The sequence below is a fragment of the Schistocerca piceifrons genome, chromosome 3, assembly GCF_021461385.2.
Source record: "Schistocerca piceifrons isolate TAMUIC-IGC-003096 chromosome 3, iqSchPice1.1, whole genome shotgun sequence".
NCBI classification, from domain to species: Eukaryota; Metazoa; Arthropoda; class Insecta; order Orthoptera; family Acrididae; genus Schistocerca; species Schistocerca piceifrons.
The window spans coordinates 948474111-948546199 of record NC_060140.1 but is presented as its reverse complement, the minus strand read 5'-3'; the positions used below and the strand labels follow the sequence as shown (position 1 = coordinate 948546199).

The window sequence follows — 72089 nt, the reverse complement described above, 5'->3', positions numbered from 1 at the left end:
GAAAATGAATGGCGCACACGTTATAAATTCTGGGTATCATGACTACACACTACTCGAAGAACAAGGCCACCAATCTTATTCTTTTCACTATCCTTTTTATTCCGATAAACTATATTATGATTCAAAGATTAAACACAACATTACATTTTATACAACATTTACACATGAGAAACTCCGCCCAGTGTGCATGGCTTTACATTGGTGATTCTCTATCTTATGGTCTCGTAATTATTTAACGTTACAGTACACTTTCTGGATAGGATGGTGGATCTTTTGCTGTATCTCACACTTCGACTCTCACACCCATCATCACGTAAACTTCTCCAGACCGAGCGGTACAAAAAGGAACATGCAAAACCACTGCCTCTGAACCTATCTTGCTACTCTCCCATGCAAACCACATATACTTATATTACACGAAATACATCACACTGGCAACATACAATACAACACAAAGAATAGTCACAACGTTAGAGTCACATCACTTTCAGCTTTCCCACTTCAATCAGTATTAATCCCAGTTTCACACGACACTGCCCCACTTCGTAACTTTTCTTTCCTACTACGAACTCTGGAGGATATATGCACGTTTTCCTGTGCAATGCAAGCCAAGTGGCGTTGCTGGATAGATGGCTGATTCACCTTGCTTCACTCTCAGAGTATCAGAATTTGAATCCAGCGTCACACGGAAATATAACACGCAAAGTAATATAAAGAACATATTCGTCACATACGCGAGTCCTCAACTGATACCACGGACGAGTACTTCTCTTTATCCTTTGTCTCATACACAGATTGAGACTCACACAGTACTCACCACGTGGAAGTACTCGCCTCTAATTTCAAGTCCTGCACACGTCATTTCTTAAATATTTCCAACTTATAGCACACACGCCAGTAATTCAGCTTAACTTTAGCACTCGGAAGCATTTCAACTTATTGCTACACGTGGTTTCATTGTGACCGTTGGTCACTTCCGAATATTACTACGGTCCCATTAATATTACCTGCCTGACATTTAATTCTCCCCACAAAAGGTGTTGAAATAGAGAAATTATTATTCCAAACTACTCTTAAGTATTCCACATGCATACCATTCTCTCCACTCTTTTGTCTTTACGGAGCACACCTAAGACAGGTCTTACCAACACAAGATCCAGCACCAGAATGCCGAAAACATGGCCGTTCTTCAGGTCAGCTCGCACCTCCATCAAGGTGGGGGAGCACCTTGCTAGCGTATTGGTCAGCCACATTTCAGGCGCTCAAAGCTCAGGTAAATCTCATCTCTTTGGTTCCACCAAAGGTGACCAAAGGACCGTCTCAAAGATGAGCATATATCGCACCTTCACCGTCTGCGGTTAGCATACGACCATACATTCATTCATTCCGCAGATCTCACCAATTTGGATGTAGGGATTTATTTTGTGGGAGTGCACATGTGATCAATTAAATAAATAAATTGTCATTCTTTCCTACACTGGTACCTGGATTCGGTGTATTAAGTGAAATTGAGTTATTACAAAAAATATGTTGTTCTGACAAGAATAATGAAGAATGTCGTACATATTTTCAATGTCGGGCGGTACTGCACCCTTTCAACATCACCCAGTACATTTCCATTAAATAAGGTTTCCTTTTCCAGAAGAAAAGTCAGTTTCACTCCAAACGTTCCTGAAGTAATAATCCAAGTGTTTAAAATGTCCCTCTAAATTTTTGAGCAGTGTAGGTAGAGAACCAACTCGTGAGGATAACGTCTTGGACTTCCTAGCTACGATAGCAAGAAAGAGCCTTGAATCAGTTAGCTCAGAAGAGGGCGGCAGTGATCGTAAGGCTGCGATATCATTAATGACCACGAGTGTTGCAAGGAATGTTACAAATGGAAGGGAAAATATTTTTGCTTAGTAAGAATGACATTATTGTGGCCAAGATAGACACGAAGCCCACGCCTACTACAGTAGTACAAGTTTATATGCCAACTAGCTCTGCAGATGATGAAGAAATTGGTGAAATGTATGATGAGATAAGAGAAATTATTCAGACAGTGAAGGGAGACGAAAATTTAATAGTAATGGGTGACTGGAATTCGAGAGTAGGGCAAGGGAGAGAAGGAAACATAGTAACTGAACATGGATTGGGGGTAAGAAATGAAAGAGGAAGCCGTCTGGTAAAATTTTGCACAGAGCATAACTTAGTCATAGCTAACACTTGGTTCAAGAATCATAAAAGAAGGTTGTATACATGGAAGAAGCCTGGAGATACTAGAAGGTATCAGATAGATTATATAATGGTTAAGACAGAGATTTAAGAACCAGGTTTTAAATTGTAAGACATTTCCAGGGGCAGATGTGAACTCTGACCACAATCCATTGGTTATGAACTGTAGATTAAAACTGAAGTAACTGCAAAAAGGTGGGAATTTAAGGAGATGGGACCTGCATAAACTGACTAAACCAGGTGTTGTACAGAGTTTCAGGGAGAGCATAAGGGAACAATTGACAAGAATGGGGGAAAGAAATACAGTAGAAGAAGAATGGGTAGTTTTGAGGGATGAAGTAGTGAAGGCAGCAGCGGATCAAGTAGGTAAAAAGACGAGGGCTAGTAGAAATCCTTCAGTAACAGAATAAATATTGAATTTAATTGATGAAAGGAGAAAATATAAAAATGAAGTAAATGAAGCAGGCAAAAAGGAATACAAACGTCTAAAAAATGAGATCGACAGGAAGTGCAAAATGGCTAAGCAGGGATGGCTAGAGGACAAATGTAAGGATGTAGAGGCTTATCTCACTAGGGGTAAGATAGATACTGCCTACAGGAAAATTAAAGAGACCTTTGAAGAAAAGAGAACCACTTGTATGAATATCAAGAGCTCAGATGGAAACCCAGTTCTAAGCAATGGAGAGAAAGCACGAAGGTGGAAGGAGTATATAGAGGGTCTATACAAGGGTAATGTGCTTGAGGACAATATTATGGAAATGGAAGAGAATGTAGATGAAGATGAAATGGGAGATACGATACTGCGTGAAGAGATTGACAGAGTACTGAAAGACCTAAGTCAAAACAAGGCCCCGGGAGTAGACAACATTCCATTAGAACTACTGACGGCCTTGGGAGACCCAGTCCTAACAAAACTCTACCATCTGGTGTGCAAGATGTATGAGACAGGCGAAATACCCTCAGACTTCAAGAAGAATATAATAATTCCAATCCCAAAGAAAGCAGGTGTTGACAGATGTGATAATTACGGAGCTATCAGTTTAATAAATCACAGCTGCATAATAGTAACACGAATTCCTTACAGACGAATGGAAAAACTGGTAGTAGCCGCCCTCGGGGAAGATCAGTTTGGATTCCGTAGAAATATTGGAACATGTGAGGCAATACTGACCTTACGACTTACCTTAGAAGAAAGATTAAGGAAAGGCTAACCTACGTTTCTAGGACTCGTAGATTTAGAGAAAGCTTTTGACAATGTTGACTGGAATACTCTCTTTCAAATTCCGAAGGTGGCAGAGGTAAAATACAGGGAGCAAAAGGCTATTTACAATTTGTACAGAAACCAGATGGCAGTTATAAGAGTCGAGGGGCACGAAAAGGAAGCAGTGGTTGGGAAGGGAGTGAGATAGGGTTGTAGCCCCTCCCTGATGTTATTCAATCTGTATATTGAGCAAGCAGTAAAGGAAACAAAAGAAAAATTCGGAGTAGGTATGAAAATCCATGGAGAAGAAATAAAAACTTTGAGGTTCGCCGAAGTCATTGTAATTCTGTCAGAGACAGCAAAGGACGTGGAAGAGCAGCTGAACGGAATGGACAGTGTCTTGAAAGGAGGATATAAGATGATCATCAACAAAAGCAAAACGAGGATAATGGACTGTAGTCGAATTAAATCGGGTGATGCTGCGGGAACTAGATTAGGAAATGAGACACTTCAAGTAGTAAAGGAGTTTTTGCTATTTGGGGAGCAAAATAACTCATGATGGTCGAAATAGAGAGGATATAAAATGTAGACTGGCAATGGCAAGGAAAGCGTTTCTGAAGAAGAGAAATTTGATAACATCGAGTATAGGTTTAAGTGTCAGGAAGTCGTTTCTGAAAGTATTTGTATGGATTGGTTCAAATGGTTCAAATGGCTCTGAGCACTATGGGACTTAACAGCTGTGGTCATCAGTCCCCTAGAACTTAGAACTACTTAAACCTAACTAACCTAAGGACATCACACACATCCATGCCCGAGGCAGGATTCGAACCTGCGACCGTAGCAGTCGCGCGGTTCCGGACTGCGCTCCTAGAACCGCTAGACCACCGCGGCCGGCATTTGTATGGAGTGTAGCCATTTATTAACGTGAAGCATGTACGACAAGTAGTTTGGACAAGATGAGAATAGAAGCTTTCGAAAAGTGGTGCTATAGAACAATCCTGAAGATTAGATGGGTAGATCACGTAACTAATGAGGAAGTATTGAATAGAATTGGGAAGAAGAGGAGTATGGGGCACAACTTGACAAGAAGAAGGGACCGGTTGGTAGGACATGTTCTGAGGCATCAAGGGATCAAAAATTTAGCATTGGAGGGCAGCGTGGAGGGTAAAAATCGTAGAAGGAGACCAAGAAATGAGTACACTAAGCTGATTCAGAAGGATGTAGGTTGCAGTAAGTACTGGGAGATGAAGAAACTTGCACAGGATAGGTGACTGGTGTGGCCGTGCAGTTCTAGGCGCTTCGGTCTGGAACCGCGTGACCGCTACGGTCGCAGGTTCGAATGCTGCCTCGGGCATGGATGTGTGTGATGTCCTCAGGTTAGTTAGGTTTAAGTAGTTCTAAGTTCTAGGGGACTGATGACCACAGATGTTAAGTCCCATAGTGCTCAGAGCCATTTGAACCATTTTTTTGCACAGGATAGGGTAGCATGGAGAGTCGAATAAAATCAGTCTCAGGACTGAAAACCGCAACAACAACAACAACAAGAATGACAGGATAGAAGCAGTAGAGTATCTGACTAGTCAGTGTCAGATATTCCGTCCTGGGGACGCAGATTTGGACACAAATGTGTAAGGTGGCAACGGCCCTGCACCTTACATGAGTCCATTTAACGTGACACTTTAGGTTTTGTTGGAGTACTACTCTAAATTACAGTGTAGGAAATCTGTGTGGGAACGCATCGGCACGCGTGAATTCCGCGATTTTGTAATTACAAGATTTTTCGGAAAGGCAGTACGCGAGACAGAGCTCGGCTACCTCCCCACCTAGCCGCCGAAGGCCACAGCCTAACGGTATGAATGGTGAACTGGGGGATTTCTGTAATCCGTTTAGACAGGCCACAGCGGCCGCCAACCTCTGAAGAACGTGCGGCTGCAGATGTCCGAGTGTTTACCAAAATTGATCAGTGGATAGCTGGACGGGCTTTCCTGTGCGTGCTCTCGCCTATGTCCCACTAATTTTACGCCTTCGAGTAACTCAAGTGGGGCAGGCCAGGAGTTCCGAATAACAAACTTTCAATGCAAGAATCTGTGTTCGCTACGACGGAGAATCTTGCTGGGAAAATCTCGAGTGGCCTCTTGGGAGGAAACTTCGAGTAAACATGTTATTGCCCACAGCTATGGTTCTTCCAATCCGGCGAGGGCGGAGTTTACTTGTGAAATTTTGTAAAAATAAAAGAATGGTGGAAAAGAGTTCTGTTCCCAGGCCGTACATTGGTCGGCACTGGCAAACAGGGTATTTTGAGAGCTTCTAGTGATGCGATTCGCTCGGTAAAAGTTGAGGGGAGAAAACAAAAGGTGAAGAGCGATCTTGCTGGAATCTCGGTAGAGGTCTTCCGTTCTGGGCTCTCGTACTGAGAGGACGTTAGCCGAGTCATCTCCCCTCTTGGTCTTTCGTTCTGAGAGGACGTTAGCCGCGCCAGCTCTTTGCTGCAGGGAAGATAGTTGCAAATAGAGAAGTTTATGGACAGCGGTCTGTTGTCCGAGTAGTGTAGGAGTGTACTTTCCGAGACGCCACACGCCAACCGCACAGCCGCGCCGTCGCCGTCGGAGACCGCCGCTGCAACAGGAACATTATGGTGAGACTGCTCCCGCTTCATCCTGTGTTAGGAGTAACATTAAATAGTTGGATCACGTGCAATTGCTGTTTCCACAGTGGTTTCACGGTACTTTGGGGTGTAGTGGTTCTTCGTATTTTACGTTTTGTGTCGATGTCAGCCGGTCAGTCAAGTTATAAGAGATCGCATTTTGGACCAATTTTAACACAGTTCACTGCCAATGCCAGTCAGGAGGATAATTTGCAAATTGTTCATTGTGTTTTATTCAGCATCGATCTGAAGGTTATAATAAAATTATTGTGATTCAGTAGAGCCTTTACTTTCAGCAGTTGATCCTGAATTCACCCTTTTGCTTTATTTTAATTTGTGTATGTGTTTGATGCCATTGAACACCCTAAGTGTTCGTGATCGTTCATGTTTGGAAGTAAAAACAGGTGTGATTCATCGTCAACGCTACCACCGCAGATTAATTAGGGCTGACAGGGCCACATTTAAATCTAGCGTTCTCCATTTTTGAGTATAGTACCACTCCCAATTTCTCTGCAAGTTGTTTGTCAGGGGCGAACACACGCAAAAAGACATCGTCAATACGCCTTAGACAGTTACGTTCCGAGCAAGGTTTTGCGGGATAAGAAAGACACTGTGATTGAATTGCCGTGTAAGCTGCTAGAAATCAAAGGAAGCTTCATTGTATGTTTAAGAAAAGTCGAAGCCTGGCAGACAAACAAAAGCAGAGCGAAGGGAAAATGAGTGTAAGGAGAGCAGTGAGAGAAGCTTCAATGAAATTCAAAGAGAAAATTTTCCGATCAGCGTGACTAAAACACGTAAGAATCTTTGGTCTTATGCGTCCAAAGTACCTATGTATTTCCGTCGCTGGCACTGAAACGGAAGATGACAGAGAATAGGCCGAAATACTAAATTCGGTCTTCCGCAACTGCTTTTTGGCGCCGAAGTGGCAGATATTTAAATAAGAAAGCAACTGCAGTACCTTAATAGTGGAAAATCATCTGTACCAGACGAAATACCTGTCAGGTTCCACAGAGGCTATGCGAAAGAACTTGCTTTCCTTGTAACAGTAGTTTGTCGTATTTCGCTGGGGCAACGAAGAGAACCTAGCGACTGGAAAAAAGCGAAGACCATTCCCATTTTCAAGAAGGACAGGACAGATGCACGTAATAAACAGGCCTATACGGCTGAAATCGTCTCTGACCACTATAGGACTTAACATCTGAGGTCATCAGTCCTCTAGACTTAGAACTACTTAAACCTAACTAACCTAAGGACATTAAACACATCCATGCCCGAGGCAGGATTCGAACCTGCGACCGTAGCAGCAGTGCGGTTTCGGACTGAAGCGCCTAGAACCGCTCGGCCACAGCGGTCGACTATACGGCTGATGTCAGTTTGTTGCGGAATTATGGAATATGTTTAAAACTGACATATTATGTTGTTTTTGAAGGGAAAAAATCTATAAATATCATTATGGGCGGAAACAAGTATTTTGCGATCTCAGCTCATTTTCTAGGTCCGTAAGATCCAGAGCGCGTAGACATAGGCACCCAGGTTGATACCGCGTCCATTGACTTCAGGGAAGTTTTCGACAGAGTTACTCTCTGTCGGTCAGAGAGCAAAATACGAGCTTACCCAGCATCGGATCAGACTTGTGACTCGATTCAGGACTTTTCTTTCAGACAGAAGTCAACACGCCCTTCTTAGCGCCGAAACAGATAGCTATGAAGGTAATTTCAGGAGTACCCCAAGAGAGTCTGACACGACCGTTTAAAGGTACCAAACACCTGAAAATTTGCGAATTACCGGGAAGACTGAAGAGAATGAAAGATTGGTGCAGGGTCTAGCAGTTGACCATGAACCTAAAAAAGATATATTGTGCATAAAGATGCAAAGAAATCCACGACTGTCCAATTACTCTATTGGCGACGTATCACTGGAAACATTAACCGCCGTAAAATGTGTATGAGTTGTGACGAATCCCTCTCATATATCTTTCTTCTTTTCTTGACTGTTTATTTGCTTTGCCACAAAAAGGACTGTTTGTGAAGGTAGTAAGCCTCTTGAAAGGGAGTGAATAATATTATTCTCCATATTTTCGTGATCAATACCCCTATGCCAAGCCAGTTAATACGGGCAACAGGTAATAAAACAGAGAAATTAATAAGGTGGACATAGGAAAATGCTTGCCCTTTTTGTATCCCTTGATGAAACTTGTCCACCAATTTCTGGCTGACTCGTTTGATGAAAATAAGTCTCCTCCATCAATTTCCGGCAGTCATTTCAATATGAGAACAAGCAGATATCAGTTGATGCAGAAGTAATTGCGATCTAACAAGTACACAATACCTTCATGAAAAAAAAAAAAACTTCGAGGTTTGCAGATGTTGTTATAATACTGTCTGAGACAGAAAAGGACTTGGAAGAGCAGTTGACGGGAATGGACATTGTCTTGAAAAGGGAATATAAGATGAGTATCAACAAAATCAAAACAAGGATAATGAAGTGTAGTCGAATTAAATCGGGTGACGCTGAGGGAATGGCAGCAGAATAACTGATGACGCCCAAGTAGAGGGGATATAAACTGTCGACGCAATGGCAAGGAAAGCGTTTATGAAGAAAAGATATCTGTTAATATCGAACATGGATTGAAGTGTTAGGCAGTCCCATCTGAATATTTTTATGGAATGTAACCATGTGTGGAAGTGAAACATGGGTGATAAATAGTTTAAACAACAAGCGAATAGAAGCTTCTGAAATATGGTGTTGCAGAAGAAAGCAGGAGATTCGTAACTAATGAGGAGTTACCAAATAGAACTGGGGAGAAAAAAAAATCGTGGCACACCCTGCCTAGAAAAAGGGTTGATTGACAGGACACATTCTGAGACATCAAAGGATCACCAGTTTAGAACTGGAAAGAAGTGTGAGGGGGATAAGAATGGTAGAGGGGGACCAAGAGATGAATACAGTGAGTAGATACAAAAGGATGTCAGTTGCAGTATTCGGAGGTGAAGAGGCTTGCACTGGATGCAGTTGGATGGAGAGTTGCATCAAAACAGTCTTCGGACTGAAAATCACAAAAATGGAAATGATTGTATGCCATAGTTGGCTGGGAGGCCCCATTCGTGGGAGTTCGGCAGCCGTATTGCAAGTCCTCTTTAGGTGACGCCACATCGGCGACTTGGGAGTCAATGATGATGAAAATGATTAACAAGGACACACAACACCCAGTCCGCTGCCGGGAATCGAACACGAGCCCCTTGCGTGGTAGGCGGTAATGCTGCCTCTGCGCTACGGAGGTGGACATCACAACAATAAAAGTTACGCAACGCAACGACAGTATTGTTTGGACATTATTTCTTTGTCAGCTACTTTGGAAGTGTCCCAGAACCGGCGGTTTGGAGCGCCAAGGGGCGGCGGCGGTGCGTTGTTTCGTCTTTGTCAGCGAGGCGTGAAATTTTCTGGACAAAAGCGACTTTTGGAAGTGGTGTCTCCACCGATGCATTTATGGGCGACTGTGCAGCGTCTTACCTTTACGATACGCGTCTGAGATGTGCTCCCACGCGACGTCACGGCGGCAATTTGGCACAAAACATAGCCATTGTACATTTCAGCTACTCAAAGCGCACTCTTTTGTATTTTCGTTGGCCTGGTCGGCTACATCAAATTTTCACTAGAGATGGGGAATTCGAAAAGGCTAGTCTGCGCTCATTCATAGGACGACCACTGGTTTCGGCCCCGACTGGCCGATGGCAGTAACGGCACGCTGTCACACACACACACCAAAAGACAGTGGGAACTGCAAACGACAGTTCACTCCTGTCGTATAGGACGACAGGCAATTACAGTCTGTGACGTCCCTTTCCTTCTTCTTCACTCGCCGGAAGGAGACGCGACACGTAACGATGTTCTTCCCCGTCGGAATGACGTGGAACACCACCTGTAACTCACGTACGAACACAACTCCTCGCGTGGTTTAGAGATATTCTGTTATCTGTCCGCAACAGTTGAGGCGTAGCGCCGTATAACGATCCTGCCTTGGAGGCGGTTAAGTGGGAGATGTGTCTCAGAGCTGTACAGTGACAGATGGTGACGCGAGACTGGACGCGCACGTAGTTTATGTATCAGCCGATAGAGGACAGTATGGGATAGGGGACTGTGATTTTAGTTTCGATTGTGCCCACTAGAGTGCACTAAAGTAATAGAATGTTTTTCATAAACTGTTCTAGTATTTTCATAAAGTGTTATTATGTCTTTTTGTGTATGTAAGTTGTTATAAATGTGTTTTAGCAGTATGAATGACGCGCGAATGTGGTTTAAGGTTAATATGAAGATAATTGTTTAACGAGTTATGTAGTAGGATTTAGTGTGGGAAAATTTCGAAGAAGTATGGATATGGACAGAGGGGATTTTTGTAGAATAGATTTGTAAAGTAAGTTTATGGTAGAGGGAAAATTAATTCAGGTATAAATAACAATAGTAAATAACTTTATGCATAAACAAAACTTCTCTATATTAGATAATTACGTCGGTAGAAAGTGCAGTCGTGAGATTTACTATTTTGTGATTGGTTATAGATGAAAAGCGCGGATTGACGCGGGAGAATGTTGTTGTGCTATTGGCTGTTGAGTAAACTGAGCAATGGTAAAGCAATATTCTTCGCGCGCCTTTCTCTGCTGGTAGAGAAGACTAAGAGTAATCTAGAGAGGAGTTGAAGCCTAAGCCATGAAAGAGATCTGACGTGTGCAGTAGTAGTTCCGATGGAAATGATAAGTTGCCGGATCTAGCAGTGTTTCATACGTCAAAATGGTTGTAAAGTGACGGCATAATTATTCCGATGTGTGTGTAGAAATTTCGGAATTTTTAAGTGAACTTTCTGACGAGAAAAGAGATAAATTCCGCGTGGCGTATTGAGCAGGTCGGTGGCTAAAAACTGTGACTGCATTTGGTACCGACAGACTTAATATTTGGCGAGCATCCTCAGTCAAAAACAATCAGTACTGTTGTAGCTATTACGTTTTTGGGAAATGCAACACCATAAACTTGCTAACGTGGGTGAAAGGGATTGTGAGTGACTGTGTTAAGACTAGCACGGGCTTGGCAGTGGTACTTGTTCACCTAAGTTTCAGAATATATTAATTGAGGACAAAATTTCCAACCTTTCATTTCGTGTTTCTCCCGAAACGTAGATTAGTGACTTTAATTGCAGCCTGGTTCACGTCGAAGTACAGCAGGTTTCACTCGGCTTTCCTACTGATGATCTGCTGAGACAATGTTCACAGGTAGGTGCAGGTTGTAATGGTCGCCTAGTCGAAGATATTGCTAATTGCTATAATCGCACTATTTCACTCCCATTTACGGAGCTTGTTAGCACTTGATGTTAGGTTGGCACCATTTAAATGCATTGTAGTAATCGCTACTGCTTGCTGGATCGCTGCTGTGTCTCGATGTTGATGCTGGCTCTAAATCTGGTTGTCTAGGGATAAAAAGATGTGGTCCCGTGTTTTTTATGTGCTTTTGATGATAAAGAACGAGCGAAACCAACAAACGTGTAAACTTCAAATATTTATTACTCTGGTGGTCATCTTAATTCCACTGTCCACCAAAGACCATGACACAACACAAAGTAGTACCTCCTTTACATGTTCTTTGCATTGTTTATCCACCTCAAACAATATCACACGAACACACTTTACCAAAGTGACATTCCGACTGCGCCCCCGACCCTTCTTGCTGCTTGTATTTATAGCATTGTCAAAGAACTACTAAAAAGAGATACAGTTTATGTCACATGTTATCATAATTTGTGCAGAAAAGTTATTAATTTGCATCGAGTGACATAATTTAACATGTTATTAAAATGACAGACAGATTTGTTGACTTGACAGAATAATTCTTTGTTACAAAAAGGCCGTTTTTTAGAAGTTTGTCAATTGACTTCTCTAACTTGCATAAATAAGTAAATAACATGAATTATTAAGAATTACATTGGTTTTCGTCTAAAATAGGATTGATTACGTGAATACTGAGTGAAAACGCTCCTAGTGAACAAATAGGTTTCACTGGGTGATTTTTATTTAAGGAGATCCAAAAAACCTAAGTTGGCCACTATTTTTCGTTCTTCATATTAATTATTTAAGATGAACTTGGTGTTTATACATGATGACATTTGCTGTATCAGTGATCAAGTGATATTAACTTTAGTGTGGGTCAGTTATTCAGTATAATTTAATGGGTTGACTGTTTATGGAGACATGTTATGCAATCTTTGTTAACATACACAATAACTTTTCTGTAATCATAAATACTCGTTAAACTGGTTGAATTTGGAGGGTATCGCATACTTCGGTAAAGTAAAGCCTTTAATATGTTCCGTTACAAGGTCCGTCGTAAAGGGACGGAAAGAACCGCGCCGCTGCACAGTCTTCTCAGCTTGTGTGAACTGGTAAACTGCAATCGTTTATTTTTATTTTTATGCCCGGTTAGTTCCGTGATGAAATAAAATCTTGATTCTCGATTTCATCATTACGGTCGTTTTTCACATCATACAGCGAGGATGATATTTTGCTGTCTACTATTCCGTTGCTATGCCATTGCTACGTCCACATATTAGCAACGATCCGACGTAAGTCCAGAGATAACTTATGTTGGAGTAAATGTTTCAATAATACGCCGTAATATTGGTTTAAACTAGTCACTGTCCATTATTCATGTACTCACTTAGTCACTTAAGATGTTTAAAGAGTCAATCAACTTGCATTAATACACATTGTATTGACCATTTAATGAGTTAGGCGACGCGTAAGATTTATCTTTTGACTCAGATTTTATTGTTCTTTCGGGTCTAGTGAAGCAAGAGATACAATCTGTCGGCTTTGACCAGTGACGTCAGAATTGGCCAGAGAGTATTTATTACACAGATGAAAGAGCTGACAAGAATGTTCAGAAACAAAGGAATACGAGAGAGGAAAAGTATAGTTGACATATAGAAAGGCCAGTAGTATTTTCACGTTAAGGATATCGCGTGTTTGTATCGTTTTATTTCTCTGGAAAATGAAAGGGAAAAAATGAATGGAAAATATTGGTAGCGTAGAATACATGACGTCACATATATATGAGTTGTATCTCGAACCTCATTAGAACTGTATTGCTTAAGTGCAGTAAGGGATACAAGTTTGGCGTAAGTTGATGTCTTCGCTTTCTCTAGAATTAGTGTTCTGTTGTTCAGTTGATTTATCTCCTGCTTCACTAAACCCTAAATGAAGCACGGGACACAAATTTTACATGTGTTGTTTATTTCGTCTCCGCTATCACTAACAGTCTGTTGTTATGTAGATATTAGTTCTACCGATGACAGAACGAGCTACGTACATAATATTTGTATCCCATACATCCGTTGCCCACTATATTTGTACACTGCTAACAAAAACGTGGAAATGGACGTACTTTACAATTGAAACCTCTACCTCAGTTGAACTACGCGAAGAGTTAATAAGACGACACATATTTGGTAAATCTCATCAATGTCACCTATGTCGTTGTTTTCGAATACGTAGTGTCAGTGTAAAGGTCAACTGAAGGACGGGATACAAATTTCAGTTGTGTCGGCCGTTTCGCCTTCAATATTTCTAGTACAGATTCGAAAAAATTGTACTGAAACTAGTGCTAGGAAACGAAAGAAGAACGACAGATGCGAAATTTCTATTACGTACTGGACTATACGAAAACATACCTGTTAGTGTAATACAACAATGAAATAGTCGAAATAGTCAAATGCAGTAAATGAAGAAAATGGAAAAGTGAACTTACCAGACGGGAACTTCCTAAAAGAACCAAAGCTCGCCTAGAAAGACATCAACAAAAATCACAAACCCACATACACAACATTACGAAAACACACACACTCTCCCTCTCTCTTCTCTCTCTCTCTCTCTCTCTCTCTCTCTCTCTCTCTCTCTCTCTCTCTCACACACACACACACACACACACACACACACACACACACACACACACACATTCACCCACCCATCCCCCATCCTAATGTGAAATTAGGTAACATATTTCGGACGGTACATTTGACCAACTTGTTTAATAAAACATTTAAACGGGCAATATGTTTGGGGAATACTATGTCTCCATGAATATTCGTCTAGGTGAATTTGAAGTGTGAAAATCCGGCGTTCCCCCTTCCCTACAAGAGATTTCACAGCTGACCAATAACCCTGTATGATATTTGTGCAACCCCCTGTGCCAGTCGATAATGATCTGAACTCAGTATTGTGATTTACTACGAGATGCTGATAACCCCTTTCCCCTAAATCCTTATATGAAGAAATCCCGTCTGAAATTACAACGGAACCCTTTGCAACGTGATCTTCAATAAGTCGTGAGTACGGCGATCAGACACACTTGTGAGACACATATCTTCGCCGCACTCACGACATCGAACATACTCAGCAATGAGACCACTCATTTGAAAAAAAAAAATCGTGGCCAACATGTCTTCGCCCATAGCCTCTCGTAAATCATCAAGGTTCATTGGAATAGATAAATTCATACCTACAAACGAAAATGAGGTACTAAAAATTGTTCTAAAATAAAAAATTAATAGTACAGATTACCTCAATATCATTAAGAATGTTATTAAGTACCGAATGAATTAGAAACTACCAATTAATTTAATAAAAGCACACGAAGAATATACAGCCGCGCGGGATTAGCCGAGCGGTCTCAGGCGCTGCAGTCATGGACCGTGCGGCTGGTCGCGGCGGAGGTTCGAGTCCTCCCTCGGGCATGGGTGTGTGTGTGTTTGTCCTTAGGGTAATTTAGGTTAAGTAGTGTGTAAACTTAGTGACTGATGACCTTAGCAGTTAAGTCCCATAAGATTTCACACACATTTGAAGATTTGAACGAAGAATATTTTCAGCAATATGTAGTGATCTCTTTCAAAATCACATTCAATTATTTTAATGTACAATGATAGCGCATATCCGGAACACAGAACTGTTTTATTACCTATGGCTCGAAGTGAAGACATTACTATCTAAGAGTAATGTATGACGTCATTGGTCAATGCCGAGGGGTTGTATCCCCAGCTTCACTAGACCCGTTCTTTCTGTAATTAATTGTTCGTCGCTGCAGCACACTCACACCGATATGTCATTCAAGACTAACTTCTGTTCAGTTCAGTAATCGTAACGCTGACGACAACTTTTGACTAATCAGCGTGTCTTCGATTGTGTCCTACTCAAGACTACTAATTGTTTTTCTGTCGTTGATCCATTGCTCTCAAGGTTTTGTTCATCAGTACGAAGGCTAAGACCGATAAACCAATATCACTCAATTGAAGTCTAACACTCGTCTTACTATAACGTCGCGTTGAGAACGGCAAAGATTAACTTTCATCAGTCGAATGACTGACCAGTACTTCAGTCTCTATCTCACGAATTATCAAACTTCCAAAACTGAAACAATCTAATAGCGTCTGCGTTCAGGTAACTATCGCAAAAGTACTCTGGAGTGACTCAAGATCAACTAACTAACTGAACATTTCCATACCCGAGTTGCATTGTGGTCGCATGGAATTTCCTTTTCGATGCGGCTACAACTCTTCCATACTTTGGCTGAATTACTTTCTTGGATTTAACCTTCGTTCATATGATTTTGAATTTATTCTATAGATCCAGAATGAGATTTTCACCCTGCAGCGGAGTGTGCGCTGATATGAAACTTCCTGGCAGATTAAAACTGCGTGCCGGATCGAGACTCGAACTCGGGACGTTTGCCTTTCGTGGGCAAGTGCTCTACCAACTGAGGTACCCAAGCACGACTCACGCCCCATCCTCACAGCTTTACTTCTGCCAGTATCTCGTCTCCTATCTTCCAGACTTTACAGAAGCTCTCCTGTGAACCTTGCAGAACTAGCACTCCTCAAAGAAAAGATATTGTGGAGACATGGCTTAGCCACAGCCTGGGGGATGTTTCCAGAATGAGATTTACACTCTGCAGCGGAGTGTGCGCTGTGCTGTGAGAACGGGGCGTGAGTCGTGCTTGGGTAGCTAATTTGGTAGAGCACTTGCCCGCGAAAGGCAAACGTCCCGAGTTCGAGTCTCGGTCCGGCACACAGTTTTAATTTGCCCCAGGAAGTTTCATATCAGCGCACACTCCGCTGCAGAGTGAAAATCTCATTCTGGAAACATCCCCCAGGCTGTGGCTAACCCATGTCTCCGCAATATCCTTTCTTTCAGGAGTGTTAGTTCAGCAAGGTTCGCAGGCGAGTTTCTGTAAAGTTTGGAAGGTAGGAGGCGAGGTACTGGCAGAAGTAAAGCTGTGAGGACGGGGCGTGAGTCGTTCTTGGGTAGCTCAGATGGTAGAGCACCTGTCCGCGAAAGGCAAAGGTCCCGACTTCGAGTCTCGGTCCGGCACACAGTTTTAATCTGCCAGGAAGTTTTTTTTCTATAGATGTTTGATAAAGAATCTATGACAATCCTTTCCTTTTATCTCCTCTTTTTATAAGCTGTTCTCAGTATTTGAATGATATAGGTGTTGATCAAAATATTACCAGTGTAGATTTTATCGTCAATAGTTGCCGTCACTGTCAACATGACTCACTTCCCTACTTTAAGTTTCCACAAAGTCTGTTAATTGGGGTTTTCTGTCCTTGGGGTGTTACAAGACGAACAGTTTTTCGTCAGAATCTGGTTCCGCAGACTGATAAGAGTATCTCGCCCCGACGTTTAACTTAGACTGAATAAGTCGTAGTTTATCAGGTCTCGTGTGATCTCTGTAGACGTCACGCTTAGATTGATTTTGCCTGACGCCGTAACAAAGTTCAGTACAGCAACACTGATGAGTCCACATTCACAGAGCAGCATAACTTGCTTACCAACACATTTACACGACTATGCTTAAGTATTTTAAATAATGCGTCTAATTTCATTGTAAACTTACTCAACTGCTCCATGATATATAAACTGTATCACTTGCAAAAGTAAAACAACTCTAAAATATAGACTCGACATAGCTCTTACGCCAGTATCAGCAATGATTAAGTAACCAAGTAACTCAGCAGCCATAGTGAAAAGAGTCGGTCACCAGTTACCTGAACCGGCCATACACTTCACAGTGGTTTGCAGAGAACAGGCACAGAAGGGCCATCGAAGAAGACGTATTCAGACGTTCTCACCGTGCACCTAATCCGTCTGCCTGTACTCTTGCTTCTAATGCTTCGAACACACAAAGGATGAAGAAAGAGCCTTTGAATTAAAGTCACAGGCGAAACGGTAATATCTCTCTAATTTCTGTCACTGTAGTGACAACTTCCAATTTTATTTAAATTGGATTAACATTCCTTACCATAATTTGTGTCGTCAGTTAATTATTTCGATTCAGTATTTGAATTCCATTATTCGCGGTTACTACAATGCTCAAGACGGACAAGTCATTTCGTGTCTCAGTGCGTGACCGACCAACCGATCGATCCAACCGCCAATGACCGTTGCCTGAGCAAACTCGAGCAGACTGGCGGCCCAATACACACCAGCACTCCGGACGACAGACAGACACTTACTGCCCCGCACTGACCCGGCTGACCAATTGACCAGACTCGCCGAGACTGACAGACTCATTCCAACTGACCAACTGCCACTCGCGAGCTTATAGCGCCCGCGCCACCGCCAGAAACGGAGGGCGACTGCTTCACACCATGCGCTGCGGCGCGCTCTTCAAAACAGCAAATTTTACCACTGCTCAATGTCTGCAACATGCGGTCGTGCATTATCCTGCTGAAATGTAGGGTTTTGCAGGGATCGAATGAAGGGTAGAGCCACGGGTCGTAACACACCTGAAATGTGACGTCGACTGTTCAAAGTGCCATCAATGTGAACAAGAGGTGACCGAGACGCGTAGCCAGTGGCACCCCCATACCATCACGCCGGGTGATAAGCCAGTATGGCGATGACGAATACACGCTTCCAATCTGCGTTCACCGTGATGTCGCCAAACACAGATGCGACCATCATGATGCTGTAAACAGAATCTGGATTCATCCGAAAAAATGACGTTTTGCCATTCGTGCACACAGTTTAGTCGTTGAGTATACCATCGCAGGTGCTCCTGTCTGTGATGCAGCGTCAAGGGTAACCGTAGCCACGGTCTCCGAGCTGATAGTCCATGCTGCTGCAAACGTCGTCGAACTGTTCGTGCAGATGGTTGTTGTCTTGCAAACGTCCCCATCTATTGACTCAGGTATCGAGACGTGGCTGCACGATCCGTTACAGCCATGCGGATAAGATGCCTGTCATCTCGACTGCTAGTGATACGAGGCCATTGGGATCCGGCACAGTATTCCGTATTACCCTCCTGAACCCACCGATTCCATATTCTGCTAACAGTCATTGGATGTCGACCAACGCGAGCAGCAGTGTCGCGATACGATAAACCGCAATCGCGATAGGCTACAATCCGACCTTTATCAAAGTCGGAAATGTGATGGTACGCATTTCTCCTCCTTGCACGAGGCATCACAACAACGTTTCACCAGGCAACGCCGGTCAACTGCTGTTTGTGTATGAGAAATCGGTTGGAAATTTTGCTCGTGTGAGGACGTTGTAGGCGTCGCCACCGGCGCCAACCTTGTGTGAATGCTCTGAAAATCTATTTGCATATCGCAGCATCTTCTTCCTGTCGGTTAAATTTCGCGTGTGTATCACGTCATCTTCGTGGTGTAGCAATTTTAATGGCCAGTAGTGTAATTTGTGGAGTACCCATTGCTCCTCAGAACACTTCCCAGGTGTTGCATTTCTCGTCTGAGGTGCTGCGGCCCACATATTCGTCCCGCTTGCGTTACGAGCGTACTAATCATGCCTCTTTTCTTGCCCGGATGGTGGTTTGATAGTTTGTGCAGGTATCGGTCCGTGCGTGTCGGTTTTCTATACACGCTGTGTCCCAGGTTTCCGCCATCCCTTGTGACCAGCACATCTAGAAATGGCAGTTTCTTGTTCTTTTCTACTTCCATGGTAAATTTTATGTTGGCATGGAGGCTGTTCAAGTGTCTTAGGAAGTCACCGAGCTGTTCTTCACCGTGCCTCCACGCCACTAAAATATCATCGACGTATCTGTACCACGCCTTAGATTTGCAAGTCCGACAACGTACCGAAAACCAAGCGCAGATCCGACGCAGCGTATCACATGGAATACGAATCTACGAGGGCAGTTCAATAAGTAATGCAACACATTTTTTTTTCTGAAACAGGGGTTGTTTTATTCAGCATTGAAATACACCAGGTTATTCCCCAATCTTTTAGCTACACAACACTATTTTTCAACGTAATCTCCATTCAATGCTACGGCCTTACGCCACCTTGAAATGAGGGCCTGTATGCCTGCACGGTACCATTCCACTGGTCGATGTCGGAGCCAACGTCGTACTGCATCAATAACTTCTTCATCATCCGCGTAGTGCCTCCCACGGATTGCGTCCTTCATTGGGCCAAACATATGGAAATCCGACGGTGCGAGATCGGGGCTGTAGGGTGCATGAGGAAGAACAGTCCACTAAGTTTTGTGAGCTCCTCTTGGGTGCGAAGACTTGTGTCAGGTCTTGCGTTGTCATGAAGAAGGAGAAGTGCGTTCAGATTTTCGTGCCTACGAACACGCTGAAGTCGTTTCTTCAATTTCTGAAGAGTAGCACAATACACTTCAGAGTTGATCGTTTGACCATGGGGAAGGACATCAAACAGAATAACCCCTTCAGCGTCCCAGAAGACTGTAACCATGACTTTACCGGCTGAGGGTATGGCTTTAAACTTTTTCTTGGTAGGGGAGTGGGTGTGGCGCCACTCCATTCATTGCCGTTTTGTTTCAGGTTCGAAGAGATGAACCCATGTTTCATCGCCTGTAACAATCTTTGACAAGAAATTGTCACCCTCAGCCACTTGACGAGCAAGCAATTCCGCACAGATGGTTCTCCTTTGCTCTTTATGGTATTCGGTTAGACAACGAGGGACCCAGCGGGAACAAACCTTTGAATATCCCGACTGGTGAACAATTGTGACAGCACTACCAACAGAGATGTCAAGTTGAGCACTGAGTTGTTTGATGGTGATCCGTCGATCATATCGAACGAGTGTGTTCGCACGCTCTGCCATTGCAGGAGTCACAGCTGTGCACGGCCGGCCCGCACGCGGGAGATCAGACAGTCTTGCTTGACCTTGCGGCGATGATGACACACGCTTTGCCCAACGACTCACCGTGCTTTTGTCCACTGCCAGATCACCGTAGACATTCTGCAAGCGCCTATGAATATCTGAGATGCCCTGGTTTTCCGCCAAAAGAAACTCGATCACTGCCCGTTGTTTGCAACGCACATCCGTTACAGACGCCATTTTAACAGCTCCGTACAGCGCTGCCACCTGTCGGAAGTCAATGAAACTATATGAGACGAAGCGAGAATGTTTGAAAATATTCCACAAGAAATTTCCGGTTTTTTCAACCAAAATTGGCCGAGAAAAAAAATGTGTTGCATTACTTATTGAACTGCCCTCGTATTAATCAAGGCGTCTTCTCTGCCGGCGGACATACAGAGAAACCTGCGCAACACAGAAGCCCTTCCACCTCGGCTGTATGGATTACCCAAGATCCATAAGAACAACGTTCCACTGAGACCGTTGTTAGCGCTCCTGGCTCACCGACGTATAAACTGGCAAAACACTTGGCCTCTCTGCTCCAGGCCACACGTGGGGAAGACCGACACATACATTAAGGACTCAGGACATTCCATTGAGAAGGTGAAGAAACTGAAACTTGCACCAAACGACATCCTGATCAGCTTTCATGTTGTTTGTTTGTTTACGAAAGTGTCACTCACTGGCGCTCTGGAGCACATTGTTTCCATTTTCCCGCAAGACATCAAAAAGCTCTTCCATGCATGTCTCACCACGAGCTATTTCACGTGGAATGGCGATTTCTACGAACAGCTGGAAGGCGTCGCCATGGGTAGTCCCCTTAGTCCAGTGGTGGCCAACTTCTTCGTGGAACAGTTCGAAGCACAGGCACTGGAGTTGGCGAATTGCAAACCTAAGGTGTGGTAGAGATACATCGATTCGTTGTGTGGAGCCATGGTGAAGAACAGCTCGCTGACTTCCTAAGACACTTAAACAGCCTCCATAAAATTTACCACGGAAGTAGAAAAGAACAAGAAACTGCCATTTCTAGATGTGCTGGTCACAAGGGATGGCGAAAACCTGGGACACAGCGTGTATAGAAAACCGACACACACGGACCGATACCTGCACAAACTGTCAAACCACCACCCGAGCCAGAAAAGAGGCACGACTAGTACGCTCGTAACGAGAGCAGGACGAATATGTGAGCCTCAACACCTCAAACGAGAAATGCAACACCTGCAAATTGTCCTGAGGAGCAATGGGTACTCCAAAAATTATATTAGAAGTGTAACAGAGCCAAACACTCGGCGAAGTAAGTAACCAGGAAAAGAAATGTCGGGTACGGCCTTTCTGCCATACATTTCCAGAGTGACGGACAGAATCGGACGTATATTGCGCAAACATGGCGTAAAGACGATTTTCAAACCGACAAGGACGATCGAAGAGTGTCTTAGATCGGCAAGGAGAAAAGGGACCCACTTGCAATGTCGGAAATATACCGTTTACGTCGGAATGACTGGACGATCAATTGACACCAGGATCAAAGAGCATAAGCGACATTGCAGGTTGGGGCAGGTGGAGAAATCGGCCGTGGCAGAGCACACACTGAATGAGACCGACCACGTAATAAAATTCGCCGACACGGAAGTTCTGGCTGTAGAGAAGCACTATCACACGCGCTTGTTTAGAGAAGCTGTAGGAAAAAAAAAACAAAAAAAAAAACGCGAACAGCTTCGACAAGAAAGAGGAAAGCCTTAAGGTAAACGGATCCTGGCTTCCCGTACTGCAGTGAACGACCGTCGCAGGTAGCAAGAGGAGAATCGCACCGGAAATGACCGCGGAGAAGCCCTCGGACGTTGGCGCACCAGGTACACATAGTCTGCGGCCGCGAGCTCGCCTCCAGTTCACCACCGGCAATGGAGGGTGAAGCTTTGACAATGCCAGCCACTCGTGCTGGCGAAACGTCAGTAAAATCATTAGATGAACGTCGGCCGAAGAACCCGAGACAGAAGCCAATAGGCAGTTTACTACTGGAATACTGCCCACTGGATGCCTGAACTTACACAACACACTACATTGTGGAGTCGTATTCCATAAGCATTTAACGAACTATGGAACTGTGGAATGTTTTGCTAACTATATTTGTCCTATCAAGGGGTGACACAATTGTGCGTGTCTGTGAAGTGTAACGTCAAGCTCTCTATGTGTGTTTCGCAATTGTCACTGTTGTGCTCTAAGACGCATTCAGTATTGCTTTGGAATTTACTTTATGCTAAAGGTTGCTACCGTCAGGAAGTTTTCGAGGAGAATATTCAGCTATTTCTTGTGTAGCTGAATGTGCTGCTAATCAAACAAGGAATAGTTCAGTAGGGAGTTTAGTTGAAGAGCAATGGACAACTTTAAAAAGGGCAATCACAGAAGTTGGAAAGAAACACATAGGTACAAATAAGGTGACACCGAAGAAACCATGGATATCAGAAGAAATACTTCAGTTGATTGATGAAAGAAGAACAAGCAAAAATGCTCAGAGAAATTCAGGAACACAGAAATACAAGCCAAAATAATGGTTCAAATGGCTCTGAGCACTATGGGACTTAACATCTGAGGTCATCAGTCCTCTATAACTTAGAACTACTTAAACCTAACTAACCTAAGGACATCACACACATCCATGCCCGAGGCAGGATTCGAACCTGCGACCATAGCGGTCGCGTGGTTCCAGACTGAAGCGCCTAGAACCGCTCGGCCAAACCGGCCGACAAATACAACCCACTCAGGAATGAAACAAATAGGAAGTTCAGGGAATATAAGTTGAACTGACTACAGGAAAATGTGAAGAAACCGAAAAAGAAATGATTGGCTCAAGGAATGGCTCAGCATATAGAAAAGTGAAAAGAACCTTCGGGAAAATAAAAGCAAGGGTGGCAACATTAAGAGTGCGACGGAAATTCCGATGCTAAATGCACAGAAGAGAGCTGACAGGTGGAAAGAGTACACCGAAGATCCCTATAATGGGGAAAACTTGTTTGATGGCGTGATAGAAGAAGAAACAGGAGTTGTTATAGAAGACATCAGACTTCCAATATTAGAATCAGAATTTAAAGGGCTTTGAGAAGAGATATATAACATTCCATCAGAATTTCTAAAATCATTCAGGTAAGTGACAACAAAAAGACTATTAACGTTGGTGTGTAAAATACGAATCTGGCGATGTACCATCTGACTTTAGGAAAAACAACATCCACACAGTACCGAAGGTTGCAAAAGCTGACAAGAGCTAGAATTATCCCACAGTCAGCTTAACAACTGACGCATCCAAGTTGTTAACAAGAATATGCAGAAGAATGAAGAAGAAAATTGAGGATGTGTTAGATGACGATCAGTATGGCTTTAGGAAACGTAAAGGCACCAGAAAGTCAATCCTGATGTTGTGGTTGATAATGAAAGCGAGATTAAAGAGAAATCAAGACAAGTTCATATGATTTGTCGACCTGGAATAAGCGGTCGACAGTGTCAAATGGTGCAAGATGTTCGAAATAATGAATAAAATAGGGTTTAGCTATAGGGCAAGACGCGTAATATACAATATGTACAAGAACCAAGAGGGGACAATAAGAGACAAGAACGAAGTGCTCTGAAAAAAAAGGGTGTAAGACAAGAATGTAGTCTTTCGCTGTTTCTGTTGAATCTATACATCGAAGAAGCAAGGATGGAAGTAAACGAAAAGTTCAAGAGTCGAAGAAAGGCGAAAGTAATGAGAAGTAGCAGAAATCAGAACAGTGATAAACTTAACATAAGAATTGGGCATCACGAAGTAAATGAAGTTAAGAAATTCAGCTATCTAGGAAGAAAAATAACCAATGACGGATGGAACGAAGAGGACATAAACAGTAATTAGCGCTGGGAGAAAGGACATTCTTGGCCAACAGAAATCTACGACTATCAAACATTGGCCTTAATTTGAGGAATAAATTTCTGAGAATGTACGTTTCGAGCACAGCGTTGTATGACAGTGATATATGGACTGTGGGAAACGCGGAACAGAAAAGAAACGAAGCATTTAAGATGTGGTGCTAAATGAGTAAGTTGAAAATTAGGTGGACTGATAAGGTAAGAAATGAGGAGTTCCTCAGCAGAATATGCGAGGAAAGGAATAAATGGAAAACACCGACAAGAAGATGGCAGCGGATCGTAGAACATCAAGAAAATAACTTCCATTATGTCAGAGAGAGTTGGAGAGGGTAAAAAGTGTAGAGGATGGCAGAGATTGGAAAACATCCAGCAAATAATTGAGAATGTAGGTTGCAAGTGCTACTCTGAGATGAAAAGGTTGGCACAGGAGAGAAATTCTTGGCGGGTCGCATCAAACCAGTCAGACTGATGACTCAAAAAAAAAAATAACAATAAAAAATAAAAATAAAACTCTATCCCTACACAGTATACACGAGCATTCACGAAAAGCTGTCTCACTGATTTCTCGGATATTCATTTCCAGGTGAGCCCAAACAACAAAGCATTATTTTGTTGCTCTGCGTTGTTCAAGTGTCTTCTGGGGTTGACAGCATAATTGAGTGACTACGTCATGTACGTAGTAGCAATGTATCGGTAGTTTCAGCTGAACCTTAAGCCACAGAAACTGTTTAATGAAAATAATGCTAATGAGTACTACGAAGTGTTCGAATATGACTAAATTATGTGTTTGGTGCACTCAGTATCTCTTACATTCTGATTCCAGTTTCACATAAATTACAAACTTTACAGCTGTGAAAAGACGCTATTGTCACTAGCCTACACATGGATATTTTGTGAATTATCGTTAATAAGAAATATAATCTTAAATATTAATTAACATTCCATAACATAGTGGGTACGTTATGCTTTCATAGGAAGCTTAGGAAGTTACGACATGGTTAAAATGCACTTCAGACCTATGAAACTGGAGGTTTGTCTAAAAATTTCATTTCAGCAAACCACTGTTTTTCTCAAAACTTTGTTCCCGTGCTTTGGGCCCTTCTGTCTATCGTCCGCATTTGTTAGGCAGTTAGGGAACTCAGCGAGTGGTCTCCCGGTCGGGGCTTAGTTCCTGCACCTGAGTCTGCGCGTTACGCCGCCAGTCTGCTCGAGTTTGCTCAGGTAATGGTCACTGGCGGTTGGATCGATCGGTTGGTCGGTCGCGCACTGAGGCACAAGATGACTTGGCCGTCTTGAGCGTCTGCACAAGTGAGGTCGCCACGCGAGTCCAGTGGGCCGCGGCGTATAACGAGGGGTAGTGACTGCGCGGTCGACACGAGAGCAACAGGAGTCAACCCACGACATCGGTCTGGCCGGTGCGAGCTGCGACGCCGTGAGACGGGAGATCGGCGCGCCTTCCTGAGTCCGTTGAAGCGGCTGGCAGCGGACGGTTCGGAAGAGTGATTTGGGGGTGCTGTGCTAGGTCTTCTCGAGAAATCGCACCTTATTAGAAGTTAAGTGATTGGTGATATGTTGTTTGATTTATTCTTGTTAAATTCTACTTGTTTTCTTGGCGAAGTCACCAGCCGTTTTGCTTTGAGGTCGTCCCACCATTCTTCTCCGGTTGCCCACCCACGGGCAGGTGGATGTTTATATATTGGGTGGTCCGTTTTTCCCTTGTGGAGCAGGGGCGGGTTAGAGCAACCTGCGGTTCGGGTTGTTCGGTAATCTCCCTGTCAATCTACCAAACGTTAGTAGCTGCCTCTGTCATGTTTGTCAGATTTGGTGTGTTAACAAATTTATTGCTTGGAGTGTAACGGCTTAATACCAGAAATATGTTTTGATCTTTGGAAACTTTGATATTATTGCCTATGATCTTGAGAGGCGGTATCTGTTTACTATAGAGCATCTTAACTATTGTTTGGCCAACCTTGTAGAATTTTATATAAGATTGCATTTCATGGGCTTTTATTTAAATGATCATTTTAATATATAAAGTTGCCACCCTTTCACCGTAAGACTTTTCTTAGAAGTTAAAATCAAGTTGCACTTTCGATGGCAAGGTTAATACTTTAATTGTTAGTATTCTGTACTATTTCCATCCCTCCTATGGGCGGTGCATAGTTTGTGAGCTTGTGTAAATTGTTAAAACTCTTGGTTTAAAGTTATCTGGTGTGTTGCAGATTTGCACCAGTGTAGTCTTTCAGAGGCTGTTGTGAGCGGTCGTAACTATGGCCGTGTCAAAAGGGAGCAGCAAGGTTCTCTGCCCGAAAGCTCATACAGTCAAAATTTGTTTCTTTCTGGCTCTGAATAAATTGTAACTTTGATATTTAGAGGGTGCTTTCTGATTATAATTTTAAATCTGTTTCTTTAAAAAAATGCTTTTAGGCACTAGTAAAGTGAATAAATTTCCCATTTGTTAAAAGGAATTTTGTTATGACTTCATCAGTTACTCCCTGTCAACTACTTCCATGCTTACATAGTGTGAGTAAATGTGTTAATGTTCTTGATGAATCGCTAGTAAATAAAATAAATTCTTAAGAATATTCTTTGAAAATAAATAACGGTTCAACCTGTTTCAAAATAAAGGAAGTAAAAAGCGCTGATATACGCTGACATTGAGCAAATAATGGTGATGACACGCACATCACATCAATAATCGCGGAATTTTATTACAGTATTGGACAATTTTTTGTCCTTTTTATTATTATTTGTGGCCATCGCCCGTCAGGACTCTATGCGTTACATCCCTGTTCTTCATGAACAGCAGTCATAATACATATAAACAGTTCACAAAAATTTAAAAATACGAAATATGTGTGTCTTTTTAAAATTATTAAAACAAGCTATTTTACATTTCAAATTGTAAATAAATTATTGTTTTTTTTTTTTAATTTAAAAAAAAAATGTTTTAAGTGGAAGACTTCATTTCACTACAGGTACAGAAACAATAGGGGAGGGGAAGACTGTTCCCGAAACAATGCGGGAGTGAAGAGGTGGGGAAGAGGGCCCATAGAAGTGGCGAGGAGCTACGAACTCCAGCGCTGACATCGAGAGCAAGAAGAAGATTCTGTGTGGTCGAGCGGTTCTAGGCGCTACAGTCTGGAACCGCGCGACCGCTACGGCCGCAGATTCGAATCCTGCCTCGGGCATGGATGTTTGTGATGTCCTTAGGGTAGTTACGTTTAACTAGTTCTAAGTTCTAGGGGACTGATGACCTCAGAAGTTAAGTCACATAGTGCTCAGAGCCATTTGGACCATTTGAAGAGGATTCTGTTAAAAGCTGGAAGGATGGATAGATCTCTGGGCGAGATTTACTGAGCACGTTATGGGAGGTGATTAAGTTTTGTTGGAATCGGATGTGGAGAGCATGTAAGTGTAACAGGCGGGGAGGGCGGGGGGCGCAGGGGGGTGTAGTGGACGGGTACAGAGGGCGAGGCGGGTTCCATAGCATTAGAGTATTTTTGGAGTTAGTGTTAAAATTAAAAGTGCGAGGCGAAGCTGGTATGAAGGCAAACGACGTTAGCATAATAGGATTAGTCGTGAGATTAAGGCTTTGTTAGATGAACATCAACAAAATCAAAACGAGGATAATGGAAGGTAGTCGAATTAAGTCGGGTCAGACTGAGGGAATTAGATTAGGAAGTGAGACACTTAAAGTAGTAAAGGAGTTTTGATATTTGGGGAGCAAAATAAATGATGATGGTCGACGTAGAGAGGATATTAAATGTAGACTGGCAATGGCAAGGAAAGCGTTTCTGAAGAAGAGAAATTTGTTAACAAAAAATTGGTTCAAATGGCTCTGAGCACTACGGGACTTAGCATCTGAGGTCATCAGTCCCCTAGAACTTAGAACTACTTAAACCTAACTAACCTAAGGAAATCACACACATCCATGCCCGAGGCAGGATTCGAACCTGTGACCGTAGCGGTCGCGCGGCTCCAGACTGAAGCGCCTTTAACCGCGTGGCCACACTGGCCGGCCATTTGTTAACATCGAGTATAGATTTAAGCGCCAGGAAATCGTTCCTGAAAGTATTTGTATGGACTGTAGCCATGTATAGAACTGAAACATGGACGATAAATAGCTTAGACAGGACGAGAATAGAAGCTTTTGAAATGTGGTGCTACAGAAGAATGCTGAAGATTAGATGGGTAGATCACATAACTAATGAGGAGGTATTGAACAGAATCGGGGAGAAAAGGAGTTTGTGGCACAACTTGACAAGAAGAAGGGACCGATTGGTAGGACATGTTCTGAGGCATCAAGGGATCATCAATTTAGTACTGGAGGGCAGCGTGGAGAGTAAAAATCGCAGAGGGAGACCAAGAGATGAATACACTAAGCAGATTCAGAAGGATGTAGGTTGCAGTAGGTACTGGGAGATGAAGAAGCTTGCACAGGATAGAGTAGCATGGAGAGCTGTACCAAACCAGTCTCTGGACTGAAGACCACAACAACAACATGGGTGCAATATGCAGTTTTAGTCTATTGTGAGGTTTTTTTTTTTTTTGGTAACTCAGTTGGTGCGGTTTCCATGTCAGTTTATTTTGGCGTGTAGCATTTACTGGATAGAACGGCCATAAATTATAATCTAATCCAGGTCAGGCTTAATTTTCGTGCTACTGTTTACAGATTAGAAATAGAGCTCGAAGTGCACTGTTATTCGTTCATAGCAGGCCGAGTAAGTCATGTGCACCGTCAGTAAACAGAACTCGAAGGTTTCCAGCATCGCATTAACATTCCTTCTAAATTAAAAGGAACTTCTGTAGCTGTTTTAGCCCTTGGCGTACTCTGGTGTCGGTTTAGGTTTCCAGCTCCAGTAAGGCTGTCCTTTGCCAAAGACGGCACCGTCCCTTAACGTCTCCGGCAACCGCTGCAGCGCAGATTCCGGCAGGAACGACACGGAAAACGCCACCACCAAGTTCAGGGCTGCGAGGATGGCGAAGGGAAGTCGCTTGTCGTCCTGTGAAAGGAAAAGATGTTTGTAAGTAGTGAGAATGAAAGACACCAATCACAGATATGTTTCCACGTGAATTATTACGAGTCTAAAGCCTCCTTGCTAACCATCCAACAGAAAGCCCGCACCAGACTGAGATTACAAAATATATTAACTGGGCAAAAAGGTGATTGCACTCCTGCACTATCCTCCACATGTACCATGGTCTGACCTATAGTTTGCTATGCCAGTGTTGCACGGATGTACTCTCCACCAACGTTCTATTACTCGCTCTAAATGCTTGAGCGTCATGCACTCTGTTCTCCATTTCAACATCTGTTTAGTTTCCCTCTACCCCCTCATCAAATTCCCACCTCTCCTAACATACAATGAACACCTAATCAGATCCTAAACTATCTGCAAACTAGACTTCAACATTTGTATACTCTTTAATTTGCAATCCTGCCATGCCTTCGCACCTACATCGACATACAGTTCGACCCATATAAACATGAGCTACTTTAATAACTTAGAACTTCTGAACCAATAACGGGACACATTTGCAATTTTAGGAGATGATGAATATCATACATACATACATACATACATACGAGGGGGGGGGGGACCCAAAAATAACCGGAATTTCTTTCTAGAAAGCATATACTTTACTGTTTTCAAATACAACCTTAATCTCCTTCGAAGTACTCTCCATTAGCGTTAATACACTTGTCCAAACATTCATTACAGTGTTCGAAGCACCTTTTAAATTCATCCTCTTTTATACCTGCTAGCACTTTCATGACATTGCGTTTTACGTCTTCCACATCCGCAAAACGCTTCCCTCTGAAGTCTCTTTTCATCCTCGGGAATAGGAAGAAGTCCGAGGGTGCTACATCCGGTGAATAGGGCACGTGGGTCAAGGGACTCGTCTTCGTTGAGGCCAAAAGCTGGCGAACGCTGAGAGCCGTGTGCGCGGGAGCATTGTCGTGATGGAGGAACCACACACCAGAATCTCACAAAGCCCACAAGGCCGTTTCATAACCTCCAAATAGAATTGTTGGCTTACTGTCTGGTTTTCAGGGACAAAATCAGAGTGTACGATCCCTTTGATGTCAAAAAAACAGATCAACGTCGTTTCCACATTTGATTTCACTTGTCGAGCTTGTTTTGGTCGAGGTGAGCCAGGTGACTTCCATTATGATGACTGTTGTTTACTTTCTGGATCGTACCCATAGCACCATGACTCATCACCGGTAATGATTTTGTTGAAAAAGTGTGAACCATCTTTGAAAGCGTCCTTCATTTCGAGACAGGCTTGAACGCGACAATCCCTTTGATATCCAGTAAGAAGCTTCGGCACGAATTTTGCTGCCACTCTTTGCATCCCCAAATCAATGGTCAAGATGCGCTGAATTGAGCTCCAGGACAACTTGGACAAGTTCTCGAGTTGGTCGATTGTCATGCGTCGATCTTCACTGATGAGATCACGGATTTTGTCGATGTTGTCTTCGCTTTGAGCAGTTGAAGGTCGACTGGAACGGAGCTGATCTTCAACAACCATTTCTGCCTTTTTAAACCGAGAAGACCATTCGTACACTTGCGTTTTACTAAGAGTATGGTCTTTGTAGGCTGTCTGAATCATCGCAACAGTTTCTGCTGCTTTCTTGCCGAGCAAGAAACAAAACTTCACTGCCGCACGTTGTTCGTAAGAACTAGCCATGTCCTCGTCTCACGTCTGCACTGCACGCACACTCGAAGAACTGCCAAAGAAACCACACTTCTCACTTTTGGGTGACGCCGCGTGGCAGAATGACTCAGCAGAGATCCTACTACAACCCTCTGGCGGCGCAACCTGCTACTACAAGTACACGACGTGCAGCATTACGATTCCGGTTACTTTTGGGTCCCCCCTCGTACATGCAAAGTCCTCACAGCAAATGCTGGAAGTGCCCTTCACCAGCAGAGATGTGCAAGTGCACTAGTGCATTCTTTTCACTGTATTCCATGCATTATGTGAAATGCATCCTCGCCAGTATTGCTTACTTCGTGTGCCTTGGCCCCACGAAGTTATGCAGTTGTCTGTGGTCTATGACTGTACACTCAGCTTTTAAGATACCGCCACAAGGGCGGGGGAAAGTGGGGGGGGGGGGCGGTTGTTCGGTCATCATAGACACTTGACTTGTTACAAGTTACATGGAAGCGCTAGGCATGCGGCACGCTGCTCCATCTTGTAATTAAGCTTTCATAAGTTCGATGTCATCCAGCTGCTCCACAAATGTATTGAAGATGTCCGTATAAACTGTAGAGTCTTCAGTCATATCAAAGAAAATGGGGCCAGCATTCCTGGAAGCTGACATTGAGCACCACACACCGACCTTTTCATCATACAGTGGTTTTCCATGGATGATATGGAGGTTAACACCAGCCCAGCGTCTACTGCTTCGTGTTTTGGTGTAACCTGGAAGATGCAACCATACCTCATCTGTAAACTAAGTTATGCAGAGGCTGTTGAATAAGAAACCCCTGAAACTATCGACAGTAATGCATTCTCTTCTCATGGTCTGTTTCTTGCGCACTTGCAAGAAGTGCACTCTGTATGCTCGAAATGCCGATTTCTTCGGAGCTCTATGCTGGTTCAATCGACAAAATGAATTCCTTGGAGAGTACTTCCAGTGTCTTTGAACATTATCAATAACCTCTGCATTCAACGACTGTTTATGTTTACAACTGACACACTTTACTCCATCAGTCGTCTACAACTTTCTTACAATTGATAAAATTGCTAGCTTTGCTGGAACATCGCGCAGATTGAATTCTTTCTGGCTGTTGTAACCAATGACTTTGTCTTCCCATGTATTTTCACAATAGAAACTCATTCCCGAAGTGTGTAATGCATCTTCCTGCCAGTTAAAGTCTGCGAACGAATCACTGATTTGCTCGAACTACACACTCACTACACTTCACAAACCGTGACCAACGGGGCTACCAGCGAACTAACACGAGCCGAGCAGGCGCGGCATAACGCCGGACAAAGAACAAGCGCAAAAACGGTCAACTTGTCAACAACGGGCGGTACTTGTAGTTCTCCCAGACAACTTCCCCGTATTTACGAGCTTTTGAAGGAAGGAAATCAGATTTATATGGATCGCCCTCTATTTCACAACTGCAAAATGACCCACGAACTGACTACGTTAAAACTGAAGCTGAAAATACTCACTGAAAATACTAACGAGGAGAGGCCATGAAGTTCGGCTCACAGATTTACTTCAAACTTTGTGTGTCTTTAGGAGGCCACTAAAACAACAAAATGCGAGAGTAGCTAGATGTACTATTGTGGAAATTCCGAGAAAATCTCAAGAGAATTTTTACGCATCGATTATGTAACTGACGTACATGTACGAAGGTGCTGGTCGTTCGAATTCGTGGTAGTCAAGTGATTAGCGTTCGAGCTTCCAAGACGAACATGTACGAGGCGACGATTTGGCTCCTGCTCAGACTTATTCGTTATTCTATTTTTTTCATCACTGGTCATATTATTTAACTTATTTGAGAGGTAATGTAACTAAAAAAAAACCAAGTGTATTTCCATGGAGATTTAGCACATTTCATGTTATTTGACTACATAACAACTTTAATTACATTCCGTTGTACATCAACAGTTTCCAGCACCGATATTTGCGAAAATGTCGCGTTACGCACAGTTTGCATCCAAACTATCGCAAGAAAGAGAAATTTTTCAAAATGTGAACGAGGTATGCTTTTCCTTAGAAACACTGAATATTCCCTGTAAATGCTGGAAAACTGAATTCATTCGAAGTAGTAGGTACCATTTCAATTTGTTTTCCACGTCTGTATGACAAACACCATCCTGCAAACATGTGATCTCGAGAGCACATCCGACGAGTAACTGTACATCACTCTTGTATTCCGACTCATTGTGATTTACTATATTAGTAACTGTGAATAACGTCATTCGCATCATTATTTATCGAGTTTTGCCTAGGCTTTCCAAGCCCGTACCCCGTCGTTGAACATTTAATTAAAAATAGTAAATAGTCAAATAACATATGAAATTCACAACAACTTCAGGAAAATGCACGTGGGATTATTTTTTTCATTATATTAGCTCTCAAATGTCATATAAACTAAATAATTTCACGGGTGACAGGAAAGACATAGATTAAGAACTAGCAGTCACTGTAGCTGGATTCGAACCGTCGCCTCGCACACGTCCTTCTTCCTAAGCGCGAGAGCTAACTACTTTTTTTTTTTAGCTCATTTTGTTCGTTGCAATAGTTCGAGGCGGACGTCCCGTGATACTCGCTGAAGTTCGTCGTTGGTCCATTCACTCTGTTTTTTTTTTTTCTTTTTCATTACAGAGGGCAGCTAACCCTCTGTAGATCTTGATGTCAACTAGAGAATGACGTATTTCCATTATTATCCAACAAATGCACAGTTATAAATTATTTATTGACCGTTCCATATAAGGGTGCTAAAACAAGTACCCGGTGGGTATAATTGGATGCTAAAACAAGTACCCGGTGGGTATAATTATAGTGATGGTGTTCCAAGAGCTGCAGTGCAGGTTGTAAACGTTGCTGGACGCTGAAACATCGCACGTACGTCCATTAATCGTTGAGCTTGCAAAGCTTCCAGAAAAAAAAATACCTGTAGTTCTACTTTCTGCCACCAGTTGAAAATATGGCACTGTAAGGAGTCAGAATGTGAAATGTCTGTTGTTTCGACGTCAATATGCTGTACGTCGCTAGGCGATGCGTGTTGATTTCTTTTATGAAGTGGTAATTGGTGTAAAGGGTATATGAAACGCAGTGGCCGTTGAGAAAAAGACGTACACTCCTGGTAAAGTTGTTTTATCACAACGACGGAAACAACATCACTGCAGGGTGAGTATATCACCGATAGGAACAGCTGTGATGAGGCCCCATGATAGTAAATGGGCTGAGGAATACGATCAATTAACCTGAAGAAACAGGTGAACAATAGTGGTGCAGATGAGAAAGGGAAGTAGCCCATTCCCATGGCAGTTGTTGATGAAGTGCAGCACTCGCTTTATTAGGATCCACCGCTCAAGTTATCACAGAAATTGTCTCTTCCCTGGCCAATTGTTCTAAAGATTTTGCGGCGCATTTTACAATGGTATCCCTACGAGATTCAGAATGTGCAAATAATGAAGCTCCAAGATAGGCTACAACGTCATGACTTCGCCCTTCGTTTTGTGGCATGCACAGAACTGGCTGACATGCCCAGTAGAATTGCTACAAAATGTTTTATTGTTTTAATGGCTTCGTTTGTGTCCCAGTACGACTATCCTAGGTTTTCCCCCTTGGCGGACTTGTGGAAAAGTGGTGGGGGACAAAAATGTACCCGAGAAAGGGGTATTTTTTCGGTTTTGTGATTATATCTCGTAAATAACTCACAATATCGAAAACGTAGTGGAATTAAAAATTGTAGGACATGAAATTCTGCATTGAATGAGACCATCGGCATATTTTTTTGGATCATCCGTTTCCACAATAGTGCTCTTCAAAACTGGACCAATTTTACACGTTCATGAATGTGGCTGGGAAATATTCTTTCCCTGCACCTACATCACATTCTGGCTGCTTATAACTCCATATTTTCACCTGGTGGCGGAAAATGGAACTATTATTTTTTTATCACACTCCGCGAGCGCACCGGCTGATGGATACACCTACAATGTTTCAACGTCCTGTGATATATATAGCCAGCACTGCAGCGCTAGGAACACTGCCAGTTTAGTTGTGACCACCCAGTATTTCCCCAAATGTACAGAAATCCAGTACAGCCGAACTATCAGGCGATGTACAAACAACTCGCTGAACTTCAGGAAAATAGAATACTCCGAGGATTGTAAATCTTCTTTTTCCATCCCATCCAGGGCAATAGGACAGGTTTAAATTCTACATCGCCAGACAAACTTGATGGCGATGAAGATGTGATCCTTACTTTTTACGCTGGTTTATGAAAAGTATCAACGAGAGAGAAATACGCCTAACAGAAAGATATCGTTATTTTTTGGAATTTATCCGTCGCATTGGACCTATCATCTAAACTTTTACAGTTTTTGTCTCAAATTCGTTATTATACTGGTTGAAAATTTACGACAAAGTGATCACACTTGCTTTGGATTTTCTGAGACATATTTGATCTGTCGTTTTGATTTCTTCACATTTTGTATCAGATTCATCGTCAATGGAGACCATTGTTTACCTCATGTTAAGGGAATGTAAGCGACAATATTTGCATCAATCTGCTACATCTATATTTATATGAACATCTCAAAACGATATTGTGGTGCCACTCTCTCCTGCTACAGTTCAGAATGGCGCTCCGGCAGAATTACTGCCGAAATATCTCGGAATGGACTCGAATACAGTATCTCTGATTTTAACGCAATTTTTTTTTCACGAGATTTACACTGTTTTATCAAAAGTATTCCGACACTTATTCAAGTGGAAGTAAATAATGGATGTGTCCTCCCTTCGCCCTTATCGACAGCATGATTTCTAAAGAGGACAGTTTCAATGAGTAGTTTGAACGTCTGTGGAGGAATGGCACTCCATCCTACCTCAATAGCCGAAACCAGAGAAGATCTGGAGCGAAGTCCAAGTACTATCTCATCACAAAAGTGTTGTGTTGGGTTCAGGTCCGGACTTTGGGCAGGCCAGTCCATTTCAGGAATGATTCTGTCTACAAACCATTGCTTCACAGACATTGGTGTATGACTAGGTGAATTGTCATGTTGATCCAGTCATCGTTTCTGAACTGTTGCGCTACTGTACACCGTATGCAATGGTTTCCTTAAACGCAGTAAGGGGACCACACCATAACCACGGAAAACGCCGCCCCCCCCCCATGTGGTAGCACCACCTTCTCCATACTTCTCTGTTGGCATTAGACATTGACGGCAGATAATGTTCTCGAGGCATTCGCCAAACCCGAACCCTCCCATCGGATAGTCACAGGGTATAGCGTGATCCATCACTCCAAATTACTCGTCTCCAGTCATTGAGTGCCCAGTGGTGTCATTCTTTACACCACGTCGAGTGTCACTTAGAACTGAATATGTAAATAGATGGATTATGAACACCTGGTCGACAACTGTATTCCATTCTTTTGACTCCATATGTGGAGTCACTGTGCTAGCTGAATTGCTTAAATCACTTTGAAACTCCCAAGTGAGTACTTCCACCGATTTCTTTCGACCACCCTCCATAATGCTCGATGGTCCCTGTCCATCAGTATATGATGTCTGATCTGTCTGATTTTGGCTTAGCTGCGATTGTTCCTTCGCGTTTCCACTTCACAATCACATCACCAACAGTGAACATAGGCAGCTTTAGAAGAGTTGATATGTCCCTGGTATAATGGAAATGTCGTGTGGCTAGGGCCTCCTGTCGGGTAGACCGTTCGCCTGGTGCAGGTCTTTCGATTTGACGCCACTTCGGCGACCTGCGCGTCGATGGGGATGACCTGGTGATACGCTACTCAGGTAATAGCCAATGACAGTCCACGATCGAAGCACTGAACTCTTCTGAAAGTCAAATTCAGCTGTTACTGTTTCTCTACTGACAACACAATACTCCTCGCCTCGTTTTATACTGGCGCGTCTGCTTCTCGTGACATCTAGGGATCAATTTCGCATTACAGAGGGGGTGTCCCGAAAGTTCAGATAGTGTGTGTCGGAGGAACTAATGTTTTACTTGGCGCTTCTTCGATCATGTGCTCTAAAAATTTTAATGTACCTTTGTATGGTCCAAAACACCTCTCCTGCAGCGTCTGCTACTGAATTTGGATGAACAACCTTGTGACCGAGCAGTAAGGCTTATTTTTTCTTCACTCAGTTCCTTTTCTATCTTTTCACTTACTCGATTTAGTAAAATTCTTTCAAAAATCTTGGCTGTATGACTAATGAGGGTTATTCCTCTGTAGTTTTTACAAAGTCTTTTATTGCCTTTCTTGAAGATGGGAGCAAGTGAAGAACAGCATGGGTTTAGGAAAGGAAGGAGCACAATCGACCTGATATTTTCTATCCGTCAACTGATGGAAAAAAGTTGGGAGTATAACAAAAGGGTGATAATGGTTTTTATAGACATAGAAAAGGCATATGACTCAGTTGACAGGGAAAGACTCTGGGAAGAACTGAAGAAGATAGATATAGAAGATGGATACATTAATGTTATAAAGACAATGTACAGAGGCCACAATTGTAGAATTAGAACATCATTGGGGAACTCTGAACACTTCGAAATAAGACAAGGACTTAAGCAAGGAGGTATTCTATCTCCTGCGCTTTTTAATGTTGTGATGGAGGGAATGAATAGGGCAGTTAAAGATATAGTAAAAGAAAAAGATAAAAAGATGATTTTTGCAGATGATATGGTAATATGGGGCGATAAAGAGGTTGATGTACAGTTACAGCTTGATGCATGCAAGGAAATAATGAAAAGGTATGTATTAAAAATAAATAAAGATAAGAGTGAAGTAATGGTATTTGGAAGAGAGAAAGGAATCAATGGAAATATTACCTTGAATGCAGAACCCCTCAAAGTGGTAGAAAGTTTCACTTATTTAAGGAGTGAAATATCTAGGGATGGAAGAATAACTAACGAAATTAATAGGAGGTTACAGAAGGGAGGCAATTTCTACCAAACAATAAAACATCTGATTTGGAATAATGAAGTTTCAGAAAGAGCAAAACTCCTGATGTATAAGAATTATTACTTCCCTATTGTCACCTATGGTGGAGAAACATGGACAATGAAAGAAAGGGACTGGAGCAGACTGCAAGCAGGTGAAATGAAATTTCTCAGAGCAGTTAAGGGAAAAACAAGAATGGACAGAGTAAGGAATGTAGAGATTAGAAAGGACCTCAAACAAGAAAGTATGAGAGAAGAAATTGAAAGAAAGAGATTAAGATGGTATGGGCATGTTAAGAGGATGCATGGGCAGAGACTCCCCAAAATTATGGAAGAACTACAGATGGATGGGAAAAGACCTAGAGGGCGCCCAAGAACACGGTGGAAAATGGGAGTGAGAATATCTTTTGAAAGGAGGGGTGTGACCTGGCAGCAAGTGGAGGAAGAAAAGTGGTGGGAGGACCGAGCCAAATGGAGAGGACTCGTCAGCACCCAGACCAGGCAGTAGCTGGAGCGGGATTCGGATATAGATAGATAGATAGAAGGCTTATTTTTCCACCTACTGATGTGCAACATCTTACATTTCACGTACCATCAAAGCCAGGTAGGGCAGGGAAGACATGGCAATCCCGGCAACTGCCCACTCGACACTCGTGGCGATCTGGCGGAGACACGTGGGGTGCACCTCGATGCTCTGCAGGTTCGCTATGCCCATGTTGGCAATGGTGCTGAACTGCATCAGCATGGTCGCCACCACGATTCCTGCACCCGCGATGTGCGCTGCACAAAACGGGAATTTTTGTATGTTCAGTTCTGAGGACGAGACATACATTTACTTGCCAGCAATAGATTGAGCTATCGTATTAACATTTTGATCTTTCCCTGGACCAGCGATTTAACAGGAACACCACAACCTTACTCTAACAGAGTGGAAGATAGATTATGTGCTCCATCTGTCTGTGAATTTTGCAAAATTTGTTGGTGCAGTTTCGGTTTTTGCTTTTTGTGTTACTGTACTTCTGAGGTAGACATGTAAATCCAGCCTGACATGCACATACATAGGTGTGAAGAAACAGCTGATAAATAAACCCATCCTGTAATTCATGATATATGCAACTCCTTTTGACCCTTTACTTCATTTTTATACAGTTTTCAGACATACGTTCATAATTTAATGGTAACAGTTGAAATTTGATCAGTATGGTTTTGTTAATCAAATTTCAAATCCAGGATTCCATTTTCTCTTAAATGGTTGGATTCCTTTGTTGATATAATACACCCCTTCTTAAACCAGTTTGTTCGAAATTGCTGAATATTTTTGTTTACATTTACATTATATTCTGTCTGGGTTATTGACAGTCATAGTATTATATATTTCTGTGTGAACAGTTTACGCTAAAACCTAAAATCAAAGCTAGTGCACCATTTTACTTCTCCTTTTTTTACTTCAACCGTTTTCGCTCTTGCTAAGTGAAACTACAGTTACTTCACGTTTTTAAAAGCTCCAAACACTGAGTAACAAGGACTTAAAGGTATCATAATTACCTTAAAATAAATAGTGTGTTCATTGAACTAGGCAATTAATTGATAAGTATATAACCCATAAATTTCTTATACTTGTATCGAACACATCATGCAATTTAACAATAACAACTGGAAGATACTATCCTTAAATGCATATCTGACAAGTGTTTGGTAAATTATGAATAAATAAACCTATGATCGAATAATGTATCAATACTATAAATTCTGCACATATTCTAAAGAATTTTCAATATTAAAAAAAAGATACAAAAGCATCAATAGTAACATTTATTCCTTGTAATCTTTTTGTGTGGTTCTATCATATGTTATCACAATTTTTCGTTTCAGCACACACAGTCATAATGTGTGTCTATAAAGCTAATTTCTTACTGTGATATAACATATAACGTATGTTTTGCATCTTCTGACAGTAAATAGTCTTTGTATTTCTGTTAATTAAAGTGAACCCTAAAATAAAATGGGTTCCAATTTTCAGATGTTATCTGATAAAATTGATTAATTTTGAGTATTCATCTCAGATGACTATCATAGCAAATTGAGTGGGGTAGTCCAGATTTTCAAACAGATGCATATTACAAGAAAACTTCATTTTATTATATGTCGTCATTTACTCTTCGTTACTACCAAAATAGTGCTTAATTTGTAAAGTTAGTTTGTTCATCTCTTGTAACTGAATTTCTTACTGTTTCTTAAACAATCACTTCATGTGTAATCATAGTAAACATCATCAGCTGCTTACAACAAAAATAACTTATAATTATTTCGTACATTTTCTCAGCAAGGATTTTTGGGTTGAATCCATGTTTCCGGGCTTGTATTTAATTATGAACTGCTGATCGTCTCCACTTTCAAATCAGGTTAGATTTTGCAGCTATATATTGTACTTGCATCAACAGTTACTCTCACAGATTTCATGTTCCCATGATACTAGACTAGGAAATTATAGGGTAGATTGTGATAGATGAAGCTGTTAACCTGTCCCTATCAGTTCGAATAGATCTCATCCCATGTACTAAAATACCTGTTGCCCAACAACAGACAACAAGTAGAAGTTGTAAACCACTAAGACAACCGTTTAGCTCCACCAAACGGTCTTTTACCCATAACTGGCATGTCTTTACTTCTATTTTTTTGCCCTATTTTTGTTCTCCCCCATCGACGAAGCAGCTGAATATTCACTTAGCGATTACTTGCTTCATGATTTAGATTAAATTTCAGTAGATTTGTGTTTATATAACCGTGAATCATATCGTTGGCATTTTTTCCGTTCTCATGCTGATTAAATTTATGGACTAGCTATGTAGCTGATAGCTGTACAGTGTATTAATCAGTATATTTGAGTATTTGTTGAGTCGAGTTATGGCAGTATATTGTTTTCTCGTTTGTTGTATTGTATCCCTCCATAAAATCTTCTATCCCATTCGTGATCAGTTCGATTACCTGCAGTGACTTATTCCTGTAAATAGGTGACTAAGTAATTTACCCCTTACTGAAAGCAAAATGTCTACTATTCCATTAAGCCAAGGAGAATCAACGGCAGTACAACCCTTCCATCCTACGAAATTTGCGATGGGGATGGCATTCTAAACCTTAGAATTTGTAACAGCGCATATCGGCCATCATCGCGCATTACTGTACATGGCGATTTATTATTGAATTTCGTCAATATCTAACCTGTGGTTCTTAATTGCCACAGTCTATGAGCAACATTCCTGGATCTGCTTCATCTCTACCGATCTCATAGTTGATCCACTTGGTTATCACAGCAGTCTTCTCTGACTATTGACATCTAACTGATCTATCTTACGATTTTCATCCAATTTTTAGATAAGATAGAGGCTAAATTAGCAGAGACATATGGACACAGCTCACCAGTCAGCAGGCAGAAGATGAGGACACAGGCCATTGCAGCCAAGAGTGCACTGGCCACGCCGGGCCAACGGCGACCGAACCTCGCTCCAAAGTAGTTCACCAGGTAGTAGGCAGTGAACTTGGCCGCCCCCTGCGCCACTATCCCGAGGAAAGGGTTCGCGCTCAATCGGCTCACTGCTATCACCGGTGAGTACATTGTCAGCAGGTCTACCGACCTGGTAACGACCAGAAATGCGCACATTATTCCATATCCACTAACAAATCAACATGCACAGACTCCTTTAAATGGGCTTACGACACAGTCTTTATTGTAAAGTCTGATTAAAAATTGTCATTAAGCTATATCTGTACCAAAAGTGAACTTAAAAATACGATTTTACCATCATCATACATAAAGACTTACAAAACTTGTACATTGGTTTTAGGTACCCTTGATATCAGATCCATGTAAAGTGTATGACAGATAGATGGCTAGTCTGAAGCTTCTTTCCAAACAAGCCCTCATGATCTGATGTTCTTAGTAGCTACAATAATGTTGTTATCAGTTCTATTAATTTAACGCCGTTCTATTTCCTAATATATACATTCATTACCGAATGTAGCCTTTGCATCCAGACCATTTTCAAGTAGATTTGAAAATGATGCTGTTGTAAAGCATCTGTACAGGTGTCGGTCTCTAACTGGTGGGGGGGAGTAAGAAGGGAAAAGTCACGTGACAAGGTGAGCAAGCCGCTCCCACGCGTTCTACACATACTTCAGTGTATGCACTAAGATCGAGAAATAGACTGGTGTAAAGGAGATAGGAGAATGATAGGTGTTTTCCTTCTGTAGATAACAATGGCCCCATAGATGGCGATACAGGTGATGCTGCAACTCTGCAACCACAGATGATTGGACGCCCTGAGCACGGAATCCTGGCAGGAAAATGACGTCATGACAGATCACTAGTGGACATTAAAACAGACGTCGAGCGCCTGCACACTTTCTGTCAGTCACCGTGACCTGTTGGTGATGCATGCCAGCTCATCTGACGCGCTCTCTTACGAGAGCTTGCAACACTACAACCCACTACCTCACGTACATTTCAGCTACCTTGATTTCTCGATTGCATAACCATTTTTGTAAATACATGTATTAATGAATTTTCTCATTTATTAGTGTTTATGAAAATTTTATTTTTTGTTGATAGGATAAGTAAGAATTATTCGTGTCAGATCATTGTAGTAAATATGCTGACCATGTCAGGGAAGCTTCTATTGTGTAAAGCACAGTAACAATATCGTCGTTGGCAAGAGTGCGCAGTGGTGAAGGCAGAGAAGTAGTTGCGAAGCATCTGTCTGGAGGAACGGACGTATTTGTTGAAGTGCAAACGCCAGAGTGTTTTGCGTCGAAAATGTTGTGATATGTGGCCAGGCAAATTATAAGTGGTCGAGCAAGTATGTGGGCACAGTACATGGTCACAAGAAGATTTTCGAAGCAATGAAGAATATTGTGTGGGCCAGATTTATTCAAGCTGCACACTAATCAAAAAGATCCTGTTGTCGATCATGGAACTCATAATAAGCACTACTTTGCACCACAGGCAACGCATAAAGAAGTGAGATCCTGCACTGTTTCGTAGCTGTGCAATTGGCATGCTAGCATCTTAGTAACTTCTTGGAACATTATACTTCGTTTAGTCAAAGAATGAACTTGTCGAGAGAAACTTAATTGACACTAGTCATTAATCATTAGCAGGGTTTTTTTCTATTACTTCACCACGATTACAAGAAAGTTATAAATGCAAAAAATAGTCAAAAAAAGCCAGATGTAATTAAATTTGCTGTTTATTTTCAGCCGAGTCATTATTGCATCAAAATATAGTAGTACCGACAATTGCTCGTATAGTATTGCTCTACTAATGCAGACAATCAGTTGAAATTAAAGGTGATTTTAATTGAAATACAGTTTCTATGATAATAATATGGTGGGTTTTATGTAGTGAAAGTAGTTATAGAATTTTATGTTGTATTTTGTGATATTTTATGCACACGTCAAAATAACACTGCTAGTGAAAAACAGGTATGGCGTTGCGATGAATGAAAGTTTTTACTGCATCTATTTGATAAACCGTCAGCTGTAGAGTAAAAAGTAAAGAATAATAAACAGTTTTTAACACTAAGCATATTTTCAGGCAGACAGCATTCTCGTGAATTGCGCAACATTTAAGGAGTCAACCGCCCCTTACATATGGAGAACAATATATCTTTGCCTCACACAGCTCGCAGTAGGTACTATCGATAGTCGAGAGCCGAGTGCGCCAGAAAGTAGTCAGTGTTGAAACCCCGAAAAAGTAAATTGTTGACTACTAAACGAGCAGGGCGGATTTCGGCAAGACGGCTGACCGCATTTATCATTGTTTAACGGCTCTCTGTGTCACCCAGCGCCGTGGGCATGACCTCCAACAAATATAGAAATGGCATTAACTGAGTGACTTGTTGGTATGTTTAAGTGTTCATTTGCGTACCGCGATTACGCGATAACCGCGCCGGACACCAACGATTTGGATTGCAGTGAAGATTGTGCAGATGGTGCTACATAAGGGATATTGATGTGTGACGATATTAATAGGCGACCTTTGATGAGTTAACCTTTATTATTTTGTCAGATGAAGGGAGAAACTGCCTCATTCGTGCTGTTTAGACAATATATATAGAACCATAACAACAAAGTATGTACCGATTATTGCTACCTGACATTCAAATTGACTCTGTTGGATTTGATACGAAACAACTCTCCGTCCAAATATTAACAGATCAGCCTTTATCAGTTGCACACGGTCAAACTGTTCTAAACTGCTATGCTGTTATCCACAAGTCAATAACGCTGAGTTCAAAAAGGGAGTGTTTCATTGTGGCGTTCTATGAAAGGATAGTGTGCATTTTTCGGACAAGTGATAAGAGGAGGAGAATAACAGTACATGGTTCAAGTGTGCTTATCGCGAAAGAACATTGGCAGTATTAAGAAAATCAGCAAAAGTTTAAATGGTAACGAAAACTTCTCATTAGTTTACGTATGTATGAACAATTGAGAAATTTCGTGAAAAACCCTTTGTCGATAAACGGTACTTTGTTATAGTTTTCATTGTGAAAATGCGTAAAAAACTTCGGACACTGTATTACGACGTAATTGCAGGATAATAGAACGATCTAACACCTAATAATTAAAAGCAATTGGCAGTATCGGACGACAGGGACAGTGCGAGGTTAATATTAACGAGAGACACGGGTAGACATTATCGCGACGTAACTGATCGCATATTCATTACAAGCGTGTCAAAGAAGTTTTGTGCTGAGTCTTTACGTACGAAACCGGCTGTAAACCGTTTTAAAATCGCGAAAATTAATGTAGGCAATAATGCGAGTGGCTAACGTTATTGTTGAGTGACGGCACGGAGCCCAGCAGCCGCGTCAAAGAACGTCAGTCAGGAAGTAATTCGACACAGCACCAGTTCCAGCCGCGTGAGAGTTTCGACGGCGTAGACATGCTACATCGAGCAGCGACCAACACGCCTCCGAAGCTGACATCTCGTGGAGAAACTACGAAGTATCCTGACCGCAGTGCCACCTGGCCAACGATCAGCGAACTTCGACGACAACGTCTATACAGATTACACTGGGCGGCGGGCAGCCAGCGACGCTTCAGCCAAGTCGCCGCTTATAACGAGCCAATGGCATTGACAGCAGCGGCAGCGACTAGAGGTGGCAAAAAATAACTTCACTGATAGAAATAACCGATTACTGAGAAGTAACGGTTACTGCGATAACCGCTCACCTGATACTGGCAGGTATTTCAATAACTGCCAATAGTGCCTCGCACCATCTGTTGACCCAAAGATTTTACTACACTCGCGCGTCAACTCATCGAAGGAGAGGGATAGACCATTTTGAGGGCGTTCTCTAGATCATGGAAATAATTGTGAGACTGTTGATAGAACTGTGTACTATTTCGTGCGCCATCGCTACTTTCAGCACAAACAGTAAAACGAAGTTAATGTAAGAGTTGTGGCTAACAGTGCTGCAGTACACGCATTGACATGTACGGTCGTTCCCTTGAGCCACCGCCATATTTGCCAATTTAGTTTTGGGCAGGTAGTACAAATACAGTTACCATAAGGAATTAGAGCGACTATGGAAATAACTATGAGGTCAGTATTTATCTCCGGTAGTTATTGTTATTCACTCACAGTTCTCGTTTTCTGGAAGTTAACGGCTACCAGTACAGGTAACGTGGAAGTTAGTAACTGCGTTCCCGACTCCAGTTGAAGGTCATAGAACCCGGTGATATTTCCAGAGAGGATAGTTACTGGAATGAACAAATACTTTCATACTGCTATGGAAATAGCCGCTGGCCATCGCAGAGGAGAAAGTATAACATAAAATATTTGAATATAATACTTATTATCCTCATCACTTGTCAGTAGATTGTCAAAATACATGAATGTATTACGGTAAACTGGAGTTGCTAATGTTTACAGGATTAATACACTGCCAGAATAAAACATAGTTATGCACGTTTAATAAATTTATCGTATACAGATACCTGATCTTGACTGCTGTGACCAAGTGTTGTCAAAACTGAAACATAGCAGAATTTTTACTTAAGCTGGTCTGACAGTCCCTGTTGAGATATTCATCTATAGAGCAGAATGAGTTGCCTATCAAGAAGTCTTTCAACTCTCTGTAAACGGTGCTTTATCTCAAAGCAAGTTTTTATTGGTTGCTGACTTGCTAGCAATTTATTGAAAGTGTGTGTTCCTGAATGTTGGACCCCTTTTTGGACCAAGGTAAGTGATTTTAGGTCTTTATGTAGATTATTGTTTGTATTCCTAGTACTGATATTATGTATTGAGCTGTTGCTTCGAAGTACTTGCAACAAATTTCATTAAGGAATAAATATATTAGGAAGCAGTCGTTAGAATACGAAGTTCCTTGAATGGGTTTCTACATGATGTTCTTGAATTTATACCAGAAGTGATTTTTATTACACACTTTTACATGCTAAAAACTTTTGCTCGGTTTGATGAGTTACCCCAGAATATGATCCCTTATGGCATAATAGAATGGAAGTATGTAGCTTTTTTATTTTTATATTTATGTCTCCTACATGTGACATCATTCTCACTGCAAATGCAGACTTGTTTAGGTGCTTCAGCAATTCTGTGGTATGTCCTTCCCAACTGAATTAATTACTGAGATGTAATCCCAGAAATTTAACACTGTCAACCTTTTCATACACATGTTGTAGATGGAGAAATCGAGCAGTTTTCCAAATCTCAACGAAAACTTGGATAGCATACAGGAGTAAACGAATCTGTCACATTATGTATATTTTTGTATTGTATTACAAGGCCATACACTTATTCTATTAAGTGAACAGCACAAGAAATTAAGCTTTGAATTCAACCTGCATTATTCAGCTTACATATTACTTCATACTTAAAAATGCATGTTGTTAACATTTAACTTAAACAGTGCTGTGGCGAAGTTCAGAGTTTTCTGCTGTGGCTGCGAGGATAATATTTATAATAGCTGCTGATAACCTACATACATATGATATGAAACACTAATAATAGTTCAAATATCAAGTGAAATCTCCCCACAGTTAATCAGCTAAGGTTATGGCACGATTCATAGGACATTTAGCTCTACTAGCGGCTATACTGGTAACTAAACTGATGGATTCCACCTGTGTCATTATTTAACTGTAACCCCATTGGAGTATTCGGTAGTGAAATCTAACTTGAAAGTTATTTGTAACTGTTAAAATAACGGTTTTAAAAATATAACTGGAACTGTGGTAATGGTTACTCCAGCTACCAGTTAACACAGCACGCAACAAATATCGAATTCCGTAGCAAGTATTAGCGTTGTGCAATGAGTTAAGACAACCTGCTGGCGCAATAATAATTTAATTAGGCCATCTGCAGAGCATATAATCACATTTTGTAACGCTACAAGAATTGTATAGTAATTTTTCCTTCCATTTCGGAATTTTCTGGCTCTGCAGTAGTTTGTCTATGTATGCATATATTTTTTATGTTTTCACCAGCAATAGAGAAGGGAATAGATTTTAAGACTTATACTGCAGCATTAATTGTTGATTACAGGTTTCATATGTTAATTGGTGGTGTTATTTGATTTTTGATGCTTTGGTGTGATGTGATGAATATTACCATTGCTGTTTAATTCAGGTAAGTTGGTGAAGTGTTGTTATATATCCAGTGCAAACAGGTATTGTTTCTGTTTTGAGCTAGTTGAAGTACTGCTGTCATTATTTTGTTTTAATTGTCAGGTGCTCAAGAGTCTTAGGTTACCCAAGGGTTAATTTATAGTGTTGCTTGTATGTAATATATGTAAACAAACATGTCTACTGAAATCAAGCAGGAGATTCTGGCAGTAGAAGCTGGGAAGAAGGAGATAGGACAGGAGAATAGATGTGATTCAGGAATCAGTGACTGTGGACTCTCAATAGAAATCCCATTACCTCATTCCACCAATTACCTCAAGAGACCAATTAAACCTGTACTAAACATTGTAGTGGGCAGACAGCAAGATGTGCTACTGGCAATGTTAGAAAAGCCTGATGCCAAGATTGAAGCCACCAATTGGAAAATGGAGGACACAATGCAGGAAACCAAGGAACACAGTAAAATGACCCAAGAAAAGACTGAAGCCACTAATTAGGAAATCAGAGCCACCAATCAGAAAATCGAGGAAACCAATAGGAAAACCCAAGAAAAGATTGACACTGTCAACGAGGAAATTCAGATGACACCACAAGAGCATGAAAATTTGAAGAGAGAATTACAGAATTATAAGGAATAGGTGATGAAAGACTGCAAGGAGGGAGAAGGCAGATTCCAGCAGAGGACAAACCTGCTCCAAAAAGATGCAAAGAAGATGGGAGAAGAGATAAGCGAGAAAGCCCATGAAGAGGTTCAAGAAGTTACAGAAGAATTCGGGGGAAAGATCAAAGAGATAATGCAGAAGCAACAGCAATGTTAAGTAGCTATTAAGAGACTAGGCAACAAACAGACTGAATTAGCTCAAAATATACAAAGCGCAATAACAGTGCATCGGGGAGAAGATAATAGGAGGATTGCACAGGACATACAACATTTACAAGGCGAAATCCAACAATTAGAAACGAAAACTGAGGATATTGACAGGAAAATTGGTCATGCAACACTAGCTATAGTAGACGGTAAAGTGATAACATTAATGAGTGGCGATAATCGTCATCCACGAGTTCATGTGGGACAAAAATATAAGCCAAAGGGAGCGCTGCACCAGAAGATTCTTATGAAATGACTGAGAGACATTTTTCCAACACATTTTCGAGACAAAGAGAAAATTCAGTTTGCAATAGATAGAATGGAACGTGAAGCTTTTACATGGGGAGTGAAGAAAAAAGTGAAGTCAGTACTTATGAGCAGTTTGAAGGACAATTTCTAAAGAAGTACTGGTCAAAGAGCCATCAGTGTGCAATACTGGAAAACCTGCTCCATTGCAAGTCTCTTAATAACTGGAGAGGTACCTTGAAAGAATTTGCTGTGCATTTATGGGAACTAAATGAAACTTCGGAGCAACCCTTAAATGTTGATATAATGATTTCTGCAACTAAGAGAAGATTAAGCCAGAGGATGTAAGAAACTTTGTCCAGAAGTCTGATTAAAGATAGAGGCGCCCTGATGGAGATATTGGAGCAAAAGAATAATCAAGCAGGTGAGCAGGGCCAAAGAGAAGACAATTACCAACAGAATCAGTTTAATAATCAATCGTTCAACTGAAGAAGACTATCATGGAAGCAGGGGCCATGGAAATGGACATCAGTTCCAAGGCGTTTCCAGAAGAGATGAAAATACGAGGGAATATGAAAGAGAAGGTGGCAGACGAATAAATAGTGAGGCCTAAGATCAGGAGGAAATGAGTTCAGAAAACTAGACCGCACTCCTGATGAGGTCCAATTGTAGTCAGGATAAAGATGTGTGGACTAGATGTTGAAGCCTTAGTTGACACTGGGAGTGAAGTGTGTGCTATGTCTCGAAAGCTATATGAACAGATACTGAATACTAACGCCACCTTACGTAGTTTTCACATAAATGGTGTCCGAGTTGCAAATGCTGTAGGTGCCAAAAGTAAGCCCATTAAGGAATAAGCATTGATTGGGTTTGAAGTAGAGGGAAAAGTATATAAAGCGACATTTTTGGTGTTACCATGTCTTAATATGGCAATTATTTTGGGAATTGACTGGCTAAATGAAGTAGAAGAAATCATAAATTTCGAGGAATGCATAGTGAGTGTAAAAGGATGGGAGGGAGAAAGGAGAGAATTGACCTTGGTAGAAAGTAAGAAGTCATAAGAGAGACAAGAGTTCTGACAAGTGAATTTGCGTTATGAGGTGGGGCCTACAGAAGAACAACCGGATGATGAGGAAGTATTGATATTCTATGAGGGATTAGCACAAGCGGATCAACCGAGTGAAGATGCTATAGGCAGGAAACTAGAAGATGTGACACATTTGGAAGAAGAGATTCGGAAGAGGTTAGCAGAGATCTTACATAAGCACGGCAAAGTTTACTCTCAGCAGCCAGGAATCATGAAAGGGGTAGAATGTAAATTGAAAAGTAAGGAACACAAGCCTTTCAAAACAATACTCCATACCTCCGGCTAAATGCCAAGCAGTAGAAGAGGAAATACAAAGAATTGTTGACCTTGGGGCTATTGAGAGAGCCAAGGCCAATATAATAGTCAATTATTTGTGGTAGACAAGAAAGATGGAAAGGTGAGAATAGTTTTGGATGCATGTACAGTAAATAAAATCATTGAACCAGATCAAGAGAAGCCAAAAACGATAGAAGAATTAATTCAAAGGTTTCGGGGTGCAAAGATACTCAGTAGCATTGACTTACCCTCTGGGTACTGGCAAATACCTCTGACCCCTGAGTCATGTCAGTATACTGCCTTCATGTAAGCTGACAGAAGTTATCATTTTAGAGTATTGCCATCTACATCTACACCCATACTCCGAAAGACTCCTCACGGTGTGTGGTGGAGGGTACCTTAAATCCTCTATCAGTTCTCCCTTCTATTCCAGTCTCGTATTGTTCATGGAAAGAAAGATTGTCGGTATGCCTCTGTGTTGGCTCTAATCTCTCTGATTTTATCCTCATGGTCTCTTCACGAGATATACGTAGGAGGGAGCAATATACTGCTTGACTCCTCGGTGAAGGTATGTTCTCGAAACTTCAACAAAAGCATGTATTGAGCTGCTGAGCATCTCTCGTGCAGAGTCTTCAACTGGAGTTTATCTATCATCTCCGTACCGCTTTCGCAGTTACTAAATGATGCTGTAACGAAGCGCGCTGCTCTCCGTTGGATCTTCTCTATCTCTTCTATCAACCCTATCTGGAACGGATCCCACACTGGTGAACAGCATTCAAGCAGTGGGCAAACAAGTGGACTGTAACCTACTTCCTTTGTTTTTTGACTGCATTTCCTTAGGATTCTTCCAATGAATCTCAGCCTGGCATCTGCTTTACTGACAATTAATTTTATATGGTCATTCCATTTTAAATCACTCCTAATGCCTACTCCCATATAAACTATGGAATTAACTGCTTCCAGTTGCTGACCTGCTATATTGTATCTAAATGATAAAGGATCTTTCTATTTATTTGCAGCACATTACACTTGCCTACATTTACATTCAATTGCCATTCCCTGCACCATGTGTCAATTTGCTGCAGATCCTCCAGCATTTCAGTACAATTTTTCATTGTTACAACCTCTCAGTATACTACAGCATTATCCGCAAAAAGCCTCAGTGAACTTCTGATATTACCCACAAGGTCATTAACATATATTGTGAATAGCAACGGTCCTACGACACTCCCCTGTGGCACAACTGAAATCACTTACTTCAGAAGACTTACTTCCACTGAGAATGACATGCTGTTTTCTGTTATCTAGGAACTCTTCAATCCAATCTCACAATTGGTCTGATAGTCCATATGCTCTTACTTTGTTCATTAAATGACTGTGGGGAACTGTATGAAACGCCTTGCAGAAGGCAAGAAACATGCAATCTACCTGGGAATGCGTATCTATGGCCCTCTGAGTCTTGTGGACAAATAGGGTGAGCTGGGTTTCACACGATCGCCTTTTTCGAAACCCATGCTGATTCCTACAGAGTAGATTTCTAGTCTTCAGAAAAGTCATTACAATCGAAGATAATTCGTGTTCTAAAATTCTTCAAGTGATCGACGTTAGAGATATAGGTCTATAGTTCTGCACATATGTTCGATGTCCCTTCTTGAAAACGGGATGACCTGTGCCCTTTTCCAATCTTTTGGAACACTGTGGTCTTCAAGAAACCTACGTTACAGCGTTGCAAGAAGGAGGGGGGGGGGGGGGGGCGCAAGTTCCTTCACGTACTCTGTGTAAAATCGAACTGGTATCCCATCAGGTCTAGTGGCATTTCCTCTTTTGAGCGATTTTAATTGTTTTTCTATCCATCTGTCATCTATTTCAGTATCTACCATTTTGTCGTCTGTGCGACAATCTAGAGAAGGAACTACAGTGCAGCCTTCCTCTGTGAAACAGCTTTGTAAAAAGACATTTAGTATTTAGACCTTTAGTCTGTCATCTTCTGTTTCGGCACAATTTTGGTCACACAGTGTCTGGAAAAAATGAAAGAGGAAGCCGTCTGATAAAATTTTGCACAGAGCATAACTTAATCATAATTAATACTTGGTTCAAGAATCATAAAAGAAGGTTGTATCCATGGAAGAAGCCTGGAGAAACTAAAAGGTATCACATAGATTATATAATGGTAAGACAGAGATTTAGGAACCAGGTTTTAAATTGTAAGACATTTTCAGGGGCAGATGTGGACTCTGACCACAATCTATTCGTTATGAACTGTAGATTAAAAGTGAAGAAACTGCAAAAAGGTGGGAATTTAAGGAGATGGGACCTGGATAAACTGACTAAACCAGAGGTGTAGACAGTTTCAGACAGAGTATTAGAGAACAATTGACAAGAACGGAGGAAAGAAATACAGTAGAGGAAGAATGGGTAGCTTTGAGGGATGAAGTAGTGAAGGCAGCAGAGGATCAAGCAGGTCAAAACACGAGGGCTTCTAGAAATCCTTGGGTACCAGAAGAAATATTGAATTTAATTGATGAAAGGAGAAAATATGAAAATGCAGTAAATGAAGCAAGCAAAAAGGAATATAAACGTCTCATAAATGAGATCGACAGGAAGTGCAAAATGGCTAAGCAGGGATGGCTAGAGGACAAATGTAAGGATGTAGAGGCTTATCTCACTAGGGGTAAGACAGATACTGCCTACAGGAAAATTAAACAGACCTTTGGAGAAAGGAGAGCCAGTTGTATGAATATCAAGAGCTCAGATGGAAACCCACTTATAAGCAAGGAAGGGAAACCAGAAAGGTGGAAGGAGTATATAGAGTCTATACAACGGCGATGTACTTGAGGACAATATAATGGAAATGGAAGAGGATGTAGATGAAGATGAAATGGAAGATATGATACTGCGTAAAGAGTTTGACAGAGCACTGAAAGACCTACGCCGAAACAAGGCCCTGGGAGTAGACAACATTCCATTAGAACTACTGACGGCCTTGGGAGAGCCAGTCCTGACAAAACTCTACCATCTGGTGAGCAAGATGTATGAGACATTCGAAATACCCTCATACTGCAAGAAGAATACAATAATTCCGATCCCAAAGAAAGCAGGTGTTGACAGATGTGAAAATTACCGAACTATCAGTTTAATAAGCCACAGGTGCAAAATACTAACTCGAATTCTTTACAGATGAATGGAAAAAATGGTAGAAGCCGACCATGGGGAGGATCAGTTTGGATTCCATAGAAATGTTGGAACCCGTGAGGTAATACTGACTATGACTTATCTGAGAAGAAAGATTAAGGAAATTCAAACCTATGTTTCTAGCATTTGTAGATTTAGAGAAAGCTATTGACAATGTTGAGTGGAATACTCTCTTTCAAATTCTAAAGGTGGCAGGTATAAAATACAGGGAGCGAAAGGCTATTTACAATTTGTACAGAAACCAGGTGGCAGTTATAAGAATCGAGGGGAAGCAGTGGTTGGGAAGGGAGTGAGACAGGATTGTAGCCTCTCCCCAATGTTATTCAATCTGTATATTGAGCAAGCAGTAACGAAAACAAAAGAAAAATTCGGAGTAGGTATTAAAATCCATGGAGAAGAAATAAAAGCCTTCAGGTTCGCCGATGACAATGTAATTCTGTCAGAGACAGCAAAGGACTTGGAAGAGCAGTTGAACGGAATGGACAGTGTCTTGAAAGGAGGATATAAGATGAACATCAACAAAAGCAAAACAAGGATAATGGAATGTAGTCGAATTAAGTTGGATGATGCTGAGGGAATTAGATAAGGAATTGAGACACTTAAAGTAGTAAAGGAGTTTTGCTATTTGGGGAGTAAAATAACTGACGATGGTCGAAGTAGAGAGGATATAAAATGTAGACTGGCAATGGCAAGGAAACCGTTTCTGAAGAAGAAAAATTTGTTAACATCGAGTATAGATTTAAACGTCAGGAAGTCGTTTCTGAAAGTATTTGTATGGAGTGTAGCCCTGTATGGAAGTGAAACATAGACGATAAATAGATTGGACAAGAAGAGAATAGAAGCTTTTGAAATGTGATACTACAGAAGAATGCTGGAGATTAGATGGGTAGATCACATAACTAATGAGGAGGTATTGAATAGAATTGGGGAGAAGAGGAGTATGTGGCACAACTTGCCAAGAAGAAGTGACCTGTTGGTAAGACATGTTCTGAGGCATAAAGGGATGACAAATATAGCATTGGAGGGCACCCTGGAGGGTAAAATCGTAGAGGGAGACCAAGAGATGAATACACTAAGCAGATTCAGAAGGTTGTAGGTTGCAGTAAGTACTGGGAGATGAAGAACCTTGCACAGGATAGAGCAGCATGGAGAGCTGCATCAAACCAGTCTCAGGACTGAAGACCACATCAACAACAACAATACAATTGGGGCCTTCAGCCGACAAATACTTTGAATTTCTGGTCAATAAGGCCTTCAGCCGTGAATGCAATTCGTCTAAAGAATTTTTAATTAGATATTGTTTTAACAGTCAAATTTGATAATTGTTCCTTATTGTCAACTCTACAAGCCATTGGTTCCAAACAACAACAACAGTGTCTGGACATTTTGTTTTGATCCACCTATCGCTTTGACCTAAGACCAAAATTTCTTAGGATTTTCTGCCAAGTCAATACATAGAACTTTACTTTCGAATTCATTGAACGCCTCTCGCATAGCCCTCCTCACACTACATTTCGCTTCGTATAATTTTTGTTTGTCTGCGAGTCTTTGGCTATGTTTATGTCTGCAGTGAAGTTCCCTTTGCTTCTGTAGTAGTTTTTTAATTCGGTTGTTGTACCATTGTGGCTCTTTTCCATCTCTTACGATCTTGCTTGGCACATACTCATCTTATGCATGTTGTACGATGGTTTGAACGTTGTCCACTGATCCTCAAACTATCTGTACTTGAGATAAAACTTTTGTGTTGAGCCGTCAAGTAGTCTGAAATCTGCTTTTCGTCACTTTTGCTAAACAGAAAAATCTTCCTACCTTTTTTAATATTTCTATTTACAGCTGAAATCACCTATGCTGAAACCGCTTTATGATCGCTGTTTCCCTGTTCTGCGTTAACTGTTTCAAATAGTTCGGGTCTGTTTGTCACCAGAAGGTCTAATCTGTTATCACCACGAGTCAGCTCTCTGTTAACGGCTCAAGGTAGTTTTCAGATAATGCACTTAAAAAAATTTCACTAGATTCTTTGTCCCTGCCAACCGTTATAAACGTTTGAGTCTCCTAATCCATATCCAGTAAATTAAAATCTCCACTGGAAACTATAACATGGTCGGGAAATCTACTCCAAATATTTTCCAAATTTTCCTTCAGGTTTTCTGCCAGAACAGCTACTGAGCCAGGGTGTCTATGGAAATATCCAATTAGCATGTTTGAGCCTACTTTGACCGTCACCTTCACCTAAATAATTTCACATTTCGGATCTTCGTCGATTTCCTTCGATACTATTGCACTTTTTATCTCTATAAACATGCCTTCCCCTTCACTGTCCAGGCTTTCTCTGCGGTATACATTCCAAGCCATTTGGGCTTAATGTATCGGACTTGGAATTCATTAGAGTATTGGACAAGATTTTGGATGACGAATTACTTAAGAAGTTTACTGTTTACGTAGATGATATATTAAATGCTACTGAGACATGGGAAGAACATTTAGAGACACTTGAGGGAAAGCTGGGATAACAGCATACTTCGATAAGTCAGGATTCGGTAAATCCCAGATAAAATTCTTGGCTTCAGAATTACGGAAGAGGGTATTTACCTTTACCCAAGTAAATTCGAGACAATTAGGCAATTTTCAGTTGTTTGTAACAAAAGGCAACTGAGAGGATTCTTCGGCGTCTGTGAGTTCTATCGAAAATTCCTGAAAGAACCTGTACTCGCTGCTCCCAAATTGAGAACACTTACTAAAGCCAAAATGACCTGGCACTGGAATGATGAATGTCAAGAAGAATTTGAAAGGATTAAAGAAGCGTTGTGTAATGCAGATATATTATGCCATACTGATTACTCTAGAGACTTTCATTTGGTAGTGGATAGCTCAGATTATGGACTACATTTAAACCAGATCGAGAAAGAAGGAGAGACCGAGGTTATGCCTTTGGTAGCAGAAGCTTGAATGCATGGGAAAGGAGATACAGCATTATGGAGGAAGCGGCACTCTCTATTGTGTGGTGTTTTACGCGATTTCGTTATTATCTAGCAGAACGATATGTAAAGGTGGTCACGGACCACAAAGCCCTAACGTTCTTAATCACAAGTAAACTGAAACACAGCCGCTTGATAAGCTTGCATTGCAAGATCATAACCGCAAAGTGATATACAAGCCTGGTAAATCATGTACCATACCTAATGCATTACCAAGGCAGCCACTCGATTCTTGGGGACCAGGTGTGAGTGAACCAGAAGGCGGAGAAGTTCAGGTAAATTTAATGAAGGGAGGACAGGATTAAGATTTGTGAAGAGGTTCTTGAGGAACATACGTAGAGAGCAGAAACAGGACGAAAGAACTAAAATTAATCAAGAATAAGTATAGATGTGCTGGTAAAGAAAAGAATAGGACATACTGTTATATCCACCAGGGAATACAAGGGGAACAGATAGGACGAAGAGAGCTGGAGACTATGTATACCAGAGCATATAATAGACAAGTTAATCTGGTACACACATCACAGCAATGCCCATTATGGACCTAAGAAATGCCTTGAGAAACTGAAAATGGACAGCATCTTCAACAAAATGGGAAGGCATATAGGTCTACGCAAGTTGCTGAGCGCTTGTGACACCTGTCAGAAAACTAAAACTACCACTGTTCAACATATAGGTTACTTGCATCCAGTCATACCAGAACCTATTAGCGACATCGTGGCATTGGACCTGTTCAGTACATTGCCTGTGGCAAAAAGAAATTACACCCAAATTCTAGTTGCAGAAGAATTAGTATCTAAATTTGTGAAGTTTTCTCCATTAAAGAAAGCAACCAGCAAGGTCATCAGTTATAAGTTTGATAAAAGATTACTTTAGCAATGTATGTACACTCAAACGGATCCTAAGTCATAATGGATCCCAATTCTGATCCAAGAAGCAGAGGGAAATGATGAATAGGTATCAAATAGAACAGATCGCCATCTATAGATACAAACTGGCCTCGAACCAGGCCAAATGGATGATGGAGTTAAATCGTTTGTCTCTGACCTATTGTCACAAGAAACACAGTACTTGGAAGGAATACCTTGAAGAACTCGAGTGTATTTGGAACCACCTAATGCATGATTTGACAGGATTTGCACCATGCGAAATCTTTTTTGACTGTTTTTCGTGAGTTGGTGGAATATCCACAAGGAGATAACCTAACTTGGGAAAGGAAATTTGAACTAGTAGAAATGAACCATGAGGGAGAAGGTGAAAAGGAGACAGGAAAGACATGATAAATTGGTGAAACCTGTGACCTTCAGGGTAGGAGACCTAGTGTACATGAAAGTGCATGCTAAATCAAAAAAGATAGATTCTGAATTACATAAATTTAACCATGTATATGAATGACCATATAGAATTATCAAGATCGAACACCCCAATACTGTGGAGTTGGAATATGCTCAAACCGATGGAGTTCATGGCAAGGAACAAATTGAAAATATAAAGAGATACTATCCATGTGAAGATTGGGGCAATCTGAAGGAGAGAAGTAATCAGGACGATGAAGTAGGGCCTAGACAGGCACAAACATAAGTGTGTATGGATAATTTTGGTTATTATGCGTGTTTGGAGAATAAAGATCTTAAGAACTGATGTTCAAGTGTCAGTTGTTGTCTTTTATTTTCTATATTTGTATCTATACTGGATTATGGGTTTTCATGATGTGAAAAGACTTAACCATATCTAAGGGTGGATTTTGTCAAGTTGCTGTTTTGTCTTTGATGCACAATATTCAGGTGATTTCAATGACGTTACAGTCATTTAGTAAAATTTTGCTCATTTTTGGAGCTGGCGACCGTTTTATTCTGCAATGTAAATTCATTCAAACCATATTATAGCATTTAAAATTATGGCTAACTACAAAGATATTTTAATTTATTACCATTTTTTTACATTTCGATCATTGTTTACATAGTAATAAACACTCTTGCAATAGCAATCAGATTGTACCTGTCTGTACTCTATCGCTAAGCATTGCTCATCGGATTCGATACCTCGTTTCTCCCAACAGTGGAATCTTATTTGCATATGTCAGAATTAAAACTGATCGGGTGTAACATCAAGCACCAGCAGGTCGGTCTAGAATGATACAGCAGAGAGGACTGTGAGACGACATCAGCCTTAGCACGCTCACTAGGATGACACAGTGACAGGAGCAGCCCCTATATGAAGAGAGTATAAGCGCCACTCTGCATAGCCACAGACTCACTAGAAGACGGGCCGTGATCCAAACTATTAGCCGTGACTTGTGATCTACACAAATTACTTGCATGGGAGTTGCAAATAATCAATGTCCTTCGATATATATACGTGTCGCCAATTGGTTGCGACACGTCTTTGTGACAAAGGCAAAGTTAAGTACTGTCAATTTAATTTACTGTAGTAAACTCCATTAATAAGATTTGCTTGAGTTGATGTCTAGGTATCCGAGAAAACAGCTTCCTAGGCACCCTGCATTAGACGAATGGGTGCACACGATAGAAACCTTACATGCACAGTAAAGTATAGATACGTTATAAGCTGACACATCACATACAGCGCTGTCAGCTGCTGTTGTGCTGCTTCTGCGCTCCACCTTCACACACTCCCTACGTGACAGTGGCCACACCATGGCATTGCTGACTGTATTGCTGTATGGAGGCATCAGTCAATAAATAAAGCACAGATTGCTTGTGCATTGGTAACTCTGTAAGTAGGCTGTTTAGGTTTTTATGTTGGTAACGCCATGTAGCGCTCTGTATGAAAATCACTGACTGTGCTGTGTGCAGCCTGTGGCTGGTTTGTATTGTTGGAATTTGATATTGTAGTGTTGGGCAGTTGGCTGTTAACAGCGCGTAGCGTTGCGCAGTTGGAGGTGAGACGCCAGCAGTGGTGGATGTGGGAAGTGAGATGGAGTTTTGAGAGTGGATGATCTGGACGTATGTCCATCAGAGAGAGTAAATTTGTAAGACTGGATGTCATGAACTGATATGTATATATCATGACTTTTGAACACTATTAAGCTAAATACATTGTTTGTTCTCTATCAAAATCTTTCATTTGCTAACTATGTCTGTCAGTAGTTAGAATCTTATAGCCAGCTGGCAGTATTGGTGCACGCTGTATTGTAGTAGTTTGAGTATCGAAGATTTTTGTGAGGTAAGTCATTCATGAAAGGTATAGGTTATTGTTAGTCAGGGCCATTCTTTTGTAGGGATTTTTGAAAGTCAGATTGCGTTGCGCTAAAAATATTGTGTGTCAGTTTAAGCATAGTCATTTATAATTTTTCTGAGGGGACGTTTCATATGTCAACCCTTAGCCGAGGATACCTCACTGGAATCTTCTGATTTTTTCTTGTAGTTTGTGTAATTATAGAGAGAATTTCCTTTGTAGTTGTAGTTTTTCATTGTTGTACAGTAAAACAGTTGTGGCTTGCATGTAGATTTGCACCAAGTATTTCGCAGCTGCGCTTGCAATTAACGAGATATTATTTTCAGTGCTATGCTGATGTGTTTTCTTGTTTTTGCTCTTCAAATTGTGCTTTTCTTGTTATCGTGTGAAATACGTGATAATTATGGCGTGTGAAAAACGTAACACTAGGCTCCAAAGTAAATTAAGAAATGACAGTGAAGACGAAAGTAGTGTGTTAGCGCCACCGTGTAATGAATTAACAAATATTCAGAATGGTAATTTGGTAACTGTGCATAGGGAAATGGACCAGGTAATAAATAATGGTGTAGACAGTGAAACAATTAGTGAACAGGGAAGAATTGTCAATCGATCGGTCGGCAACAGCTCACCTCCAACTGCGCAACGCTACACGCTGTTAACAGCCAACTGCCCAACCCTACAATAGCAAATTCCAACAATGCAAACCAGCCACAGGCTGCACACAGCATAGTCAGTGGTTTTCATATAGAGCGCTACATGGCGTTACCAACATAAAACCCTAAACAGCCTTCTTACAACTCCACGACCGCCACAGTACTGGAGAAAACATCAGACATGCAGCACTGTAGTTAGAAGTTGTCACCTGGTAACAAAACATATTTTTGGTCATTTTTGGCACTGAACAGACTTCAAGGAAATTAGAAAGGTTTCACAAATTTCGTGACACCACCCATAAGCTGCTAGGTTCTAGTAGAACAAAGACGAGTTAGAAAATTGTTTGGTAAGTCACCTGGCAACAATGAGGATTACTGTGTTCCTGAAGACACTCCAGCTGGAGAAGATGCTGAGGAAGCCCCTCCTGTCTGTCTTGCTCTCGCCCACAGTCTGGATCACCTGCAAGGCGAACGGAGGCACCGTGGAGCCGTTGGTGGCTGCTATGCGACGCACAACGGCCAGCGCCTCCTGGTCGCGACCCCTGCACGCCAGCCAGCGTGGAGACTCGGGGAACCAACTGTCACAAAAAAAGTACAAGTCTCCTGTAAGTAGTGGTAGTAGTCCTAGTAGTTGTAGTAGTGGAACATTTGTCCACTGATCAGTTTTACTACAATATTAGAGCTGTCAGCTTAATACAAAGAAAACACACAATGAAAACTTTACTTATACATTCGGACATTTAAACGGTTATATTTCGAGCTTAACAATAATTTATCGATTGTGCACGTTGTTCTTTAGTATTTCAGTATGTTCATTCTCGAAACAAATTAAGCTTAATAGGAAAACGAATGTTCCATTATGACGCACACACACACACACACAGATTCCACACCACCTTACAATTTTCGTTAGTCCTATGCACTTCAATCTTTGAATCTCTGTAACTCTGAAAAACTGAGTAGATATTCCTGAGTAATAAAATGTATATTCAGATGAGGAAGTAGTGATGGGAACAACTGAATCAAAGGAATCGATTCAGTTGGTTGTTGGAAAACAATGCATTCCATTTTGAGTGTGAACATTCCATTGTTATGCCACTATTTAACCCTTATTGTTCACTCCACTCTGTTATCACTTGTCACTGTTGTCGTCATTCCGATATCTGATTTTTATTGAGCGCATTGACTAACTATTAGTTTGGCTCTTCATCCACTTTATGATGAGGCATTTTCTTAATAGTGAACTCTGTGTTTGGATCAGAATTCCGAAATGCTTAGTGGTGTGAGGATGGAATAAACCTTATGACTGATTAGAAAATGATCCTCAAGGCAAACTCAATGAGATTTAAAGTCTCTGCAAAGATGATTCATAATCTCAATCTATATTAATTAAAGAAATACAAAGAAAATTAACGAATATTTCTCGCAAAAAAAGCTTCCAACAATTGACATTGTATGTTTTATGTTCATGTCACCTCAGCATGTACCAAAATAGGATGATTGGTGATTGGTGCAAACCAGAGGAAATAGAGTTTCAGTAAATTTAAATAAAAAAGTGGTTGTTCATTTAGTTCAATATAAATTTATCTTGTACCACCAGTCATTAACCAATTAAAACCAACTAAACATCCATATTTAATACCAGAAGGACGAAAGATGCATATTTAAGTAAATGAATACATAAATTTTAAAAATGCTTCATTTTAAGAAATATACTTTTTATTCAGCTTTCCTCGACATAAATTACATTATTTTTCTCTAAAGAAGTTGGCAAAACTAGTTGTGATTCATGTATAACCGAAAAGACTGAAAGAGTATGCACATGAAATCTCTCAAACCCAGAGACAGAGTGAAAACATTAATATGGCTGATGTAACCATCAGAGACTTGCCAGTCGGCTGCCTCACATTAAGCAAAACAACTCAGAGTGAAAACACTGATACAGCTTACAAGGTCACAGAGACTACATTCAATTATTGGTTGTTTCATTTGACTGAAAAAAAAACGACTGAACAAAAAAAGTAGACTGGACAATGGGTTGTTAAAACCAGTTGGTTGTCCCCTCACTATGAGGAAGAAGATCTACATGTAAGATTTTCCAGTAAGAATGTGTATTGTAGCAAGTATATTGTAGAATAAAGTGGCTTTTGTATTATAAATATGTGTTACATTTTTACAAACGATTGTTCTATGTTGTCTAAGTAACCCACTAAGGTATAATAGGAATTATTTAACAAATTATCTATAAACGTCATATGAAAATTGTTAAAGTTAAATATGGCTCTTGTCCTGTGATGATAGATTGTTGATGTGATAATTACTAAAATTTTCCTCAGTGTGCATAATAATAGGTTTGAAGCGATCATGTTCAGCAATCAGAAGAACACACACATCACGCTAGTGACTGATATGCTACCGGAACGTTGCAGACAGTTTAAGATAATCTAATGTTTTGTCTGTTGTACGGATCGACAGATTGAGGGAACCGATCGACAAGTGGAATAGAGCTGACGGAACTTGAGAAATCGTGAAATCGGAGACTAAACCTGTCAGGGCCAATAAAAAGCAGAGTACGCAACATAGCGCAGCTTGCCTTTGCTGCTGGAAACCTTGTCGGTAAGCGCCCCAGTCGGAATTGACGTATGGAACAAACACATATAGTCGCAGAGGCCCACAATCGGATCAGACACTCACTGGGCTGGACACCGCCTGCCAACGTGTGTTTAATCCGATGGGACGGTGAACCAGTGAGTGACGCTAGATTCCCAACCCTATGGGGCCAGGCAAAACATTCTTCCAGGGCAGTTTTAGCCCATCAAACACAACTTTCACACTTGTTGCCTAGGCACAGCACGCCTACATCAGACAAACGATACTTGAAATTATATGGAATAGATAGTGCGACTGCATTTCGGTCACATTGCTGTCTGTAACATAAATATTTCTTTTAAATTACAATTAAAGGGTTTTTACCCATTACAATTTGTGGAATAATTACAAAATGTTAAATTTTTATGTTTTATGTTGAAAGGACAGGGACCAGAGCGACCATATTTACCGAAGACCCGCGACTGCTAGAAGACACTATTTTCGACCACTATTAATGTAAATGTAAAAAGAAAGACAAGAAAAAGTTGTATGGATTGAACTTGTACGATCACCTTTTGGTGTTGCAGTTCTTCTTTTTCCCATGCTTGCTAAGAAAGTTGGATGACGAATTCCCCTTTTGTTTTACCCAGACATGTTTCACCACTTTTTGTGCTATCATCAGCGGATTACTTTATTTCCTTCTCACATGAAGCTATTGAATGTTAATGTTGGTAGCAGTGAGTCTGCTACACAATCTGCAACTTGTCATGGCTTTGATGTTTTTGTCCCCTTTGTTTGTGGTGTGCCAACATGCTGATTTCTACCACTTTTGTCATTTCACAGGAATTTTCTGCGATTTTTCGAACTTGCTCAGTATTTTCGCCGCCATACTAAGTTGTAGATTGTGTAGCAGCATAAACATACAATAGCTTCATGTAAGAAGGAAAATAAAGTAACGCACTGAAGATAGCACAAACAAAAGTTGAAACATGTGTTCGTAAAACAAAACTCCAAAGGTCTCTTCATAAAACTGAATTCCTCATCCAATAACCTTTTACAATATTCAGTTACCGTTTATATTTCGTCCCAAAATCTTGTTTGTGTGTTATTTAACGTGGTTCGCGAAAGCAGAACGTTGTTACTGAGTTTATATACTGCAAAACCTAAAAATAAATATTTTATCTTACAAACGTGAAGAAATTAAATTATATGAACAACGTATTTCACCAAATATCCAGTTTTCGTCTTTGCGAAAAATAACGCGAAAAGTGAAATCAGAGTGTTTTTATAAGTTAAGAGATACATAACGCCAAAGAGTATAAGATAGGGCTGATCGTCTGCATATTATGGAAGTACCTAAAGCATAAAATATTGACAAAGGTTCAAACAGTATAAATTTTATTTAAAGAACGGAAACGGTTGTACATCAGAGCAGACTAAATCAAAGACTACAAATTATCAATTTAAAAATTTTTTTGAAGGTGAACAACATCTCTGGGATTAATTATAAAACACAATGCTGTAGTACCGAGATGAAAACACTGCTCTAATGCTTTTTTTATTACGTCGTCGTACAAATTGTAAAACTATCGTAATTATAATAAAAATTATTCTCGGCAAGCATCTGCTAAGAAAAAAAGATTATACATACTGTAGCCAAATATATGTGCAAGAAATATAATGTTCGAGTTTCGCCAACATACGGTATCTTAAAACGAGGCGTATCATGCTAACTATCAAGTAATACATCCTAGGAAAGAACTTGGTCTAGATGGAATTCAAACCCAGCTCGTAAATACATCATTATAATATTTTACAAACATCAAGAATGCTATCCTCAAACATTGGTATTTCCTTGCACTTTGGAAATTGGGAAAGGTCCTGATGTTCAGTAAGTCAGGCAAAGACGACTCCATCCCACAAAATTACAGGCTGAGCTCTTTCAGCAGTGTTCTTGAGTAAATAATTCAGAAACATATCACTGGCACTGCATCAGTGTCCTGAGCCCAGACAAACTCCAATTCCAGAATCACCTCGCCACAACACAATTTCTCCACACAACACGCGGCAGCAACAAAAAAGAACCAGAGGCACTGTTTTCCTTGACCGCCGAACGTATTAGCCATAACAGCTTCATGTGCCAACTCGCTAGAATTCTGCACAGGTTCATATGTGTCACTCACAGGGGCTTTGAGAGATTCGGGGTAAACAATCAACACTTCACGGTAAACAGGAGGGAGCACCTCATGGCAATGTACTGGAGTTCCACGCATTAAGCCTCCACGACAATGTGTTGGCAGCCACCCACACCAATGACAAACCTACCCTGGGACAGTACTGGAAATAACCAAACATCATCTTAGCTTACAGACAGGATTGAAAAGTCTCAGGCAATGTACTGGAGTTCCACGCATTAAGCCTCCACGACAATGTGTTGGCAGCCACCCACACCAACGACAAACCTACCCTGGCACAGTACTGGAAATAACCAAACATCATCTCAGCTTACAGACAGGATTGAAAAGTCTCAGGCATTGGTTGGAGAAATGGTGAGTTTATTAAGTGGAAGTTAATTCTGTTTACAAACAGACTGCATCCCCTCCCCTCCCACATGCACGCACACGCACACACACACACACACACACACACACACACACACAAGTACAAACAGTGTAGATAAATCACATTACACAAACATTTTTCTGTGACAATTAGCTACCTTGGCGTTAAGTTGGACTGGAGGAAATTGAAACCAGAGTTTAAGTCACACTTTTCTAATTCCTCCTACCCCATGCTCAACTGCCAAAGTGCACTGAATGGCAGCATGGCTAGTACGTGTATGTAACTCTCATTATAAGGCTGATGACGTACGTAGGAGCAGTCTGGGAATACCGAACAACAGATCTTCTTCCCCTGCACTTGATTAATTGCGAGCAATGTCCCACGACACACACACACACACACACACACACACACACACACACACACACACAGACAACAATGGACCACTCGACTGTACAGGGATATGAGACACTCCAAAGCTCTACGTAGCTCGCTATGTGCTTTGCATCACACCTTTCTACTGTACATGCTTTTCTCTTAAAAATAATCTGTGGTGAACTTCTGTTCTTGGACAAGACACGCTGACTAAACACAAGCTGTACATGTTCGTCATCCTTCGTTCATTCATCTCAGAAACATAAAATTTTAATATTCATTGCGTCTTTACACATCCCCATGTATCGTTTATTTTGCGTATATTACCTGAAGAAGAAGAATAGTATAAAACAACTGAGGGCAGCAAACGAGAGGGAATAGTTCCAATTGGGCAGCCCCCAAGACACCAGACCAGCAAGCATCATTCCAACGGCCATGCTGCAGCACCCATAGCGGTTGACTGCAGTGCGGTGCTTGATATCAGTTAGCTCCAAACCTGAAACACGAGAAATCATCGTCAAATGCTTTCAATATTACGTATCAAATAACACAGACTTCACTTCAAAAATGTTTCGGAGGATATTCTATAGTGCACTTGCAGGACAGACACCATAGCACTGTGTATACTTCCACAATAAATAACTTTTAATGAAAGCCTAAAACTGTAAACGAGCAGTGTTTGCTAAACCAAGCCACTTTTTCTACTCCATTGTAGTACGAATGGTGTTGTTGTTGATGTTGTCATCAGTCCAGAGACTGGTTTGATGCAGCACTCCACGCTACTCTATCCTGCGCAAGCTTCTTAATCTCCAAGTAACTTCTTCAAGCTACATCCTTCTGAATCTGCTTAGTGTATTCATCTCTTGGTCTCCCTCTACAATTTTTACCCTCCATGCTGCCTTCCAATACTAAATTGGTGATCCATTGATGCATCAGAACATGTCCTATTAACCGATCCCTTCTTCTAGTCAAGTTGTACCACAAATTGCTCTTCTCCCCAATTCTATTCAGTACCTCCTCATTAGTTACACGATCAACCCACCTAATCTTCAGCATCGTTGTGTAGCACATTATTTTGAAAGCTTCTATTCTCTTCTTGTCCAAACTAGTGATCGTTCATGTTTCAATTCCATACACACAGCTACACTCCATAGAAATACTTTCAGAAACGAGTTACTGATACTTAAATCTATACTCGATGTTAACAGATTTCTCTTCCTCAAAAAGGCTTTCCTTGCCATCGCCAATCTACATTTTATATCCTCTCTACTTCGATCATCATCAGTTATTTTGCTCCCCAAATAGCAAAACTCATCTACTACTTTAAGTGTCTGATTTCCTAATCTAATCACCTTTACACTTGGTGTGCGTGATTTTTCAGGACCACTTGTGTATTATTTGTTACAGTTAGCTTGTCATTTGCAACCAAACATAATTTCTCGTCAATATCGTTTTGTTGCAGATGACAAGCAACCTGTAATAAATAATACACAAGTGGTTCTGAAAAATCACGCGCACCAAGGTAGTAACCAAAAGAAACGAACTATTCTTTGAACTAAATATCCACATAATTTTGTAATCATTTAGTAAAAGTGTTCACATTGCAGAATAAATGAAACGGAAACCCACTGATGATGGCACAGTGGTGCAGAAACATGTTTGGGTACTGAGAAAAAACGGTGTTTTGCATAACTGGCGGACCTCACATATTACAATTCTGGTTTAATATTTCACTGCATTGGCTTGTTGCTGAGATTGTTGTGAAAGTTGAATCTATCTTTCTAGCACTTACCAACAGACAAGACAGATTCTGTCAAAGGCCCAGCCGCAGCTGACACGAGAGATTCTGCCAGGATGAAGAGGGGCAGCACGTGTGGAGCGAGCACGACCAGCAGTCTGCTGACCACGTGGGCTGACAGGCACAGCAGCTGCTGGGGGCGTCGGCCGTACCTGTCGGCAGCAAGAGTCAGCTCAACCTGCATCTCGAGGTGCTGGGCAGTCCAGCAAGCAGATAAAGTCCTATGACCATGTGCAGGTTCAAAATGGCTCTGAGCACTATGTGACTTAACGTCCGAGGTCATCAGACGCCTAGAACTTAGAACTAATTAAACCTAACTAACTGAAGGACATCACACACATCCATGCCCGAGGCAGGATTCGAACCTGCGACCGTAGCAGTCGCGCGGTTCCGGACTGTAGCGCCTAGAACCGCACGGCCACTCCGGCTGGCCGATCATGTGCTGACTCTTATTAACAAAAATATTGCTTTTATTTGTTGATGAACTTTGTGCTTGGGACAGAAAAGAGCAGAAACTGGAGTAACCGTGACCTTAGATGGTTTACAAGTGACCGTTAACCGTATCGACACCATGCCTGTACGCCATATGGGCGCCCGTGTGTTGGCTGTGTAGACGGCGCCCTTATCCTGTACGGGCGCAGCTTTTCCATTCGCTGAAATGTGTTTCCCCACGTACTACGCAACTTTCGACTGTAGGATAGCCGTAGCAGTTCATATTTTGTCCGCTAGATGCAGCAGGAATCGATTTACAGGTGTGCCTTTACTGAACAGATTGTAGGTTCAGATGGTTCAAATGGCTCTGAGCACTATGGGACTTAACATGTAAAGTCATCAGTCCCGTAGAACTTAGAACTACTTAAACCTAAGGACATCACACACATCCATGCCCGAGGCAGGATTCGAACCTGCGACTGTTCTGGTCGCGCGGTTCCAGACTGAAGCGCCTAGAACTGCTCGGCCACACCGCACATTGTAGCAACATCAGAACATACTACCTGTGGGAACTCTCATGAAGAACAGAAGGGGCGTGCCAGCGAGTTTCAAAGCTAGGAAGTTAAAGTTTTTTTCATTTCTTAAAAAAAATAAAACAAAGCGTATATTCCAGGCTCAAGTGGAAAAACAACATGATATACATTGGCCCTCAGCAAAACATCAGGCAACCACCAAAGAGATGTCTTTATGTTCAAAAGAACAATAGAGCCAAACATTATTGAGCCGTGGTAAAAAATTGCTGTTTTGAAGAGTGCGCCACAGAGCGTAGTGTGAAGCAGTGGCCCTCCGTTTCTGGCGGTGGCGCCGCTGTGGCAATCGCAGCTTTGGTGTCTCCCTCTGGTGGGAAAGGGGAAAGGTTGCCTGTTCACGAGCATTCAAGGGGCGCTATGAGCTCGCCAGTCGGGCAGTCTGGGTCAGTCTCTCGTCCCCAGCTTGCTAGTCTGTCTCTCGTCCGCATTTGTTAGGCAGTAAGAGAACTCAGCGTGTGGTAGCCCGGTCGGGGCTTCGTTCCTGCATCTGAGTCTGCGCTTTAGGCCGCCAGTCTGCTCGAGTTTGCTCGGGCAATGGTCATTGGCGGTTGGATCGATCGGTTGGTCGGTCACGCGCTGAGACACAAGATGACTTGTCCGTCTTGAGAGTCAGCGCATGTGAGGTCGCCACGTGAGTCCAGTGGGCCGCGGCGTATGGCGAGGGGTAGTGACTGCGCGGTCGACACGAGAGCAACAGGAGTCAACCCACGACATCGGTCTGGCCAGTGCGAGGTGCGACGCCATGAGACGGGAGATCGGCGTGTTTTCCTGCGTCTCTTGAAGTGGCTGGCAGCGGACGGTTTGGAAGAGCGATTTGCGGGTGCTGCGCCAGCTCTTCTCGAGAAATCGCAGTTTATTAGAAGTTAAGTGATTGGTGATATGTTGTTTGCTTTACTCTTGTTACATTCCACTTGTTTTCTTGGTGAGGTCACCAGCCGTTTTGCTTTGGGGTCGTCCGACCATTGTTCTCCATTTGCCCACCTCCAGGGAAGGTAGTTGTTTATAAATTGGGTGGTCCGTTTTTCCCTTGTGGAGTAGGGGTGGGTTAGAGCAACCTGCGGTTTGGGTTGTTTGGTAATCTCCCTATCAATTTACCATACGTTAGTAGCTGCCTCTGTCATGTTTGGTGTGTTAACAAATTTATTGCTTGGAGTGTAACGGCCTAATACCTGAAATATGTATTGATCTTTGGAAACTTTGATATTATTGCCTGTGATCTTGAGAGGCGGTATCTGTGTACTGTAGAGCATCTTAACTATTGTTTGGCCAACCTTGTAGAATTTTACATAAGATTGCATTTCATGGGCTTTTATTTAAATTATCATTTTAGTATATAAAGTTGCCACACTTTCACCATACGACTTTTCTTAGAAGTTAAAATCAAGTTGCACCTTCGGTGGCAAGGCTAATATTTTAATTGTTAGTGTTTTGTACCATTTCCATCCCTCCTACGGGGGTGGGGGCATAGTTTGTGTGCTTGTGTAAATTGTTAAAACTCTTGGTTTAAAGTTATCTGGTGTGTTGCAGTGTTGCACCAGTGTAGTCTTTCAGAGGCTGTTGTGAGCGGTCGTAACTACGGCCGTGTCAAAAGGGGCGGCAAGGATCTATGCCCGAAAGCTCATACAGTCAAAACTTGTTTCTTTCTACTCACAAAACTCTCCAACCGACGATGGTTGACGGAATGACGGGTGTGCATTCTACTTATGTCTACATTTGTCCTGTATCAACGTCAGCACGTGGATGTGTTCCATTAGCTCGAGTACCTGTACTAAGCGCTGGCAGCGTCAACGTCAGTGTTGTATTATGTAATTAATAACGCTGTGTTTCACTGGATGGTACACTGTGATACATTTTTGAATAGTTCTTTATGAGGGGATATGAATTACCGAATAAAAAATACAGGGCACCATTTAAAAAAGTCTAATCGTTGTTCATATCTTTGTAAAAAACAAAGCTACAACAAAGGCAATCATGCCGATTGATGTCTCCCTGACGGCTAAAGAACATTTGCTTGAAACATTTTGTAATTTGCATCTGGACCAACACTTATTTAGGATGGTCAAGATAAATGGGACACCCTGTATCTAAAACCAAGCGCAATTTCCTAAACTGTAATTTATGGGGTTTAAAATGATGTATATATATGTGCCTCTGAGATGTTTCATGAATGTGTAATTATTCTTTAAATTTACAATATAATCGCCAGTTCATCTACGCAGTCGAAGAGCAGAGTTATCAGTGCTGGATGTGTTAAATGTCGTTACAAAACGCCATGCATGAGGCGAAACATGAATGAAGAAGAGCTGAAATGGTTCAGGGGATAAGGCATGGGGCCCGTTTCATAAAGTAGACACTGTTGAGGAGAAAATAATTCAATTTCTCACCTTCGTCAGTCTATTCCGTTTCCTCACAGCCCGTGCTCAACAATACAGTCAGCGGCTCAAGGTCTCGTGCTTCACAATGCTGACTCTCGATCAAGGAGCTCCGTATTCGATTCCTGGCCGGGTCGGGGATTTTATCCACTGGAGACTGGGTGCGTGTGGGTTGCCCTCATAATTATTTCATCATCATCGATGCGGAAGACGCGGAATTGGCGTCGAATAAAAACAAATACTTGCGCCTGTTGGCCGAACTTCCCAGAATGGGACTTCTGGCCAACAGTGCTACACGCACATTTCATTTCATTTCAACGAAAATACGCAGAATACCCAGTGGAGCTTACACCTGTAATTGCACTGATGGACCAAAGCATTGTGACCAGCTGTTTAATAGTGTATTGATCTCCCTTTGGAGCGCATATATCAGCGATTGTGCGTGGCATGGATTTGCCTGATAGCATCCCGAATGTATTCCATCGAGCTCATGCTCAAAATGAGTTCACAATCATCATTCTCAAACCACTGCAGTACGATTCTGGCCTTGTAACACAGACAGTTATCCTGGTGGAAGATGTCGTTGCCTTCCGGGAAGACATTAAGGGAGAAGCACAGCACTAAACATGCAATCCACATATGTCACGATACCTTCGACAGTGCCACAGGGCCCATGAAAACCCACATCAGTGTCCACTGTAGCATAATACTGCCTCCACCAGCCTGCGTCCATGGGACAGTATGTTGAGGATGTTGGTGGAGTAACTTGGGAATACATGGAGGTCACCTACTACAGAGAATCCATGTTCAACAATGTGCACTATATGGTATGCTCCAAAACCTTGTGTCTGCATCACCTTTGTGCTCTGTCTTCAGATCTCCCGCAGATCGCTGCCCATTCTTTTTCATGGGGAAGCTTCCAATGACGATGATTTTTGGTTTGTGGGTCGCTCAACTGCGCCTGTACAAATTCCCAACCATTGCTCTGCCCAATCTCGCCACTTTCATGAATGAGGATGAAATGATGAGGAAAATACAACACCCAGTCATCTCGAGGCAGGTGAAAATCCCTGACCCCGCCGGGAATCGAATCCGAGACCCCATGCTAGGAAAGCGAGAACGCGACCGCGAGACCACGAGCTGTGGACACAAGCTTCTGACCTCCTTGTTCTGTGATAAGGTACAGACATTCGAAAGCTTGTCGCCTGCTCGTGGTTCCACAGTCGTTCATCCATTTTCTGTAGATACTCACGACAGTAGCACGTGAACAGCTGACCAGTTTCACAGTTTTCAGGATGCTCGTTCCCAGGTATAGTGTTATAACAGTCTGCACTTTGCTGAGCCACGTATCTCAGTGGATTTTCCTATTAGCGCCCCACTTACACTGAGGTGACAAACGTCATGGCATGCCTCCTAATATCATGTCAGACATGCTTTTCCCCAGTGGAGCGCAGCA

The 72089-nt window shown here is 41.6% G+C and overlaps 1 protein-coding gene across 1 annotated transcript; it reads right to left on the bottom strand.

Moving 5' to 3' along the window:
- Positions 1–28932: 28932 nt before the first annotated feature.
- Positions 28933–64777, bottom strand: LOC124789258 (carcinine transporter-like). Its single transcript, XM_047256554.1, has 5 exons — positions 64590–64777; positions 60272–60493; positions 41193–41407; positions 38368–38555; positions 28933–29121 (listed from the first exon to the last, which is right to left on the bottom strand). Exons 1-5 carry the CDS (start codon positions 64775–64777, stop codon positions 28933–28935), a joined length of 1002 nt encoding a protein of 333 aa, XP_047112510.1.
- Between the last annotated feature and the right edge of the window lie 7312 nt (positions 64778–72089).

Coding starts and splice junctions, on each gene's coding strand:
- LOC124789258 (XM_047256554.1), bottom strand. CDS start 64,777: ATGCGTGGAACTCCAGTACATTGCCATGAGGTGCTCCCTCCTGTTTAC. Junction 60,494..64,589: donor CAAGGAAAACAGTGCCTCTG/GTTCTTTTTTGT, acceptor TTTTTGTGACAG/TTGGTTCCCCGAGTCTCCAC. Junction 41,408..60,271: donor GTAATCCTCATTGTTGCCAG/GTGACTTACCAA, acceptor GGTCGTTACCAG/GTCGGTAGACCTGCTGACAA.